Source organism: Aedes aegypti, chromosome 2 (assembly GCF_002204515.2).
Source record: "Aedes aegypti strain LVP_AGWG chromosome 2, AaegL5.0 Primary Assembly, whole genome shotgun sequence".
Taxonomy (NCBI): domain Eukaryota; kingdom Metazoa; phylum Arthropoda; class Insecta; order Diptera; family Culicidae; genus Aedes; species Aedes aegypti.
The window spans coordinates 133,326-187,716 of NC_035108.1; the positions used below are offsets into that span (position 1 = coordinate 133,326).

General features: G+C 34.7%; 1 protein-coding gene across 2 annotated transcripts; it reads left to right on the plus strand.

Moving 5' to 3' along the window:
* Positions 1–7,417: 7,417 nt before the first annotated feature.
* Positions 7,418–47,380, plus strand: LOC5566105 (homeobox protein Hox-A1). Of its 2 annotated transcripts, XM_021839628.1 has the most exons (5): positions 7,430–7,472; positions 7,872–8,495; positions 36,052–36,141; positions 43,427–43,602; positions 46,995–47,380. In XM_021839628.1, the coding sequence occupies exons 2-5, from the start codon at positions 7,982–7,984 to the stop codon at positions 47,172–47,174; spliced, it is 960 nt and encodes a 319-aa protein (XP_021695320.1). In that variant the 5' UTR covers positions 7,430–7,472; positions 7,872–7,981; the 3' UTR covers positions 47,175–47,380. The 2 variants fall into 2 exon arrangements, with proteins under 2 accessions (XP_001650511.2, XP_021695320.1); XM_001650461.2 differs by having other exon boundaries at positions 7,418–8,495.
* Positions 47,381–54,391: the final 7,011 nt, after the last annotated feature.

Sequence of the window (54,391 nt, forward strand, 5' to 3'; positions counted from 1 at the left end):
ATTTTCAATACAACAAATCTTTTCAAAACACTTATTGCATTATCTAAAATCATATGTTATATTGAAGGTTTGTCAGAAAATTCGGTACAAACACATACATTAGGCTTGGAGAACAAGCATCATGAATGATGCTAATTTCTTCTCAATAAGTCATCTATAAAAATGTACAGCATAAAAAAATAGTCTAGATAATTTGGGCCCTCAACAAACTCTCAACAAATTCTACAATATGTTAAATACATAAATTATTTTTATGTTTCCAATTATAATTTTTTATTCGTTTATGGAATAACGTCTCTTGGTTTAGGATAAGATAAGCTAGCAAAAATCGTTCAAGAATAATGTCATATTGCGTTCCAGATCTGCATTGGTTTTGGTATCTTGCGTAACATTTTCATATTTATAAAAAAAATATAAATGGGATTGTGACAATGCCTCACTCAATCTTATTTGTTATCATTTGACTGCAACACAAATAACTGGCTTCTATACATCTGACAGTGCCTGAATGATAAATGTTTCTACGCATGTCACTTTAAAAAGATAAATTTGTGTCTGAAATGATTGCGATACGTGTGATAAGAATGACAAATCAGAAATTTTGATACCGTCTCAATATTGATGACTAGTTCCGAAATAAAAGAAATGTGATAACGTGTTTACTTTAGTGGGATCATATCAATCGCAAACATTGTGGTTAAACATATTAAACGCTTTGATGGCAAGTATGCATTTACAAATCCATATGAATTAAAAACTTTTATTGTGGCTTTGAGAGCGATATAAATTAGACTTTTTGTCCTTCTATTTTTTTTAATATTTATATCGGGCTGATATAAAAAAGTATTTGATGTTTCGTTTCGCATTCTGTTAGCATCTGATTCTATACCGTTGTGCGATCCGGATTTTATAAAGACTGGTGATTTTCATATGGTATTGGATCGTCAAGAATTCGTAGAGGTGGCAGCAGAGCCAGTTAATGCGTGCGCCATCTTACCTGTTCTGTCCTCCAATATGTAATATAGATTAAAGGAACGCAAGTTGCAGAAATGAATGTATTTTGTGACACTGGTGCAAGAATTACAAAGATATCATATAACAAATCAAGCTGTCCCAAACTGGGGGACAGGATGTGCTAGACCAACGGCGTTTGTCCACATTTAGTTTGAATATGATACAAAATACATTAATACTTTCAAATTATGGTTATATTTGATCACGCTTGCGTGATTCAAACTATTTTGCCATATTCAAAATAATTTCTAATTGGACTCAAACTTAAGGTGATACGTCAACTTTTCAACGATTTTAAAACATCTCTATTTTTTATATGCATGTACATTTCAATAATGTTCTATTCTACATTACATTAGGTGCGAGAGTGCTTTCCTCTTTTATTTTTCTTGGCATCACGTCTTCACTGGGACAGAGCCTTCTTATCAACTTCCACAGTTATTAACTGAGAGCTTTCCTTGCCATTATTCATATACGAATTCGTGTGGCAAGTACGATGATACTCTATGCCCAGGGAAGTCAAGCAAATTTCCATTGCGAAAAGATCCTCGACCGTCCGGGAATCGAACCCAGACACCTTCAGCATGACTTTGCTTTGTAGCTGCGGTCTCTAACCACTCGGCTAAGGAAGGCTTTTTTGTGCTACATTTCGCTTTACTGAAACAAAAATTTTGAACCCTGGTAAAAAACCAAAGTAGCCCACATAAAAGTTTGGCTGTGAATTGCTGCATGGGGCGGTCGTGGGGGGTAAACATGGGCAAAATGGCTTAAGTCCTGATTTATATTTAAGTAACTTTCATGATTTGACTAGAAATGTTCTTCTAGGTATGAACATTTTCATGGGAAATGCATTTAATTGTGAATGCTGGAAAAATGTTTGACAAAAAAAATATGAAAATTGGTCCATTCTCATTTTTTTGAGGTGATTACATTGGGCAAAAACTAGGTTTGATTAGCGATAAGAATAAATCAAGATAATCGTCTTCACTCAAGTTTCCTACAGCAGATATATTTCAAACAGTGATTTAGCCTAATGTCACCTCCTAAATGTTGTACTTAATACGATTTCATATTTAACTTACTAAAAATGTGTTTCCATTTGGGAGTGATTCATATATCAAGTAAAATATTTGGCGGTAAGATGACTGATGGACGTATTTTCCAATGTTAAAAACTTTGTATGAACGCGGTTGAAGCTGTATCAGTAAATTCAAATTTAATAAAACATCAATGAATTAGTTAACCTGATAATGCTAAAAACGGCCAAAGTTTTCTTAACAATAACTTTTTTTAAAAATTGGAGAGTCTGGATCCTTCTTTTGGCGATATGCATTGGAGTAATCCCAGCAAACCAGAGATCATATAAGGATGTTAATTTCAAATTGTACAAATGTGCAGTTTTCGTTAGAATTAGATATGATGCAAAATTTAATTGATTGAAATCGTTAATGAAGTCCTCAATTTCATCTGACTTGAATTTGCATCTTTTAGAATTCCAATTTAATCTGTGGTGGTTCTGATGGTGACAAACCACGCGACGACTGGATGGTTAATGTTGTAAATTTAAACTGTCATTCCATCACGATTTGAACTTCACTTAGTGTGACTCTATTATAATGTTCAATGTGAGATTACATATGAGTTCATATGGTGTAGATATAAAATCATACAGGGGAAAACCGCAACATAAACCGAACATATCCAAAAAGTGGTATTCATAAACATAATGAGCTACAAGTTAAAAGAACATCACTGTTCAACAGAAATACAATGACATCTCTTGACATAAATATTTGCGTACAATGTCATCAGTTGTTGCTGATATTTGTTGGCTGGGATAATTTGTAACACATTTAATCGTCTGAGTCTCTATTATAAATAATTTAATTTTATTTCATTACATGTATTGTTTTCGCACTTATGAAGGATTAAATGTTCCCTTTGTATATTTAAATAATTAAAAGAAATGTTTCTTTCACCACTGGACTGTGAAGTGCGACTTGATAGGTGCGAAAATGAGAATAGAAGTGCGAGATTGCATCAAAACGTGTTTAAGGCTGTCCATTAATCAATTAGGTTTTTCTCACCCCTGATAAGATTTTTTGTATGAAAAAAAAAATATAAAATTGTATGGCGCGTAAGAAATTTCAAAGCCTTCTCTCCCCATAACCCCTTACGTAATTTATGGAGAGAGAGCATTAGCAGAGCACTTATTCTTTGATTTGTGAAAAATGAGTCCGCTTAGGACACTGACACGTGTTTGGTAAAACAATATTATCACAAAAAAATAGGCATCGCTAAATCTTTCACCATTCAGAAATATAGGTTTTTAGCTTTCATTTGACGTGTTCCCCGAAAAAATTCATCGAAGGATCCCGAACATTTTTTTAGTTTTTAATTTTTGTTCCTTTAGTACACTATTTTTATATGTGATCATGGTAAAAAGCAGTTCTTTTCTCTCAAGCTCGATGGTAGCCTAAATTTCGAATGAAAGTTGATAGAACAAATGTATAAGGTTATATGTTGTAATGGACAAAACTGTCCTATGTGATCTTGCGGATTTAATAAGCCATAGGACACTTATTCGTACAGTGGAAGTACACAGTCAGTTGAGTTCGGCTAATTATCATTTTTTACCAAGATCCGCACAGCCGAGCTGTTAGCAAATGAATTTCAATTTATATATCAACAAAATATCAAGATTATTTAAAGCAGCACCTTTGAATGCCGTAAAACGTCACTTTTGATGAGATGTCAGCGAACGACCTTTGACCAAGATTTGTACATGGAGATGCATCGGCTTTCGGATTTAAATGCGTATTTGATTCTAGCGTATAACTGTATCTTTTCATGATTAGAATACATGAAATTTCTTCTACTTCTTTCTGGAATTACACCCCTATTGTGACAAAGCCAGCATCGGATACTTACTAACTGAGAATTTGCTTCGTCAATCATTCATTAATGTGTTTGTATATTGTATGTAAGAAAAATATTCTCGACCGGTGAGATCGAACCAACCATCCTGAAAAAAATACGTAATTCAAAACAATTTTATAACATATTTCAGTGTTGAATTCCGAAAGCGATTGTACAAAATATAGCTCTTGTAAACCATTCTTACATATAAAACTTGCTGCTGTGTTAATATTTTCATCTTTTTCACAATTAATTTGATATACGTAAAGGCTTGATTTACTAATTTGGTACTGCAAAAATCAGTGATAGTAGATAATTCCTTCAATCTGTTGAAAACTGTGTTTTTTATTGTTTTGTATAATGGTTGATGTGCTAGTATATGATATCACGGGGCAAGTGGAACATATAAGAAAGTATTTTAGATAAATTTCCCAGTAAAATTTATAATCCCAAATATAATATTTTTAATATACAATGGATCAATCACTTTGTGATAGCATATTAGCTGATGGGCGCACGAACGGGAAGCTATTTTTCCGAGATATTGAAACTCTTGGAAGGAAGTCTTAAAAATCTACTTAAAGTTTCAGTAACCCTACTCAATGGGGCAAGTGGAACACATGAAATTTAACTTGTTAACTCCTAATACTTATCATTATCATTAATCACATAATTGACCATATTTTTAATCTGCTTACCTTTATTTTTTATTTCTGCAGTAATTGTGAAGATTGTGTTATTGCCTGTTTATGCTTGCAAAAAAAAACACTTTCAAGCAAATGGGTCAAGAAATTTATTACAGAGAGCCCTCTTTGAAATGACATATCTCCTTAACTGCGTACTATGATCAGAAAAATGTGATTTTTTTGAAAAAAGTGATTGTACATTTCTGGGAAGAAATTTTCCACTCATGGGGATAGGCAATTCCTTTTCTTGTCAGTAGCAAGCCAGCCTTAACGGTGGAATTATTTTTAAAGTTTGATTGAATATAAAATATCTTCCACTATATTCTTGTTAAATTTTAAAATTCTATGTTTGAAACATCAAAATAATTTCAATACTATTAGAAAAGTCCTCGGATTGTCACTTGCTCCGGGTGCCTCAATAATATATTCAAAGAGGATTTTTGAAGTTTTTTGCTAAGGCTTGAAGTATAGTGCGTTTAAGCATATTTCGTTTCCATTCGTAGGCTGCTGCAATGTTGATCGATTATACTTGATTACACGATAATTTTGATTTTTCTGATAGTTATGTATTAAGTATGGAGGACTTAAAAATTTGCGCCAAATGATCCACTTACCCCACCATGGAATATGTTTGTATAATCTGTCTAGAATAATTTATATAGTCAAATAAAGTTCGATAATATGCTTTTAATTGGAGAATTAGTAAATTTTGCTATTTTGCAACTCAGCTTAGAAAAACCACGAAAAGTTTCGTGTGAGTTTTGAAATTATTTTTTTTTTATACCAGAAAGGTTAAAGAAACTTTAAGGTGGATGAATTCAAATTCTCTATGGTCAATTTGACAAATTTAAGCTGGGAATGAAAAAAATTAAAGGCAAACAACATTTGCGGATATAAAAATTTATTAAAATTCTCGTAAGCAATCTGCCAATAAATGATAATGATACTTGATCCACTTACCCCACCCCATTAAAAAGTAGTGGTTAGTGTACCATGTTCAATATATCTGTATTTATTTATAAAAATCACATATATTTCATTGTGATTCATTCAATCAGAACTGAAATGCTCACCATGTGTCGAAAAAACTAATAGTATTCGATTTTAGACAGAGATACAATGAATTTTTGATTGATGGAAAACCAATTTTGAAATTAATTAAATTTTGCAGCTATCAAGTTTGCTTGTGTTAGTGTACGTGTAGTACCAGTTTTGCAATAGTATCAGTGTAGACGTAAAAATATAACCTAAAACGAAACAATGGTGCGAAAACATTCAACATATTCAAGTATTATTATGCTTAATATTGACGAATGATCCGCTTACCCCACTGTACCTTATATATATTTATTTTATGAACTTTGATTTGAAATTTAAACTTCCATCGAGCTAAAGACCAATAAAACTGTCTTTCACAATGATTACATTAAAAAATAATGTATTCTAAAGAACAAAAATTGAAAATAAAAAAAAAATTTCGGGATTCTTTGGTTGATTTTTTTGGGGAACACGTCAAATGCAAGCTTAAAACCTATATTGTCGAATAGTGAAAGAATTAGCGATGCCTATTTTTTGTGATAAACCTTTCCCATATACACGCCGTGATAGTGTTTCCACGTTTGTAAAACTTCTGCGATAGATGAGTTGTGCAAAACATGCAAACATTTTACTTATTTAAATCTAAACAATATTTTGATATTGTTATACTTCTTTTTCTTCTTTCAGGCATAACGTTCCCAATAAGACAGAACCTGCTTCTTAGCTTGTGAACTTCCACAGTTATTTTTACTAAGAGCTTTCTTTGCCAATTAACCATTTTTGTATGTTGTGTATCGTGAGGCAGACACAAACCTACTCTAGTCCTGGGAAGTCGAGAAAAGATCCGACCCTGAAAGGATTCACGACTGGTGGAATTCGAACCCATGAACTTCAGCGTGATCTTGCTGAATACCTGTGCGTTTATCGCTATCGCTACTGCCCCATACACAGATCTCTGTTGAATTTTATTTGAGCTGAAACAAACATTCTGCTTCTGGTATACCAGCATTGCCTTTCTTATGTAGATGAAATATTGCACATATGTATAATAAAACTGTTCAAATCAAAAGTATTAAAGTTATTTACCAAAGTAAACCATTTCAAAACTACTGAGTGGTTTGTACATACAATATGAATTAAACATGTAAAATTGACTTTTTTTAACGAGCTCATCAAATAGCCGAGATAAAGCAGATTTTTTCAGCATGGTACCTTAAATTTCAGAAGTATAGAAAGATTTAAACAACATTTTGGTATAATTCAACATCAATTCGCATGGTATTTATGTTATTTATTTTGCATCACCTTTAACTAATTGATTCAATTAATAATCATTGTCGTCTTTTGGACCAACAATATTATGAATAGCGAAACACAGCATTGTACGATATGAAATATTTGTATAGATCCACAACAATGAAAACAAATAAACCATTTTCAAAATAATTTTATAAAGTAGACTACAAGTTCCGTAAATATTTTTGTGTTTCGGTATTATCAGGAAAGAACGATTCTCATTGGCTCGTCAGGCTCCACCCATAATGTATGCCTGAATAGCAATAATACTAGAGTAGAAAAGCAATACCGGTCAGAGGATTTGTTTTTAAAAACGCCGTGAGAATGAGAGAAATGGAAGCAGAGACTAAAGATGCGATGCGCAAGTGAGACAACTATACACTACCATTTTCATAGCCTTTTTGTATGATACCTACTTCAATGCGCCTGTGTTTGGTGTATCTGATTCAGTATCAAACGGTTTGTTCATATAGAGACAACTTCGCGTGCTTCCGTCGCAACTTTGCTCAGAAGATTGATGTACGTTTTAAAAGTAAAGAGTTATTATTGAAGATCATATCGTGAGAAGTGAAAGAAAAATGCAAATATCTGTTTCATATGTTCACAAATAAACATATGAAGATGATAATTTTCTAAAAAGTGAAGCGTGATAGCATATTAAGTGTACTTTGTGGCTCAATATGATTGATGTGAGCGTGTATGGAAGCCATGCAATGCACGCAAGTGGTTTTCAGGGCAGCGATCTAGGATCAGATGGATATCCTTATTTACCGTCGAATAATCACCATCACCATTACTATCACCAGCGACAGACAACATCAAGTGTTAACTGCAGTAATCCACCAGAAGCAACACCTTTCACTTCTCAATCGGTTAATAATTCAAATAGTGCAGTAATCAATTGTTCAACAAACTCAGTTCCACAGCAATATTCACATTCGCATCTATATAGTCCGTCGGCTATAGAATATGGAATTACAACTTCGAACTCTCCATCCGATCTTTACTTTGATAGTGATGCCCAAAACATGATTTATAATAATAGCCAGGTCACAACTGGACCGTTCCCTCAGACAAGAATTATAAGTGCTGATAATGGTATGAGCTATACCAATTTGGATTATATGTATAGTCAACAAGACTGTGGAGAAAACTTGGCGGTTCAGGAAAACAAGTTGCATCTACACCGATATGGTTCATTCAGTGGTATGTCAGCATTAAGTGAAAATTCTAGTGATCACCAATTGCACCATCCAATACCAAATGCTTCCTGGACACACAATTTGTATTCTGAAAATAGTATACAGCATTCGCAACAAAACTGTCCTTCAGGATATCCCACTAGTGCAAGTCTTGATTCACAAGGTCTGGAAATAGAGGCTAAAATTAGCACCGTCGGTAACAGTAGTGTAACAGCGCACTCAGGCGAAAATAGTCATGCAATACTGTCTACAAGGCATGATTCGCTTCAACAGCAAGCTCAACAAAATGCACCAACTTACAAATGGATGCAAGTCAAAAGAAATGTGCCAAAACCCCAAAGTAAGTAATAATATTAAATCATAGTTTCGAATACACGGATAAATAATATTGTACTAATAGTACGCTATTTCAACATATATATCGAACCATTCATTTAGTCATGTACAGAAATAGAAGTTCAATGTTTCGTTATTGGTGATAGCAGTATGTCTAAGGTATGAAAATGGTCAGAACCAAATTTATTATATCTCAGAAAATGTTGTGGATATTGATGCAAAATATGAATGATGTGCTCTTTTGTAAGTGTCAAACAATACAAACCATATTTAGAAGGGCAGCTCTCGAACCATACAGACCATAATAAATCGCTGCCCGACCAGAGGTGAATTATTGAGTTTGCTATTGGTTTGACATCTTTCTTACTGACGAAAAGTATGTATTATAAGTTATATCTTCATAATAAGATGCTACGGAGATGAACCAACTATTGGACTGAAATTCTACTTAATACTTATGATAATAATAACGTTCTCAATGCATGAAAGGCGCTTCTCAATCTTGTATTGCAGAGCTTATAAAGGCTTAGGTTTAAGTGAAAATTGAGTTAAATTTTTGTGTAAATTTTACTACTTGAAAAACGATTATTTGCATGATTATGAATAACCTTACTATCCATACCAAGTGAGTTCAGTAAAGAATTATAGTTTAAATTTTTATAGATAGCCGTAGCGGTAAACGCGCAGCTATTCAGCAAGACCATGCTGAGGGTCGTGGGTTCGAATCCCGCTGGTCGAGGATCTTTTCGAAAAGGAAATTTTCTCGATTCCCAGGGCATACATTATCTTCGTACCTGGCACACGATATACACATGCAAAAATGGTCAATCGGCAAAGAAAGCTCTCAGTTAATAACTGCGGAAGTGCTCATAAGAACACTAATCTGAGAAGCAGGCTTTGTCCCAGTTGGGACGTAATGTCAGAAAGAAGAACATTTTACCTACGTGAACTATAAATCTATATAGTATGCCGATCAATTATACTATTATTATACTATGTTTAAGCATATTTTCCGTCCGTAGGAAATAAAATGTCATCCATATTTCAAGAAGCGTTGATTCGAAATTGACATGCATTGAAAACCGTGCCACAGTTATAAATCAATGATAAGACGACTCTGAAAGAAACGCCAGAACGTATGCTTTCACTTACTTGTTTACTTCGTTTACTTCGCAGATAAATTACTGTTGTAATGCTCTGATCCATAATATGAGTCGATTTGATCCATAATAAGGATCCTCTTCTCCCAATGGTCAACATCTGTGGGATGGACAACGGAAAGTTCTCTAGAAATCGACACTTTTTTTGTAAATAACCGCGAATATTGAAGTCTATTCTCGAAAACAACTATATTCTTCACTGTAAGGAAGGTAATGTTGTTTTGTACAGCGCCACAATGATGTTTTGTCATATTTTCTTCCGGAAAATGGCGTTTAGTTGATTCATAACGGTGGGTGACTGTATGTTCAATGTATCATAATAATTGCAGTGAAAAATGAGTAATTCCTTAGGAAACTGCCCACCTTAATTTAATTTATAAAAAAAAACAAAAAGTGAATGACTTGTAAGAATTTGGCTTTCATGTTCGGCTCTAGAGAATCCATGAATATAGTGAGTAACGAAATGTAAAACATAAGTGAACAGTCTTTACCCATGTTACCAAAACATTCAAATACATTATGAAACATGCTTAAGATATTCGGAAAACAAAACATAAAACAAATTAACGAGCTTTGGGTTCTATAACCCTTTTAAATTATAAACATTTTCATTTTTGAATCAAAATATTGGAAAATATTAAATTATCTGATGAATGGTACCCCGGATTACGGTATTTACATTACTTGTACTTTCACCTTTTCACACACAGACTATCTGTAAAAACATAAATTTCCGATGATTTAAATAAATATGCGCACAGGCGATGTGAATTTCGTTACTCTGGTGGGTTGGTACATCGTCCATAAAACGCATATTTTCTTATTATTTGAGCAGTAGAATAATGTGCCGGTGCCTTGCGTTTTAGCTCTATTACTCAAAAACGTGTGTAGCAATAATGGAGCAAATGAGAAAACAGCAATATTATGACGATAATATCATGCCATTTGTGATTTTACCGTATCAGTGGATAAATTTCAACCCCTGTAATCATTTAAATATACGACAATCACGATTAATTTAGAATTTTCCTACAATATTGTATAGCATTTAATTTTTGTGATTAGTAAAAGAAAAGGGAGAAGTATTATTATACCTGCACTTACGATTCATTACCAATTGGGAGTCCTTGGAAGCCCAATTTTGAAACCAACATTGAAATTGGAAACAATATTCATTGTATATGTACATCTCTTGTCCAAGTTTTAGACAATTCTGCTGAAAAATGTCAAGTTGATTCGTAGGTATCAGGTATCAGAAGGCAATCATGAATAATAATTCGACAATTCCAACTAAAATCATCTAATTTGAGGTAGACGTACTTTTCAGCACTTTTGAAGTAATAATGCTTTGTAAGCTATGTCTATGTAAGAGATGTCTTGGAGCGCATTGTCTAGCACCAGATCAGAAACTTTTGAATATCCACCAACATATTTTTTATTAGTTCGATACCAGCAAAAATCACTAAACTACATTCAAATTCAAACAATTGTTATCCATCTATATAGGATATGAGCATTGATTTTGGCTATATCACTAGTCAATTTACGTATCAATCGTGGGGACGCACCTGGTGTAGTGGTTAGAACACACGCCTCTCACGCCGAGGAACTGGCATCGAATCCCATCCCCGAGAAAGACGCTTATGACGTAAAATATATAATTACTACTTTTTAATTGTTTGTAATAATAATTAGAGCACCAGTACTTACACATTGAAGATGCTACTGATCTTGAGCAGCTTTTGTTGGTTCCCTGTGTAAGTACAGCTGTTGTTACAATAACGGAGTTACAACTGTGAGCGGTCAATCATGCTCATGCCCATGCTCAATACCGTTCGAAACAATATTATCGTTTTCTATAAAATTATAAAGGTAATTATTGTTACTGGTAAGTGATTTTATAAACAACATTGTAGGATGGATGAGAGCATACAACATTTAAATAAACAGGTGAAAGGTACAGTTGTTATTTTCAAATATTAATTACGGTCTACAAGTAAAGTTGGTTTATATCTCTACTGTTAAAGTTTTATGCTTCCGAATTTGCTGAAAAAATTTCGTACTATTTCGCGGTATCGTATTTTTTACGAATAAATTTCACTAGGCACCGTCTATAACTTACGTATTCGGTGGCTTCTATATCTGCACCAAGGTTGTGCAAGTGGAATTTCAAAAGCCGAGTTTATTTCTTCTTCTTCTTGAGAAAACATCCTCACTGGGTGAAAAGAATATTTATATTACTATCGTTTTGATATTCCATATTACATTTATTGGCATTCTGACCAAAGAAAAACTATAACTGTAGACGATTTATCGCAGAGCTATACTTAGTGTTTGCAGACTGCAATTACATTCTATACGAATGGACAATCGAAAGCTTACTCATATCTCTAAAACATCAATAAACTGTGTATGTATATGGTGGAAATATGAATTTCCCTGCTGAAATGCATTTTTTTATTCAGGTACGTAAAATGTTTTGTCTAAGATAATTAATCAGATTTTGAAACGGAACATGCCTGTACTTAGATTCAACTTTTTTTACCAATTTTATCAAACAGGCCACGACGCAGTATATCGTGAAAACAAATTTGAATGAATGTCCAAAAAGTGCTTTGTTTTCATTTTCAAGTGCTTTGTTTCTTGTGAAAAATTCCAATTTTATGTAGATACTCAAAAATCAACCATTTTTACTATTCTTCAAACTTTACAAGATGTGGTAGCTCATGAACAGTATGTATTTTGTCTTAAAATGTTTGAAACGATTTATACACGATTGGTACATTTAAATTAAACTACAGTGTCTAACCCTACGAAATCGTTCTTGTAGCAGAAACTTCTCAAACAAAAAAGTTAAAACTCTGGCACTCACAGAACTACACGTTGAAGTGTTGGTACTAATTAACAGACGGGTAGAAAGCAAGGCATACATTAATATTAGATTTTTATCGCTGAGCATAATTATAATACTCCTACGTCACCTAACATGCAAACCCCTAGTTCATGACTCCGTCGGACTGTGCTGTCCAGCCACCCCATTGTTTGAATAATATTTGTTGGTGCTACACAGGATCAATAAAATAATTAGTGGTGGGGTGCTGTATTTTAATAAGCTTGAAAAAATTCAGGCTAGCCTTGAAACAAACCGTAAGTAGGCTGATGCCAACCTGCTTATAAGTGGAGTGTCATTCACCTTTATCGATATTGCCGACTTGAAAATACGTTCATTGTATTGTGAAATCTTTGTAAATTACTAGTTCAGCATTATTGAAGTCAGCTAATTATTACATTTATGGCACAAATGAACTGTCATTTTAATTTACTCAACGTATAGCTAGACTATCGTTCTTCGTAATTTAACCTTAAGTTGCAACATTAATCTATACCTGATATATGTACTAATAAGGTGTTTTTTTTAATTCTATGAAAAAATCTACGATAATGTTATTTAATAAAACGGTTCATCAATCGACGGCATTGATCAAACGTTTAGTCCATACATTAACATGATTTACCTTTTCTAGTTTGTTTGAAAGCGAAGAACTAATTTTAGGAGTTACTTGAAAGTTTAATTTCAATTCATAACACTTCATGTTGTAACACTTTCGTATTTTTTCTGTTTAATGCTATTTTTTCTGGATATTTGGAAGTTGGTACGCTTTCTCAAGCCATTTTCCCCAATCTGATGACGGTTTAGTTCACATCGCATCACGAAAGAGGTTAACAAAGACAGATAGGCGTGCATAAATTTAGGACATTCATGGAAATATCAAATTTTTGTCATGTTGTTACCAGGCATTAGTAGTCATTAGTGTTACCAGTCATTTAGTCGGATTTTGCTAAGAAGTTTGGGGTTGATTACCACTTTAGTCCAGAGCTTGCTTCTCAGCTTAGTGTTCTTATGAGCAGTTCCACAGTCATTAACAGAGAGCTATCTTTGCCGATTGACATTTTTCGCATTTTTGCGTGTGGCAGGTACGAAGCTACTTTTATGCCCTGAAAAATCGAGATTTTCTTTTACGTGAAGATCCTACTACTACTTTTACGAGAAGATATAACTCTTTTAGAATGATGAAATATCAAGATGCAAACGTTATATTGAAGTAGAAATTATGAAAGCCCTTGGCGATGATGGATTTTTTTACATCCCCGTCAAGAAACTTATAGAGAGTAGCATTCTTGGTTGATGTATTTAACAAATGTTTTCAGTTAGCATATTTTCCTGACAAATGGAAAAATGCCAAGGCTATACCAATTTTAAAACCGAACAAAAATCCTGCAGAAGCTTCTAGCTATCATCCAATCAGTTTGCTTTCCTCCATCAGTAAACCATTTGAAAAGGAAAATTCATTTTTTTTGCCAGTAATGAACAGTTCGGATTCCGACATGGACATTCGACCACTCATCAACTTTTACGTATAACAAATTTGATACGTTCCAACAAATCTGAAGGCTATTCTACTCGTTTTTCTCCTCTAGACAAAGAAAAAAGCATTTGACAGTGTTTGGCATGAAGGTTTGGTTGTAGAATTAAAAAATAATTATTTAATAATCACTTCCAATTCGCATTTGACGTTTCACACAACCGCCATCTGCAGGTCTTGTTGCACGAAACAGTATTTCATGCAACATGCTCACCAGATGATGATGGTGTGAACTGGGCGATGGATTTTGAATAAAATTTGTTCTAAGTGTTACACCTGCTTGTCTGTGCTAATATTATACGCATCTGACTAATCTGAGTTACCTCAGGGATGTAAAAATCTGTGTTTGCGAGACCTGTGTAATGTCTCTCCGCCAAAGGACGAAGCCAGATGACACAGTAGTACATACACTCGTCCCACAATTATGAATCAATTAAGGCTTTGCGAAAATTCAAACAAATATAGTAAGCTAAATAAACAACATATTTCAATGCATTCAACAACAAATGGTAAAGTTGGGCATATACTTACAGTTCATGCACATTGTACTCATTGGAATAGCTGATAATACTGAAAAATTTCACTTATTTGCACATCGTCTGAAACCACATTTTATGAATCGGCAAAAAATCTGTCCACAAATATGAATCAATATGACCACAATTTATGAATCAGATGATTATTTTTATTTATTTTACAATATATGTTGAATAGTCCATATGTGTATAAGAACACTCTCCTCGGACATCATAAGGGATATGCAGCAGAAAACCGAAACCAGTTCCGAGAACTCAGGAAATGAATGATGATGACTTGATTCGAAATTGTACCATTTGGCAACTGAAATTCTATTTTGCTAATCTTAGTCTTATCCTACAGAACTGATTTTTTCGTCTTTGGTCAAGTTGATCAGTATTTCAAGCGTTTTTTGTTTTTCATTTTTTATTATGCTGCTGAGCAGTCAAAATGAACCTATATTTCTAGACTGGTATACTCCTTAAGTCTGTTTCTTCAGCCGTGATCCAACAGTGTAGCCTGGAAGTTAATCCATATAAACGTAGGGCGATTAGGGGCAGAATGGACACATTAACAAATGCATAAAATTACAATATTCTTCAGTTACCCTCAGCTGGTTACCAAGTTCGTAACTAGTACGTTGCATTCATTAATGGTGAACAAAATCACACCAAATGTCAGATAAACGACATAGAAAATTGTGTCAAAAGCAAGGTTTGTAAAAAGGTATCGGGGCAATGTGGAGCTTAGAGAAAAATATGTTATAAATTAGTGGCTAACGTTATGACATACAGACGAGCTCCACCTCTATTACATTAGCATTAAAAATGGTCTAGGTTAGTTACATTTCTCAAAAAATAGATTCTTTCACCACCTTGCTTATAAACCAATTAGAAACTGAGAAAAAAAAACGAATTGGAGAGGACAAATGAAACCGAACATAATGTTTCATACCGATATCAATATGAATCAGGAGGGATGCAGATCGGTGCACCTGGAAGAGCCCAATAGCCGTAGCAATTCATCATGACCATGCTGAGGGTCGTGCGTTTGAATTCCGCTGGTCTAGGATGTTTTCGAGTTGGAAAAAATACAATTTTTGATCAATGATCAATTAGAAAATAATGCTGTCAGTTAATAACTGTGGAAGAACTTAGTTGATAATCATTTGATAAGCTGGCTTTTTGCCAGTTGGGACGTAACACCAGAAAAAAAAATAAGAAAAAGGAGGCGCATATCAAGAACGCCATAAATTCTTCAGAAATCCTTTCCAATGACACTGTTTCTGTTTCGTTCCTCCCAGACTTGACTACAACAATTTATTCACCTTTACGGAATTCTACGACTTTGTCTGATATTCGTGATTTATGAACGGCCCCAAAACCATGTCATGCACTTTTCGAACTTCCATCACAAAAACAAGATTTTGAAAATTGATTATTAAAGGGTATAACATTTAAAATTCATCAAGTTCTAGCAGTTTGAACGCCGATTCAAAAATTGTGACAGGCGTGGTTATTTCCCACATGTTATAAAGTATTTCACGCAAAAATTTCAGACAAATCTCTCATATTTTATATTTTTATCGTATAACCATGTTTATTTAATCTGTAAATGTTGTTTGTTCTCCTTCTAATATCTTTGTATTAACCTTTTAAAACGTCGCTTCTAAATAGCCGTCTTCAGGCGTGCTTCTCACGAAATTGACTAAAAATACATCCTCATTAGCAACAAACATAATTCATTGATTTATTTGATTAATACCGAAATCCAGAGAATTTTACCGCCATTAGAAGCATTAAAATGGTTAGACACATTGTGTAGCTTATCACCAAAAATGTTTCTGTGATGTTTTGTAACAAATTTCATTATAATTTTGTCTATTGAAATCAGCTGATTCATAAATTTTAAGTGATTCAACTGTGTACGGTTACTGTAGAATGTAAAAAGTTTGGAGATTTTTTTTTCTTACTTGCAAAAATGGAAGATATTAGAATACTTCCAAAACTCAATATTCCCACATACACCAAAAACTCTCTTATTGATACCTTCAAGTAGACATGTTGTCACGATGAGAGAAGTTCCATTAAATTGGCCAGATGAAGCTAAGTATCTAGGGCTCATGCTCTAGCATGTTCTCTCATTGTGACAACATGTCTACTTGAAAATTGAATTTTCAAAAATCACATTGGAGGCATCCAAGCCAAATGTAGTAGATACGTAGAATGTATGTATCAAATTGTAAACAGAAAATCAAAGCTTTGTCTTAAGAACAAGCATTTGTAACAACATGGACATAGCTATAGCCGTTGTAAAACCAGTAAAAAAGCTCTGCAGAAGATTGAAAATAAAATTTTGAAAATGGTTCTGAACTTTTTTTTATTGAGGCTTCTTTCCTGGTTACATAGAATATCCAAGGTTGAAAAATTGAATAAAATTACAACTAAAATTATTAATAATTTTAGACACAAATCTATTGTCACGATATATGCGTTATATATTTAGGTTAGGTTAATTGAAAAAAAAAAGTAGGTTTGGATGATAGTGCTGCCTAACACAGAACATCTAGTTATAAGTAATGAATGTATTTTTTGAAAATATATTAATATAGATATTTAAAAACGCTACGTTGGGGGAGGGTGCGTCAAAAATTGTCTAAAAAATGCTGCACTGAAAATTTTATCGTCACCGCCATCGATTGCTTTCTTGGATGTGCGTTCTTGAAAATTTGTGAAGGGACTTCAATGCTTTATGACGAGATAGAGAATTTTATTCTTTCCACTACGGCATATCCGGTCACCCGACCAGAATTACAGCAAACGAACGCAGCCCATTAAATGACAAATATTTGTTATCCAAATAACATTAACACTGAAAGCTGATTGCATAACGTCAAGAGATCGGTTCTACGTCATTCAATACTTTTTGGAAAAAGCGGTCAAACTCACAGCGCAACGACATCGGAAGAAGAACGGAGATAAAATAACCATCTATGCGGTATCATCGAAACATATCTGATTTCAAGATGTGCGTACACATACCTATGATACAGCGTATTTTGTGAATGGTTTACACTCGAGCGATTTAGGATGGATTAAATTCCTACATAAATGCAACCAATATACAATTGGGATTTTTGCGAAATCCACCTCATTGGTTTTGTGGACAATAATATCCCTCCATTTACATTTTGAGTTGAAGCAAACGTTTTCACTTAAAGTTAATTTCAATTCCAGAGCATCATGTTGATTAATTATAATTGCTTAAAGTTCAATTTTGTCCATTTGATGGGCGGGTCGGAGTCACTGAACTTCACATCATAACTACTTCATATTATGTTAAATTTATGAGAATTGTTTCAATTTTTGTCATAATTTTGCGATCATTGTTGCATAATTGAGCGAAGATTGTTAACCAGTCAATTATCACTCCGTAACAAGCTGACGGCACGTAATATTTTAATATATTTGGAGTAACAAAGTTATGAAAATACTTTTTTGTTCTTATTAACGTTCAAGAAAATGTCATCGTAATCATCGTCATCATCGAAACTTGAAGAGCAGTTTTTTGTTCAAAACTGAAAATTATTCGATGAAAATGTGTTCGCTGTGTTTCGGTTGCAGAATAGAATACAGTGAACACATTTTCGTGTAATTTTTTTTTATTTTGAACGCAAAACTGTTTTTGAAAACTCCGAAATCAATGATGGATCCTGTTCTCTTAATGAGATGTCCTTTCTATAATTTTGAATTTAAATAACAAAACTGTAGAAGTTGTTCGTTGTGTACTTAACGAATAACATCATCAATAACCACATAGAGTGAAAATTTCCTTATAAGAAAATAAATTTGTGTTTGCTCTTCAAGTAGCCATAAGTAAGCAAGTTTCTCGATTATCACAGATGTTAGGGTGCAATTTCCTCGGAGAAGAATTAAACCTCTCGACAGCAGCTTATTGTATTGTATTCAAGACTGCAACGTTTTTAATTTTTATTTAAATCATTCACATTAGCTTTTTGTAACTTACTTTATAGCATCACGACACGTGACTCTCCCAACCACATTTTACGTGCGTTATGAAAAAGAATTATTTTATTGTTATTATTACTTATTAAGGAGGTTTTAACTACAAAGTCATTCGCCTCCAGATGAAAAAGAATAAATTCACCGAACTTGATTAAAGGCCTTCTCTTTTTTTTCTTCTTCTTCTTGGCATTAACGTCATCACTTGGACAGAGCCTGCTTCTCAGCTTAGTGTTCTTATGAGCACTTCCACAGTTATTAACTGAGAGCTTTCTTTACCAAAGTTGCCATTTCCGCATTGGTATATCGTGTGGCAGGTACGATGATACTCTATGCCCAGGGATGTCATGGAAATTTATATTACGAAAAGATCCTGGACCGACCGGGAATCGAACCCTGATGCCCTTAGCATGGCTTAGTTTTATAGCCGCGGACTCTAACCCCATTAATAGAGCTTTTGTGCTAGTGTCTGCCTATATGACAATCTTATAGGCAGAATATATCAAACTGTCAGCATGTATGCATTGGAGTGTTTGGGACTCACTACACACTGAAAGGAATATAGTTATATTTTCTACATCAGAAAAACAGAGCGTGCTAAATATTCAAAAATAGTTTACTCGAAATTTTAAAGGCTATTAAAAATCATGGAACTTTTCCTAAAGAGGCTAATAATTCAATATGATGGTGAATACTTTGAACAGCCTATTTAAAGCAAAACATGGATTGAAAACATCCATGGAATTCGTGTAGAATGTCGATGCCAAACTAATTGCAAATACAAAAACAAACAAATAATTGCAAATATAAAAAATGATATCCCATGATGTAAGAAGTAATTTTGATAGTGTTGTAATTATCATGTTGTCGATTGATTTGAACAAACATGACCTTAGCTTATGATTTTTTTACTCACTAGCCCACGGTACCTATACTGTACTAGAGTGGTTCATAAAATCGTTTTTGCTCCACACCGCTCATTCGATTCTTGATCAAATTCTGAGTGTCCTCCCAAAATTTGAGCTCATTCGGATGAAAACTGAGACTGCACAAGCCCTTTAAAGTTTATATGGAAATCACTATGGGAAAAGCAAGCAATTCATTCAATCGGTTATAGTGTTTGCCTATGTGCTCTTGGCGATTAGAGCTACGTTGATACTGTGAGATACATTCATCAGCTACAACTTTGCCGAAGACCGTTTATTATACTTCTTGACCGACCGGGAATCGAACCCAGACACCTTCAATATGGTTTTGCTTTGTAGCCGCGGACTCTAACCACTCGACTAAGGTTCAATCTAGTGCTACGTTTTAAAGGTATAATACTAACCACTCTACCGGCAACTTCATTTTTTACCACAAGAAAAAAAAATCAAGTCGTGGTAACTTTCTCGGTATTTTTGCACCATTTTTTCACAAGTTCTCAAAAAACTCTTCTAGTTTTAGAATCTGTGTCAATATTTATCATTGGTCATCTGGATCCAGAAATATTCCGAAATTCCTTGGGGACCGACGCGTAACCATAACTCACGTTTATATCTTAGCCTGCAGATTCGTATTCGGATATTCACTCTTCGGAACACAACATTAATGAGGGTATGTTGTGATAAAATGAAGCAATTTGGTCCAGGGTAATCAGTATTTATGTTGCAGTATTTATGTTGTTGTCGTAATTTTCAGATATCTCTAAGAATACATAACCAATTTGTATGATTTTTTTCAGAAGGGCTCCATATTACATGTTATTGTATAGCTCACATTTTATTTTTTCGAAAAGTTGACGTAAAACAAAATAACCGCCTAAGACATATTATATGGAAAATGGTGGTCCCCCGAAGAACATTGGAATATCTTCAATACCAGATCACCAATCATCAATATCGATACGGATTCTTAAACAAGAGGAGTTTTTTGTGAACTTGTGAAAAAACCGAGAAACAAACAAATTTATCGCGATTTCCATTTTTTTTTCTTGCGGTAAAAAACAAAGCTACCGGTAGAGGGGTTAAGATATAACTTGCCCTACAAACTATGAATGAAATACTTTTAATTTATTTGCATGCTAGTCTAGTGTCCTTCAAAGGGCAAATCGTCCACTGTGTGCTATGAATATGGCTTGACAGTTGGAATGAAAGAAGTTCACATTCAGTCATATTTTGGACTTCATTAAATCAAGATCTGTTGTCGCAACTACTACACACTGGAAGCATTAATGCAGCATATTCATAATTCTCACCCTTAATTAGCCTCAGCCTTGAGACTGAAGGAGAGCACTACTTAATTTATAACTTCGTAGTACTTTGATTGTATTGTTTATGTTTATATCTGTGAACAGCTGATCTAATATTTTGTGAGATCCACACAGTATTGTCAGGATTTCAGTTGCGTGATCCGAAGAAAACCAACTGCAAACTTTTGCCTCGTGAGAACTTTTTCGCCAAATTACTTTACCGTTTCAGTTTTTCCGCTGCTGTTTTTTTTTTTTGTGCTGACATTGCAAAAAACTTGATCCTGCCTAGTTTTGGTAGTGGTTACGGTTAGGATAGCTCTGATCAAACTTCAGCACAAAAGAACATAAAAGATTGACCTTTGCAGACTCATAAAAAATGGTAGAACCCAAGTGACGCAAGTTCAAGAACCTTAATTTCGTAAGGGAAACTTCTATCTAGGTAACCTTGTGGACCCTGTTTTTGCTACTTTAAACAAGTAAACAATAAATAGGAAACTCGCATGCCATGCCTCGTACATGCGTGCTTGTTAATAAAGCAGTCGTTGTTACACGCATTTTTTGAGTTTTACCAAAAAATTTAAAATTTGTGCTGTCACAATTATTGTTTCTGTTGGTGATTTTAATAGGAAATAGGTATATTGTTCGGTTTAATTACTATATGATGAACCATCCCGGATGATTTTAAACGAGTTGTCGTACACTGTGTAACAAACGGCCTTCTGCTGACTGTGAGCTGTAGTGCCAATGCTCATAACATCATCTGGGCTAGCTCAGATAATGATTTAAGAGGCTCCAGTCTTATGTAATACTTAAGTAGTACAGGTCCTGAATTACTTAATATGAGTAATCACCCATCCTTCATGGTATCTGTTAGAGAAGAAGTGTTAGACATAACGCTATGCTCGAGCCGAATCAGTCACGAGTTGACGAATTGGCATGTATCTGATGAGGAATCATTACCTGATCATCGCTACATCTTCTTTGAACGTTCTAACTTCGCAGACTTTGCGTTTTAGAAATCCCAACAACTAAACGCAAGGAATCAACAAACTGGGAACTCTATATTGAATTGATTGATATCAAATTTTGTTGCAACCTTGTAAACTTTTTTCATTTTATTCATATTTTAAACGAATATCATGTGGCGAAATAACAAAATGCAACCGGTGGCCCGCTATAGATACCGGGTTGTATTCTTTGGCAAAGAAAGATCTCGAATAATACCTGTGAAAGTTCTTATAAAACATTAAGGTGAAACATCTCGGAATTCACAGATGGCCGTCACAATGGCCGACTTGTGCCCTACTCACGTTTCCAAAGGCACTAAACTAGAGAAATAGTTGGCAAACGTTTTTGATCTTCTTATTTTAAGCTTTCTGCTAGTGCACAAAGCCAAAATAAAATGTTCACTGTTGTTGGATGCGTTCTTCGCGAGATTTGTGCCTTTGAAGTTTCAGTGCAATTTTAGAAGATGCTTCCAAACTGTTTCACCTTAAGCTGAGAATCAGGCAGATGTTTGCATGTAATCAATCTATATCTAACTGATCGGCAGTAAGCCAATGGAGGATACACAACGTTTCGAACGCTATATTTGTTATGCTAAATTGTAATTTTACACTCAGGCAAACAAGTTTAAGAACTCAGTTCTGCCTTTTATAAAATTATCCATATTTGAAATAAGATTTTCTTTAAGTTCTTTATGAAACACGAGTAAACGGAACGGTGATTTTTTTTTAACAAATCAGGAACTTGTGTAATGGTTTTATACAGTAGCGTATTATATCAAAAAAGAAACTTATGAACATTTTGAAAAAGAAACTTATGAACATTTTGAAAAAGAAACTTATGAATATTGCTTAGAATAATACAATTGAATAGGGAATAGAGCCCTAAGGCCCTGTCCCCATTTTAAGTACCGAACACTTAAGCTTAGGCCAGAAAAACATGTTTACTCAAAACAACATTTTTTTCTGATTTTGTCACACCCCTCGGTTCAAACTTACATTTTGGGTGTATTTTGTTTTCAGTGTCCCTGCCCCAGTGTAAGAAAGTTGAGCCCATGTGGCGTTAATGTCAACTAAGGGAACCTCACACATGATTAGAAGTGTCATGGTTCATATTTGAATCTACATTTTAAATTAAAATTCAAGTATGATATAGCCGTTATTTAAACGGGAAAAATTGCCTAAGTAATAGCAAGAACACAACAAAAACAAGATTTTATCAAAAATGTTAAGGCGAAGTAGGCTGTCATTGAAATTTGTACGCGTCGTTAATGATTGTTGCAAAGAAAATCAGTTGGTTTTGCACTGACACAGCTGAAAAAGTATCAGCATGCTTTATGCATGTTAGCGCGTACAGTGATACTTTTTCAAGTCAATGTAAACTATCAAGACTGAGTTTTATCACTTTGAAATACAAGCTGAAAAGTCATCATTGTTGCCCAAACGAATGACGGGCTACTTAGCCTTAATACCCTATTATCAAGTTTATCCATTCTCTCCTATTCATCATGTTTTTTAGCTTTGTTTCCTGAATTTGCTACCTACAAAAAGGTGGCAATTTTAGGAACATCATGGTGAAAAATTACACCATATTTTGCCATGGTAACGTTGAAATATTAAGGAAAATTATTAAATTTTTAGGTTGCCGCTTAATTTATATGTAATTTAATTACAACAAAAATATATGCCTAGTGTGTAGTGTAAAACGGTGTATAACCCGGTGCGTCTAACGTTCGAAGATTGGGATTCCATTCCGTCTCTTAAGAAACCCACTATAAACGTCCAGCTATTCATCTAGACCATGATTAGGGTCGCGGGTTCGAATTCCGTCAGTAGAGGATCTTTACGTAAAGTAAATTTCCATGACTTCCAAGGGCGTAGAGCATCTTCGTGCCTGCTCCTCGATACGACAGGAAGGAAGCTCTTAGTTCATTATTGTGGAAATGCTCATAAAAACATTAAGCTGAGAAGCAGAATCTGTACCAGTTGGGACGTTGCCAAAAAAAGGAGCAGAAGCCGGTGCGTCAAATTTTGGTTGTATTACATTTGCCAGAAAGTCGTTTGCCAGAATCATTTTACCAGAATGAATCATTTGCCAGAAAACCATGTAACTAATGGGGCGATCCCTGCCCAGCACTGGTGAGACTCCCCTCTCTACAATCGCCTCAGGGTCGGCGTACGCGCTTAACTATCGCGACCAAGAACACACTAAATTACCGTTGTTGAACACAAACCCACTTTATTTCCAAATCTTCGCACAAAAGGTACCTTTATTCTCCCACTTTCTTAACGCTATCTCCTACCTCACTTATTTTCTTCTTCACTATTGGCGGGGCCCCTTCTTCTCTTCCTGCTACTTCACCTCCTCTCCTTCCTGAACGGTTCTCCTCTATTTCTCGCTGGATGGTCGGCGGGTACTTCACCTTCTTCTTCACGGTCTCGTTTGGGGTGGACGGCCGGCTGGCACTACTCCTCTTCACACTGCCCTTCGACTCCTTGCCTTCAGGCCGTTTACAAAATGGCCGCGCCGTGGCGTCTAACGGCTCACGATGGCCTTCTAAGGAGAGGCGCACGGTTCTACTCTGGGCCAACTCCTAGGTATGGCCCATCCGAGATGACAGCGATACCCTTCCGGCGACTTCGGCGAACGTAGGCTCCGGCCCAAGGCCAAACTCAGGATAAGCTCCGGCGTAGATTACAGGTAAAACTAATTGTGAACTACGGGGTCCTGGATTTATATCTCTCCTCACTTGTACCACTTTACACTATCTTTAACAATAGTTTTTTTTTAACTTTTGTACTTTAGCATCAACTTATATGCACGTCTTTATCTTGCGATTGCTGCAGACTTAATGACCTTTGCGATGGCGGTTAGTTATCGACGATCGCAACCGTTGAAGCATTTTTCCGCCCATTCATATTCGCCCCATCATGGCCCCCTTTACACCACCCACAATGGCCGCCCATCCTTATGCTCCTGTGACGGCTGGTGGTGAGTAGCGGAACTAATGATGTGGCTGCGTTCTTCACAGTGGGAGTTGGGTGGTGTCCAGTTTTGAATAATTTAATGCTTTCTTGGTATTGGTTTTTTTTAACAAAACGACACACAAAATCACGATAGTCTCACAAATCTTGGACACTTCAACACACCACTGGTTACAACCATTTGCCAGAATGGATCATTACCCAGAAAAAGATATTACTTCATTACTTCTTTTTTGTATAGCAATACTTAGGCGTGTAAAATCCTTCGAATGTTTATGATTTTCAGCGTACGATACAAAATTATACGGAAAATAATTGTTTCGTAAAATTATTAACTGTTTGTTTGAAAAACATGTTTTAAACTTATTAAGGTATTATAGACTAAGGGGGCAGCGAGCTGTAGGGGTCAACGTGAAATCATTCAGCAAGACCTAGCTCACGGACATGGGTTCAAATCCCACCGGCCGAGAATTGTTTTGAATTGGAAAATTTCTTGATTTCCCGGGGCATAGAGTTTATTTGTATCTGAAATACAATATACACATTCAAATATGGTCAATTGGCAATGAAATCTCTCAGTTGATTACTGTGGAAGTGTTCGTAATAAAAATAAGCTGAGAACTAGTCTCTGTCCCAGGGACGTTACGTTAAATAAGAAGAAGATATTATAGACTTCCGGGGTTTTATTGTTTCTAAGAAAAAATAAAACTATTTTTTTTAACGATTAGTCCAGACATTTTATTAGCAACTGTATTTTCAACATTCTATTAATGATTTTCTTTTCATTGAATATTAAGCTGTTCTTCAGGGTTAACTAATACAAGGACTTTTATGCTTCATAGGAGATTTGCCCTTCTTAAGATTATTGGTTGTTCTTCATAATTATACTGAAAAGGGATTCGCTGCCTGCAGCTAACAGAAGTAATGCAAAAAGAACGTGGTTCAAATTCTTTTTAAGAATAACAAAGTTTAACGTTCTTTTCAAGGATTGAAAAATGTATACAAATATTTGAACGAAAGAACGTTGGACTGAGCCATTAGAGTTATACTGTTAAAATAATTATTGGCTCTAAACTGATCATATTTCAAACATAATTTTTCCTGCTTTCAATAAAAGGCTGTTCTTTTTATTTGTTTTGCAATATTTCGCAAAGATACACTATTCAGATACCGTTTTGACGCATATTCCGAAGACTTAAAACCAATAGTGATTTCAAATGCATCTGATAGGCATAAATTTGCTGATATTTGTGGAAATTTTAATTTATCCGCAAAGCCTAACTATTAGCTGTTGGGTGTGCCGATAAAATTGTTTATTTAAACTAGTTTAGTATTGTATTTACGTAAAAGTATGGAACAACATTTTGATTCAAATGCCGAACACTGTGTTCATTCTGTCTCATATTCCGAACACCTTGATTCAAATTCCGAACAGCACAAACAAATCGAATTCAAATGAATATTTTCGCAAATAAAATTATCCGAGCTAGTTTTTCTGGTCTCGAACTAGAAAATCATCACTACTCCCGAGGTATAAAATAGATTTGAAGACGTTAAAATTGAATTGCAATCGACTGCCATTTCCTTGTAACTTGATGACATATTCCAGCGAAACATTTTAACCAAATCGCCGTACAAAAACCAAGTGTTTGGAATATTAGTCTGTGTGTGTGTGATCCATCTAACCCCCACTGTCCGGCAGTGGTATTATGGAAAAAAGTTTTCAGCAAAACTGCTTTGGTACTGCATTTTTGCAAAAAGCTTCAGTCCGGGAGTTAGAAGGTGAGAGCTCTATTGCAGATCCGGTGACCCATTTCAGAATGGCTGGAGAGACACGTCCATTCAGAAGTAACTTTCACTAACAACAAGCCCCGCATATATACATTACCGTTATCAAATGGATATTGATAATGCATACACACTTCCTGTTTCAAAGATAATTACTTTGGAACTGGCGCGTATTTACTGTTCAAGTACAGATAATTATATAATCAGAACAATCTCACCAAAATTCATCCAAGGCGACGTTGTCATCAAATCAAATCAGCAACTAATTTGGTATGCATTTTCTTCTCCTTGTGACGCACATACCACTTGTTATTTCTAGACCACATTTTTTACTTCTTCTTTCACGTATTTTTCACAATTATTACAATTATTTTTTTTTTTCATTGTCGAAACCATCCGGTGGCTTGTCAGTCAAAATACAAACACAGCAATAACAACAAAATCACGTTGAAATTCATTAGCAAAGCCAATTAGAACCGGTCATAAAACATCACATTGAAGAAGTCTTTGATCGCACGAAACGCGTTGGATTTGTTTTTCACTATTAGATATCGAGGTTTTTCAATATTAACATCCGAACTACAATCCGGATGGCGTAGCACCAGCCAAATCATCGGCAAAATCGCGAAAAACTAGAGCACGAAAAAAGTGTCAAGTGTTTGGAATATTAGTCTGTTCGGAATTTGAGACAAAACGGTACATATCCATTCGACTAAACTAGTTCGTGTCAAATATCTAAGGAAATTTTTTTGGGTCAACTATTTAGCAAAAAAAGGTTATGATATAAATCTTACTTGGCGCAACACTCACGACTACGAGAGGTGTACTGCAGAAGTGAGTTAAATATCAATCAATTTTTCGTTGTAGCTGTCCAATCTTTTTGATATAAATAATCTGATAATTGGCTACATAATCTTTCATGCTATAAGTACAAATAATATTAGTATATTCACGATACCAAAATGACAAGTACCGTAAAATCGGGTGTATTTGATCAGAAGGGTGAAATTGATCATTGTATCGCACGATATTATTTATTCCTAATGGAGCACAAATATCAATGTGACCTGCAGTAAATGAACGTTGTTTGTCGTAACTATTGTCGAATTATGTGTTGTGAAGTTTTTTGCGTTAAAGAATGTTTATTACTATGAAAATAATGTAAAATTTCAAAATCATGTACGGTGCAGTGTTGACAAACATCCTTGAACTTCTTGTTCTAAACAAGGATTTGAACATGGTATAAACCTGAAGGTTTGTGAGGATGCTTAAGATATATCCCCAAACCAGATTTCATCACCAAAACTCGTATCAATTAGCTTATATGGTTGAAATAATTGAATTTCTGTTAGATATCATTGAATTCCTTAGGAAATTGCCTACGTTTAGGCGTTTTCCGCGTAATTCTTGAAATTTAACTATTAATTATTTATATAAATATTGCATTGTTAAGAATTTGACAAGCATATTTGGATTCAGGGAGCTCAAATTTATCATGTAGAATTGTTTTGAAAACTAACAATAATGGCATTGACAAGTGATCAATTTCACCCCGAAATGAGATCCCCTGATTTTTTATTTTAGAGATATTTGTTAACACTAAAATGACATTTGTTAGAAAATTTCGCTACATAAGTCGATGAGGCTCATCTTCGTACTTGTTTTCCTGCATTTAGTTGTTTGGCATTGTTAACATTATAGAAAACAGACTAGAAAAACCGTGAAAAATGATCAATTTCACCCGAAATTACGGTATCGATAAATTCGGTAGCCTTTAATTTTCCATAAATTTGTTGATCAATTGATATCAAGGTTGAAAATGAATTACAAAAAATGATTCTGGGGAATGGATTTCTGGCAAATGGTCCATTCTGAGGAATGGCTTTCTGGCGAATGGTACATTCTGGGGAATGGTTATCTGGCAAAAAACATTTTGGCGAATTGATTCTGGCAAATGTCATATAATTTAGAAAAACAAGAAAAAAAACTTCGAGCTGTTTAGTGGAACATTTATAAATAAATGAAAACCCGAATTAGATATTATTCCATTTAATTGCACGAGAATTTTATCCTTTGGCAGCTACGCGTATTTCGACCTCAACTGTAAGGCTTCAGTGGTGTTTTGTACTAAGCTCGTACAAACAAAATTTTGATTGAGTAGGTATTTTGTATTGTATAAGTACCGTAATCCGGGGTATCATTGATGAGCGGGGTAACATTGATCGGAATGACTCATCTCGAAAAAAGTTCGTATCATTATTTAATGATGGAACATTTCCAAATCACGAATGTTGCTTCTCTTTCTTATATTCATAAGCTAATGTAAGTGAGGATTTTTGCGAAAATTGCGTTTACATTATGTTCAAATTTGTTAACTTTTCGAAACAATGATTTCAATGGGTAAGGATGACACTACCGAAGATTTATGTCTCACATAAGTTCTGCAAATGATATGAGCAAGGAAAATGCGGTTCTTACTAAAAATGGCATCGCCGAAAACGATTCCGTTGTCAAAACATTCATAAGTATGCTCAATCAGGCTACATTAACGAATTATTGTAAGGAATATAGAATTCCCTTAAGAAATTGCCTACCTTTAGACGTATTCCGTGGTTCGAAGTGTTTTTAATTTTAAACTCAAAAAGTAAATGACTTGTAAGCGCTTGGCCTTCAAATTCGGCTTCGGGGGCATGATTTATGTAAGTAACGATATGTTCAATATTTTCGAACGTTGTTTACATAGGTGATTAATGTTATCCCATATCAGCTAAATCAAAAAACCATTTCAAACATTTTTTTAAACATGCTTAAATCTTTCAAAAAACAAAATGCAGTAAGGTACCGTGGGGTAAGTGGATACAGAAAAATCAATAGTTAACTCCATTGTTATGTACAGTTAACGTGAATAATGTAATTCAAACTTTTTTTCTGTGGATAACAAATGAGGGACTATTATACTTAAAATCGTCATTTATTCCGATTTTTCTGATTGTTATGTATTGAGTATGAGGGACTTAAAAATTTGGGCCAAATGATCCTTTTGTAGTACCAGTTTTGCAATAGTATCAGTGTGGGCGTGAGAATATAACCTAAAACGAAGCAATGGTGCGAAAACAATCAACATATTCAAGTATTTAGGCTTAATATTGACGAATGATCCACTTACCCCACTGATACACTTCCCCCACTGTACCTTATATAGTCACGAGCATGAGTGGCAGTACTTGTTTAGAAAATATAAAATTTGCAATAATTGCATTTTCAAACGAAAAATGATCAATGTTTCCCGGAATTACGGTAATAAGTTTGTTATTAGTTTCTTTCTAATTATCACAAAGGTAAGACAGTCAAAACAGAATGTGGATCAGTCTTTTTAGTACGAGATTGACTAGATGCTAATTACGCTTACTAGTAGTGGAGCTTAGTTTTCCGTCGTAAATGAGAATCATAACCCTATCAAAGGTCATAAAACTACAAGTTGTGGACAATAAATGAGTCAAAAAAAAACCAAAAACGTGTGAAAGAGGAAATATTAGTAGTAATAGCGTCACTCAATTCATGCATATATCTACAAGCACAGTAGCAAACGCTTATCAGAAAGCAAATGTAAGCTTCGGAGTGGCGAGAATTTCAGCTTGCTTCATACACGAAGTCGTTTTACGTTCAAAAACATAATAAACCTTACCAAATATTTGATCAGTGTCTGATAACTACAGTCACCACGAAAATCACCCAAACGAAATAGGAACCATCGATCCGCTTTCATTCAGATTGACACGGTGTCAAGATAACGAGGAATAGCTACCGAATACAGTGTGAAAAATTGAAACACTGCTTACTTCTATAATGATGTGAAAGAACGTACTTTGATCTTTTCATCGCAGATCTGGTGGCCAGTTACTGTATCTGCATACAATTAATAATTTTAATGTTATCAGTCGTTGTCTTTGAACTCCCAACATCTAAAGCATCAGTTAAGTTATCACATCCACAAATGGTTATAGCATGCAAATATCTATACGTATAACAAGGGTGGCCACCGAACCTGGAAAAACGTGAAACGCTGAATAAATCAGGTACCTATTTGAATCCAACAGAGAAAAGACGGAAGACCCGGGTATTTTGAAATAAAGTGTGATATGTAATATCAGTTTTTTTTATCGAAATCATCAAATATATTTGTTTTAGAGATAGTCATAAAAAAGTATTGCTGTTTGGATTTGAAGTGCAAATCTTGACTAAATTAAACAATCAAGTGATACCTAGCAACACTTGTAGATGAGTCACTGCCAACCTAGCAAGAAAAATCTAACTTTGCCACCAAATTTCTTGAAATTTTTAAAATTTATATCCCTTTTATCAGTCTTTCTCCGACATTTGGTAGCTGAATTGGAAAATTATCTCAAATTATATTTAGGCAAATTTCGAGCCCAATATCTTTGAGAAAACCACCCATGACAAAGAGAACAAAGGTTTCAAAAATACAATAAGCTACCCTAGTTGCTATGCACTTAAATTCACAAGAATAGTTTTTTTTCTATGATCAGTAATATCCAAAAATTAAATTTTTGGATTACTTTTTATGTCTGATATTTTTTTGACTAAATGTTTCAATAAGGCCACCCAAATGTTTTGGTTAGGTTACGCAATAGTATTACCATTGAACATACTGAATCGACAATTTAATAGTCCCAATAATGCTCCATTTTTTTTAATGTGTATAAGTTGAATAAACAGAAAAAATCGCAGATTGAAGAGTGAAATGTTCTTTAATGTACCCTAGTTGCTACCCTAGTTGCTATGCACTTAAATTCACAAGAATAGTTTTTTTTTCTATGGTCAGTAATATCCAAAAATTAAATTTTTGGATTACTTTTTATGTCTGATATTTTTTTGACTAAATGTTTCAATAAGGCCACCCAAATGTTTTGGTTAGGTTACGCAATAGTATTACCATTGAACATACTGAATCGACAATTTAATAGTCCCAATAATGCTCCATTTTTTTTAATGTGTATAAGTTGAATAAACAGAAAAAATCGCAGATTGAAGAGTGGTATGTTCTTTAATGTTTGGATAATTTGTTTTTGTATAGTGTTTACACAATTATATAAAACCATAAACTCCATGACTGAATCTGTCAAACCATATTCAAATTCAGCATCAGAAGCGCCGTGCAATTTATGTGTAATTTATTTCATCCTCCAATTTTCCAGACTTTAGGAATACTTACAAACAATCTTATGTAAAAATGTGGGTTCATACAAACGAACAAACAAATAATATGGAATTATTATTGTACATATCTCTATAACAACACGTTTTTTTTCTATGATTCTCTATGACCCTTAAGAAACACAATGACAGGGTAATTTTGATAGTTTTTTTTTTTTTGGGAGAATTATTTCTGTATTCCGTATTGAAGAATTTTAATATGAATTTGCTTTCCAAACGAGTACTGGTATATTAGTTATCGATTGCAGTTGATGGATTTCATTAATTTTGAAGGCACCTTTATTTTCTTATAACCTTAAGTCGATTTTAGGCTTTGGGGTAAGGGTTGTATGACATTTGCCAGAAAACCATTTGCCAGAAAGCCGTTTGCCAGAATCAATTTGCCAGAATGGATCATTTGCCAGAAAACCATTTGCCAGAATGGACCATTCCCCAGAAAGTCATTCCCCAGAAAGACCATTTCCCAGAAAAAATATTACTACATTACTTTGCTTTGTGTAGCAATATTTAGGTGTGTAAAATCTTTCGAATCATTATGATTGTCAGCGTACGATACATAATTATATGAAAAATAATTGTGACGTAAGTTTTTAAGCTTTTTGTTTGATAAAATGTTTTAAACTAATAATGATATCATAAACTTATTATATAGATAGCTGTAGGGGTAAACATGCAGCTATTCAGCAAGCTGACGGACGTGAGTTCGAATTCCACCGGGCGAGGATTTTATTGGATTGAAAATTGTCTCGATTTCTCAGGGCATAGAGCATATTCATATCGGCAATACGCTATACACATGCAAAAATGATCAATTGGCAATAAAAGTTCTCAGTTAATGACTGTGGAGGTGCTCGTAAGAACACAAAGCTGAGATTTGGCTCTGTCCCAGTTGGGTCGTAACACTAGATAAGAAGAAGAAGGTGTAATAGATTTCCGAGGTTTTCATAGTTTCTGAGAAAAGACTGTTTTTTTTTATGTTAAAATAGTCATCAATTTGATACAAGCTATTAGGGGTCGTCCATTAACCATGTGATCATTTATGGGAGGATGGAAGGGGGCCTGGCCAATGACCACGATACAAACAATTCTTTTTAAATTTTTGTATGGACAAAAGACCCCGTGAAGGTAAAAAATCCGAAAGAATTGACCACGTTGTTAATGGACAACCCCTTATAGGCAACTGTATTTTCAACATTCTATTAATGATTTTCCCTTCTTTGAAGATTAGGCTGTTCTTTAGGGCTAACTAATTCAAGGACTTATATGCTTCATAGGAGATTTACCCTTCTTTATATTATTGGCTAGTCTTTTTGATTGTACTGCGTGTTTCTGCCTGCAGTTAACAGAAGGAATGGAAGTAATGTAAACAAGGTTATGTCATCTCAATTTTACAGCTAAAAAAATCAATATAGGACTGCTGTCAATAAAAATGTGTGTAAAAAGGATTTAAGTAAAAAAAAATGCAAATATCGGGAAATGGACAATCAATATATGTCCTCAAATAAAAAAAAACTAAATTGGAAGTGATTCAATAATGGAATATGTACCATGACCTTCATCTAATTTCTCATTGAAGATTTCTGTATTTTCAACATTCTATTAATGATTTTCCCTTCTTTGAAGATTAGGCTGTTCTTTAGGGCTAACTAATTCAAGGACTTATATGCTTCATAGGAGATTTACCCTTCTTTATATTATTGGCTAGTCTTTTTAATTGTACTGCGTGTTTCTGCCTGCAGTTAACAGAAGGAATGGAAGTAATGTAAACAAGGTTATGTCATCTCAATTTTACAGCTAAAAAAATCAATATAGGACTGCTGTCAATAAAAATGTGTGTAAAAAGGATTTAAGTAAAAAAAAAATGCAAATATCGGGAAATGGACAATCAATATATGTCCTCAAATAAAAAAAAAACTAAATTGGAAGTGATTCAATAATGGAAAATGTACCATGACCTTCATCTAATTTCTCATTGAAGATTACTCGAGTGATTCCGAAAACATTAATCTTCATAACCGACTTGTTTCGTAGAGCAAGCGACAGAATATGAGAAACCAATATATGTGTGTTTTTTTGGTTTCCACCATTAATCATGGCCACGTAGCAGTCCTGCTAAGAATTTCAAAATATCTCCGGTTCCAGATAGCTAAAACTAGCAATCAGGGTAAACACTGAAGATTGAAGAGTTTTCCAGCAGCCTGTCGCAAATGTTGTAAAACTACTTGAAAACAATAAATAATGCGGTTCAAATTGTTGTTAAGAGTAAAACAATTTAACGTTCTTTTCAAGGACTGAATAATGTATTTAAATATATGACCGAAAGAACATTGGGTAGTCATTTGAGTTATATTGTTCCAATGATTATTGGCGCTAAACTGATCATATTTCAAACATAATTTTCCCTTCTTTCACTCAAAGGCTGTTCTTTTTAGTTGTTTTGCAATTTTTTTCCGCAAAGATACACTATTCATATTTTTGAAATTATTCAACTAAACTAATTCGTGTCAAACGTTTCAGCTTTTTTGTTCTCAGACCAGCTATGTAAGTAGTGAAAATTGCATAAAATTGTATGCGAAGGATTTTAACAACATAGACTAAGTAACACGGATCGATCAGTAGCGTTGTTCTATACTTGTTATAATATTACAAAGATATAAACATTATTTGGAGCAATATTTACGATGCGAGTGAAGTACTGTAGAAGTGACGCTAAATTTTAATTAATTTTGCCCTGCAGCTGTGCAGTGCTTGTAGTCCAATCCTCTTGATGTAAATAATGTGAAAGTTGACTACACAGTGTTTCATGCTATAAGTGCAAATAATATGAGTATATTCAAGATACAAAAATGACAAATATCGAAAATTTCGGTAGGCTTGAGGTGAAGATGCATCGAAGCCAAACCTCAAATTTTCAAGAGCATAAACCTCGAGAACCAGCCAGCGGTTTGAGCTGAAAACTTAATCGATTGGTCACATGCTGGTGGTGACCATTCGATTAAATTTTTAGCTGGAATTGCTGTTTGGGTCTCTAGATTTGCGCTCTTGAAAATTTGAGGTTTGGCTTCGATGCATCTTCACAAATATGTCGATCAATTGATATCAAGGTTGAAAACGAATTACAAAAAATGATTCTGGGGAATGGTTTTCTGGCAAATGGTCCATTCTGGGGAATGGCTTTCTGGCGAATGGTACATTCTGGGGAATGGTTTTCTGGCAAAAATCATTCTGGCAAATTGATTCTGGCAAATGGTTTTCTGCAAATGTCATACAATCGTTCGAACTGGATTGAAGAACATGGAATAAATGTCAAGCCTTAAAATGCAGAATCTATACAAAAAAATGTGGTTGACACAAACACATCAAACATATAAGACTTAAAGAATTTGTGTAGAATTATATTTTTGAATTGATATCGTTTGTTTCCCATGTTTCGACAATGAATTCAACCCAATCAATGTTTTTTTTTGGAATATAAATAATTATATTTGGAACAAAATTAAATTAATTACGTAAAGTATATGAGGCATTGCATACTTGCAGGCGTTTAATGTTATATGGAAATTTTTGACCCCGATTTAAAAATGGCCCCAATTTTTGAAAATAGTGTTCGCAATGATATTTGAGAACGAATTCAAATTCTGCTATAACTAGGGTTTCAATGCAAAGTGACAAACTTTTCAAGAATACCTTAGATAGTGATGGTTGAACAGATTGTTTGCAAGCGATTCATAAATGCTAGAATCCCATCATTTAAAATTCGAATATAAAGTCTCCAATGTTCTCGTTTTCAACATAAATAGCTCTAATATGAAGTGTCATTCTAATACTCTTCTTTGTTGCTTTCGGGTTGCTTTACTTAGTGGTTTGAAATATGTGAGTAAGCTAGTACAATATAGTTACAATATTATGCTACGTTTATTTTATTTTTTATTTTATCTCGACTAAGACAGAGCTTGTATCCTAACTTAGTGTGTTAGAGTACGTCAATAATTGTTAGGTAAGAGCTACATATTTCGAAATTACTTATTTTTCATTTATATGTTATGCGACATAATGATACTTTGGATATGAACTACCAGAACACGTACTGCGAACCACACCCAGACACACCATCGACGTTTTACTTGTTTTAATTTTTGTTGCATATAGTAGAAATAAATATTTTCTAAACTTTTTTGTATTTCTTTCATTTCCAGTTCAAAAAGCAACGCAACAAATTGTTTCTGAATACCATATAAGCCATCATGTAATTGATCCTCTGAGAGGATTAGCGGAACAAAGCTTAGGTAAGTGAAAATTGGTTCAGTATCTTTATATTTCGTAAAAATAAAATAATATTCACATTGATTTCAATCAGTGCTGTTAAATGTAAATATTTTGGAAAAAATAAAATGCTTATAGCTCCTTTCCAGGTGAAATTTAGCATCAGTAAATATTGCCAACTGATAGTAATTCGGAAAAGGTCACCGGGAAAAAACATTTTCCAATGACTTTTTCCACAGGGGAGTATGATGTTAGCAAATATTCAAATGTCAAAGTCACTTAATATTCATGACATTTAACAGCTCTGATTTCAATAGGGGTGATATAAAAATTATGTAACCATTCAATTGGACGTTTTTGATCCACTTCGATCTGGTCACGCTTTATGTATATGACCTCTAACAATTTCATAAGGATGGTCACAAGATTTGTAAACAAAAAATTACTACGTTAAGATCGAATTTTATCCAGTATCAATTGACAGTCTGTATCTTTTAGTAATGATGTGATGTGTGCGAACAAAAGATTTTCTTTGAAGACAGTATTGATGTTTCCAGTAATGATAATAGAAAAAATTATACAATTTATTAACAAAAAAAGGAATCATTTTAAGAATGTGTTCAGAAGCTCCGTCAAAAATATTTACAAGAATTCCCCAAGATTTTGCTTTGAGGGACACTTGCTGTTTTTCGATTTATTATTAGAGATTTATGTATCATAATATTGAATTTATTATCATTAGTTTTATTAGATTTCTCGCCTAAAGCTTTCTAGAGCTTTTGCAAAAATTCTTTAAGAAATTTGTATGCGTTCAAAATTTTGTTTCCAGGGTTTTGTAAAGAATAGTTAAACTAATTTTTGAATAAATTTCCATAATACATGCTGTACAAATTCGGCCATGGTTTTATTTGTCAATTGTTTGAGGCTTCTAGCTTAACTTATCAAAAATCTCTGCTGGAATACCAATTCTTTTTGATGACTTTGACCAACCTGTCATTAAGCTAATCATTATTGTGTGAAATGGGTCACATGCTTAAAAAATCAGCAAGAGTTAGGCCGTCGAATGCCTAGTTTTGTCATCAATCAGAGTGGTCATTCAGCTATAATTGAACAAGAGGATTCACAAGAATTTAAAATCATGAAGATCATAATACGGGGTTTCCGGTGGCCATTCCTGTGCTCCAAAAGGACAAGTATAACCATCTATTTATCCTTTAAGCAAAAGACATACAAGCATAAAAATTATAAACGATGCCATTCATTTGGTTTTGGTACATAAATACGAGAAATTATATTGAATTGTCCTGTTTGACAACCTTCTGGGATTCCAGGAACCGGTTCCGTATAAGCCATTCTTGACCGAACTTTTTAAGGGATGTGCTCCGGTAATTTGTTCCGTATTTCAGAGAGTTTTCATGGAAAAATAACCATCAATTGAATAATACCAATGTGAATTAGATATACAAAACTACGATCCTTCTTTTCGGATGTTCCGGGTTTTCGGAACCGGGTATGAAAGTTCTCATTGTAGAGAAATTTGAAATTACAAAAAAATAACAATTTAACTTCTGCTGATCAACTGGGAACATAATCTAAGCAGGTACTTCATTATTGTTTCCATGTTTTTTAAAAGAGCAGATGAAGGTTTGTAGGTCTTAAGGTTTTGTGAGTTATACTATCCTCTTTTGACAGATTTTGGAAGGAAAACAGCTAAAAACTTTGACCATTCTTTTAGAATGATTGAGGCGCCCGAACGTAAAGGTGTGTCGCTTTAGAGATAAAAATGCTACAAAATTTTACTGTTTCTACACCTTCCAACGGTATTTTTAAGATAATTTTTCTATCCCATAGAAAAAAAAAACAGAATTCGTGAAATGAATGCCGATTTTTTTTGGTTCCTTTATAATCTGTATATAATAAAAAATTGCTGATTGAAACGTTTTCAGCAACTTGTCTTTTTCTAGATTACATATTTGTCACTTACCGACTTTGCTCTCATATGAAAGCGTAACACTAGCTGAACGTCTTAAGTTAAGAGCGGATTGTCGTTGTAGTAAGGTTGGAAAAATGTAATCTTCCCAGGCAGATTTTAAAGGCTGGGAAGAACTTAATGCTCATTAAACTCTCGATGTCGTGAAACTTCCTGAAAGGCATTTATCGACCAAATATGTCTTGTCTCGTTTAAGACCTGTTCTTCATCCGAAACGGAGTTTGATCCTAGGAAATTCATTCTCATCATTACTTTGAATGTTTCAGAACAATCAACAGTAAAACTGCCGTCTTTTTAAGGTTATTTGGACTATTTGAATATTTTGAAAGGACTTTGTGAAGCCATGCAGCTACGGTTCTAGAAAATGCCGGGAATTCCTGAAATATCAATGTAAACATTATCAGCACATACACATTTCTAGGTGTTACAGTCATGACTGTATAAGGGCTACATTCATTATAAGTTGTACAAAATTTCAGCCTCAAATAAGCACTTTTGAATTCTTAGTGATTTTTTTAAATTTTAGTTTCCTCCCATACTGCAATAAAATGCAAACTTGGTACCCCATTTACTCAATGCCTACTTTTGTCAAATGCTACAAATATGCAGTTATGGGCAGTATAGCGCAGTTGTACGGCGTGACAGCAAAAACGTCCCTTATGAGTATGTAAGTCAATGAGGTACCGTAATCCGGGGTAACATTGACCATTTTTTTTAGTTTTTCTTAAATTTTTCATTTCACAATGTTACAAGTTTCATATTTTTAAAACAAGTACTGGCACCCACCGCTCCTAACTATGTACTTTATTTTGTTTTTCGAAAGATTTAAACATGTTTAAATAAATGTTTTAAGTAATTTTTTGGTTCAGCTGATATGGGGTAACATTGATCACCCAAGTAAACAACGTTCGCTAATATCGAAAATGTCGTTACTTACTAAAATCAGGGCCCCTGAAGCCGAATATGAAGACCAAACTCTTACAAGTCATTTACTTTTTGAGTAATTTCAAAATTAAAAACACCTCGAACCGCGGAATACGCCTAAAAGTAGGCAATTTCCTCATGAAATTCTACATTCGTAATAGTAATTAGTTAATGTTGCCTAATTGAATAAACTTATGAAAGATTTGACAACGGAATCGTTTTCGGCGATGCCATTTTTAGTAAACCCGCATTTTCCTTGATCACATCGTCTGCAGAACTCATGTGAGACATGAATTTTCGGTAGTGTCAGTGAAAATGATAGAAATCATTGTTTCAAAAAGTTGACACATTTGCTCATGAACTAAACGCAATTTTGGCAAAAACCTTAATTATCATTAGCTTATGAATATACGAAAGAGAGGCACCATTCATGGTTCGAAAATGTTTCATCAATAAATCTTTATTTGAACGATTAACAAGATGAGTCATCCCGATCAATGTTACCCCGCTGATCAATGTTACCCCGGATTACGGTAACATAAAAAGTGTATCAGTCACCAAGAGGAAACTAAGTTTATATGGTTTATGGACAAAAGGTCGAAAGACAAAAAGTCAAAGTGATTTGCATGGTGGGAAAATTTTCCTTAACTTTGAAAAAAGATGTTTGTGAGTTGTACTATCCTCTTTTGACAGTTTTTGGAAGGAAAACAGCTAAAAACTTTGACCATTTTTTTAGAATGGTTAAGGCGCCCGAATATTCAAAGTAATGATGAGAATGAATTTCCTAGGATCAAACTCCGTTTCGGATGAAGAACAGGTCTTATACGAGACAAGACATATTTGGTCGATAAATGCCTTTCAGGAAGTTTCACGGCATCGAGAGTTTAATGAGCATTAAGTTCTTTCCAGCCTTTAAAATCTGCCTGGGAAGATTACATTTTTCCAACCTTACTACAACGACAATCCGCTCTTAACCGAGACGTTCAGCTAGTGTTACGCCCGAACGTGTGTCGCTTTAGAGATAAAAATGCTACAAAATTTTTACTGTTTCTACACCTTCCAATGGTACTTTTAAGATAATTTTTTTATCCCACAGAAAAAAAACAGAATTCGTGAAATGAATGCCGATTTTTTTTTTGGTTTCTTTATAATCTGTATATAATAAAAAATTGCTAATTGAAACGTTTTCAGCAACTTGTCTTTTTCTAGATTACATATTTGTCACTTACCGACTTTGCTCTCATATGAAAGCGTAACACTAGCTGAACGTCTCGGTTAAGAGCGGATTGTCGTTGTAGTAAGGTTGGAAAAATGTAATCTTCCCAGGCAGATTTTAAAGGCTGGGAAGAACTTAATGCTCATTAAACTCTCGATGTCGTGGAACTTCCTGAAAGGCATTTATCGACCAAATATGTCTTGTCTCGTTTAAGGCCTGCTCTTCATCCGAAACGGAGTTTGATCCTAGGAAATTCATTCTCATCATTACTTTGAATGTTTCAGAACAATCAACAGTAAAACTGCCGTCTTTTTAAGGTTATTTGGACTATTTGAATGATATTTTGAAAGGACTTTGTGAAGCCATGCAGCTACGGTTCTAGAAAATGCCGGGAATTCCTGAAATATCAATGTAAACATTATCAGCACATACACATTTCTAGGTGTTACAGTCATGATTGTATAAGGGCTACATTCATTATAAGTTGTACAAAATTTCAGCCTCAAATAAGCACTTTTGAATTCTTAGTGATTTTTTTAAATTTTAGTTTCCTCCCATACTGCAATAAAATGCAAACATGGTATCTCATTTACTCAATGCCTACTTTTGTCAAATGCTACAAATATGCAGTTATGGGCAGTATAGCGCAGTTGTATGGCGTGACAGCAAAAACGTCCCTTATGAGTATGTAAGTCAATGAGAGGTAACATATAAAGTGTATCAGTCACCAAGAGGAAACTAAGTTTATATGGTTTATGGACAAAAGGTCGAAAGACAAAAAGTCAAAGTGATTTGCATGGTGGGAAAATTTTCCTTTACTTTGAAAAAAGATTTTCGACATTTTGTCCTTTTTTTTTTGTTCTTCGACCTTTTGTCCTTTCAAACTTTTGTCTTTCGACCTTTTGTCATAGATTCGTTTATATACCTACCTACTTTAAAATGAAGCTGCTTTAAATGCCATCCAAGCTGCTTTGCTTGGAAGCATATAGGGTGAACAGGTATAATACGCATCTTATATCATTTTTTTGCGAATATTTAAGATATGTAATCATATTTACGTGTTAAAGAAGCCTCAATCCCTTGAAAATGAAGTAGGCGTGTTGCCCGGTTGGGGCGCATTATACCTATTTACCCTATTTGAACTGTTGATTACTTGGGTGCATCTATAACTGACATGCTATTTTTAGCGATATTTTAAAACACAAGGGTACCATGATAAGGGTGGTAGGTTATTTAGCATAGAGTCGTTCGGCATACAGCCGTTTGGCATAAAGTCGTTTGGTATAATGGTCATTTGGCATAACTTCGTTTGGCATAATGATCATTTGGCATGAAATGGTGTAGCATAATTATGGGTTGGCATAATAGTCGTTTGGCATAATGAGTCTGAAACCAAGGATTTCTTAAGATGCCATTAATTTTTACATATTTACTGAATCTTTCTGACGACATCACACTTTAACTCCAAAATGTCAATTGATACAAAATGAAACTTTATACTACAATCATATGCTCTTGAATAAACTAAAGCATATTAGGAAAGTTATTGCTGATGTTAATATATTAGTTGTCCAGAAATTACTCTTCTTTCAATACTACAATTATATGCTCTTAAATAAACTAAAGCATATTAGGAAAGTTATTGCTGATGTTAATTTATTAGTTGTTCAGAAATTATTCTTCTTTCGAAAATTTAGTCTTCTTTTGAGTTGCGCTATTGGAATAAATTTTTGCACTGTAGATTTTGATGTATTTACCACAACATTTTAAACGAAAAATAATCTGTTCCATATATGTTTGGCTATGTTTGCATTATGCTGCAATAATAAATCTTTGGATTAGAGCTTTCAATATTTAGCAAATAAATTTTACCTTCTTCTATCAAATAATTTTCATCAAGTGTTACGTCCCAACTGGGCTTAATCGCACCGGAATGATCTGCGAACTTTCTTTGCCAATTCACTTTTTCAAATATGTACATATATCACAACAAGCTTAAAGATATTCTATGTTCTGGGATGTAGATAAAATTATTATCCCGAAACGATCTTCCACCCGACCCGTCACGAGTTTTATTTAGTCAACTCTCTAATGTCACAACCATTTTTGACATTCATAGCTTTGCAAAGCTCTGAACAAACACCACGTTTGTGGAGTACCTACCAATAATTTGCTATGGGCTCGTTGGTGTTAATCTCGGTAAAAGCTTCAAAAATGCCGATATTCATTCTAAATCACTCATTATGCCAAACTACCATTATGCCAGACGTCTCCATGCCAAATGACTTTATGCCAAACGACTTTATGCCAAACGGTGTTACTTACTTTACTTTTGCTCGCTCTACGTCCTTCAAGGCATGACCTGCGCCACAATGTTACGCCAACTAACTCGGTCCATGGCGGCTCCAATTTCTCGATCGCCCCATACTTCCAAGATCCTGCTCCACTTGGTCTAACCACCTAGTTCGTTGCGCTCCCCTTCGTCTTGTACCGGCCGGATTTGAGGTGAACACCATTTTTGCGGGATTGTTGTCCGGCATTCTCACAACGTGTCCCGTCCATCGTATCCTTCCAGCTTTAGCGACTTTCTGGATACTGGGTTCACCGTAGAGTTGCGCAAGCTCGTAGTTCATTCTTCTCCTCCATACGCCGTTCTCACATACTCCGCCGAAGATCGTCCTAAGCACACGTCGTTCAAAAACTCCTAGCGCTTGCAGGTCTTCTTGGAGCATTGTCCACGTCTCATGCCCGTAGAGGACTACCGGTCTTATCAGCGTCTTGTACATGGTACACTTAGTACGGAAGTGAAGTTTACCAGACCGCAAGGTCTTGTGGAGTTCGTAGTTAGCACGACTTCCGGCAATGATACGTCTTCGAATTTCTCTGCTGCAGTTGTTATCCGACGTTATCAATGATCCGAGGTAGACAAATTCATCCACCACCTCGAACTCATCCCCGTCGATCATCACGCGTCTGCCAATGCGAGCTCTATCGCGCTCGGTTCCTCCAGCCAGCAATCCAACCCGATCTGCTTCACGTTTCAGCCTGGTATACCTGGAACGTTGCCAAACGGTGTACAATCCATGATAAGATTTGGTAGAAAATTATGTTATGTAATTAATTTCTGTTTTTTTTTCATGCACATTTTACAAATTGGACCATTTTGTTATAATTTCAGCAACACCTGTGGGCCCACACCAACCATCCTTCCTAATAAGTGGCACCAGTACGGGACGCACAAATTTCACCAATAAACAGCTAACAGAACTGGAGAAGGAATTCCATTTCAACAAATACTTAACTAGAGCTAGGAGAATTGAAATCGCTAATTCATTACACCTTAACGAAACACAGGTAAATCTAACCTCCAGTAACATATTTTATTCATTTTTTACGAATGTAATAACGATTCATCATGTACATACAGTTGTATTCAGAATAAAAGTAGTGAAATCCGATTTTTGAAACGCTTTAACTTTGTGCTCGTATGAGTAAGTACATAATTGCAGGCCATCGACATGGGTAGAGACAACATTTACTATCGTGGTAGAAGGCCCGATCTAGAGCCCGATTAGCTTATCAGCAGGCTTGACAGAAACTCCTCGGGGATGCAAAAATGAGGCGATTTCGAGGTTTTTGTGAGGAGTAAAAATTGAACACAAAATTTACGACACGAACCCTCAAACTATTCGAGTGAGAGTGCATTGAAATGCGAGAATTTATATCTGGTACTCTTTCTCTCTTGCTTCTATGCACAATGTGCATTGCACATTTAAAGAACTTTTGAGAAACAGGCAACACGGAGTTGTGATGGCACTCTTTTTTGATGAAATTTTCCTCCGTCGTGTTTTGTGTCGCGTCTTTCTCGCTCATTTTTCGTTGCCTCTTTGCTTGGTATTTTTTGCACCCTCACAAAGAGGCAAAGACAGCACTCTGCTCTAGAGAATGCTACCGAACTCTGGAGGTGAAGCGCTATCTAATGGTACTTTATTTAATTCGGAATTTAACCGCTAGATGGTTCTAGTGGGCATGGAATTTTAACTTTTGTTTTGCAGATTTTTCAGGATCCTGACCATTTAGAAGGATGTCGTCTTCGGCAAAGTTGTTTAGTAAGTTAAGGACTATCATTTTTCGAGCTAGTTGATTCAAAATTTTGCCACTAGGCGGCGCTAGTGAGCATGGAACTTTTGTTTGCAGATATCTCAGGAGCCTGACCACTTAGAAAGATGGTGTCTTCGGCAAAGTAGTTTGGTAGCTCAAGGGCTATCATTATTTGAGCCAAGAAATACGATATTGTTCCATCAGGTAGCGCTAGTGAGCATGAAATTTTTGTTTTGCGGATACTGCAGGATCTTGACTTTTTAGACAGGCATCTTTGGCAAAGTTGTTCAGAAGCACAGGGACTATCATTATATTAATAAATCTCTAACTTTAAGGATTAAACAAAGAAAGAATTTGAGCTACTGAACAACTCTGCTGAAGACACCATCTTTCTAAGTGATCAGGCTCCTGAGATATTTGCGAAATAAATGTTTTATGCTCACTAGCGCCACCTAGTGGCAACATTTTGAATCAACTAGCTCAAACAATGATAGTCCTTGAGTTACCGAACAACTTTGCCGAAGACGCCATCTTTCTAAGTGGTCAGGATCATGAGATCTGGAAACAAAAGCTTAATGCTCACTAGCGCCGCCTAGTGGCAAAATCCGAATTTCTTGTCTATAATAATGATATCCCATAAGCTACTGATCAATTTTGCCGAAGACGTTATCTATCTCAAGTGGTCAGGCTCCTGATATATTCGCAAAACCAAGGGTGTTGTACAAAGTACAACGCGCGACTACTCGCGTTACAAAAATTCGCGCGACGACCGAAAGGTTAAATTATTTTTTCTTTCATGTTTCAAGTTGAGTTTCTATGTTACATACAAAGGTATCGACCGTGATAATTTTATTTTGAATTTGTTGTGTTTCTATGTAAAACGGCCCACTTTAGTCAAATTGGCGCTACGGCCAAAATATGTGCTTCTACCCTATTGAAAATAATAATTTTATTTCAAATAATAATACTTTCATATCAAATAATAGTAATTTAATTCAATTATTCATACATTTTGTGTGCATTTTATATGATAATTGACTTTCATTTTCACTACCATTATTCTGAAAACAACTGTATGTATATTTAAAGGTTTGTAAAATTGACTACACACTACAGAATGATAACTAATTCCTGCCAGGTAAAGAGAATGATTATAGAAAAACAAAAGATGTATTAATTTCAATTTGCATTGCAATCTCATTTTACGCATCTCTAAGACATTTCTTGGTAAAGTTCAGATTGAATCTTTCTTCATTTGCCTTAATATTACGTTATTTATACATTTGCCTTAATATTGCGTCAGTTATACAGCTGATACGTGACAATTGACACCCTCTCAGATTTCATTGAAATATTCTTTTCTTGATGTTTAGATCTTGACTAAATAAGCTATTTTACATAGGAAGAGATCCCCCAGTACCGGACACCTAAGTCACTTAATTCATTATTCCAAAACTATTCATTTTATGCGGTATTGGTGTCCATTCATGATAAATATTATCATTTTTGTAGCGAACAAAAATGAATTTGAAAATATAAATATAAATTTTGACGTAGGATGTTGATGATGAATTTTAATACCAAAATGACCAATCTTAAAAGGTGGCACCAAATACCGGACACGACCTGGAAATGCCTCGAGTTATGAAAATTTGTACATCATTGAATGTTTTTACTCTAGGCATAGTATTTTATTGCCAATTCAATGCATTTCCAACATTCACAAGAGTAATTTGAGTTTTACTAAATCTGCAAGTCGTCCATCAAAAAAACCTCTTCCATATATGATGAAAAACAACACATATTACGTGATGTTGTGAATTTTCATTCTACTTATTTTTCTTGCATCTTTGATATCATGATCGATAAAATATATGAAAAATGAATGTATTTAGAGACACTGGCGCAAAAAATACAAAGAAATCATGTAACAAACCAAGCTGTCCGAAACTGGGGAACAGGAGGTGCTAGTCCAAAATTGTAGTTTGACCATGTTTATACGAAATACAATAATTACTTTCAAATTATGATGATTTTTATTGTGCTTGCAGAATCCAAATTATTTCTTCAATATTCAAAATCATTATGAAATAAGTTCAAATTTAAGGAAATGCTTTTCATCGGTTTTCAAACATCTCCAAAAAAGAGTGCATATTTCAAGGATGTGTTATTCTATGCAATCATTACTCTTTATAAAAGCTCTCTTTTCTTCTAATACACCATTTTGACTGGACTATGATTTCTCTATTTTTTGACGGTGTCCGGTATTGGGTGCTATCAGGTACTGGGGGATCTCCCACTACTTAGTTTCTCCAAATTTCATCTGAATTAACATTTAGAAATAGCCAAACTTTTTCATTTCATTCTTTTTTTTTCAAAATAATGTAATCGAATAACGACAATTCCTACAACAAAAGTGTTTCATGGATTACTTGTTGTTAACGGACTAATTTTTTAATAAATATACGAAAAGACATCTCATTTGTGACCCACATCGTAAAAAAAAGTTCAAAAAGTTTTATTTTCGATTTTTCAGCTAGCAGGATTCATTTAAATTATTGAATATATTTTTAAAAGAAAGTAAAATTTAACATACTGTACGTTCATTCACCACTTGTCTGACAAATCTATCCTTTTCCTTTCAGGTAAAAATATGGTTTCAAAATCGACGAATGAAGCAGAAAAAAAGAATTAAAGAAGGATTAGTGCCTCATGAGACTCAATGTTCCTCTCCGAAACACGTTACAAGTGCTTCGATGGATGGAAACAGTATGAAATCTACCGGTGATAGCAATGACAACAGTCGGGAATCGTCAACTCTTTAGCTCAATCCACATTGAAAGGTTTTGAGGTGAAGGAATGCAAGTTTCTAAAATCGAATTGCAAGAAAACAGGCTTGAATGTAAGACATTTTTCATTTAAAAGTAATTGTAAGAAAAGTTAGGACAATATTTGTTTTGTTTATTTTTTTTCCTTGTTCAATCGACAAACAGAATAACTAATATAGCAGGCAAAAGTTAGATTTATTTGACACACATGGCTTATCCATAATTTACCCCCTTGTTTCTTTACTGAACATGGTACAGTATCTACAAATCAATATTCTAGGTAGAGACACATTTGTATTGAAAGAAGTTCTATCCTTGATAGAGATATTCTGTTACATTTTGTTCTAAAAATACGCTACAGTGTCTTCAGCCAGAGTTCACTCCGATCGAACAAGCACTGATACTGGAGCAACAGAAAACTGTGAAGATTGTGTGTTAAACAATAAGTTTTCCCCTACTGAAACAAAATCGAGTCTCCTACCCGTGGGACCCACAACACTGGAATATTCAAAGAAAATTGAAGACCTTCGATATGTTTGACATTTTTCAAGGGTCCCAAAGAGCCGAAACGTAAGGATTCTAAACACACCGCTATTCAGAAAATCCAAGCTGAGGATCGTGTATTCGATCTTTTCAGGTTGGAAATTTTCTCGACTTCTTAGAGCATAGAGTATCTTCGTGATATACGAATGAAGAAATAACACGACGTAACAAAAACTACATTTTTGCAATTCGGTTGCATATCGGCCTACTTTTTATCAAGGGAATGACCAACAAAACGGCCTACTTTTCCTACCGATACAAACAGTGCTGAAAAGTGTTACTTTTCAGCACTAATAACGGTATCGAAAAGTTGCACTTTTCAGTACTGTTTTGGGAGTTTTGAAATCAACATCGGATCACCTCCATACGCCATTTATTGAATTGCTCTGAATTCTTCAATGACTTTGTTGACTAAGTTCTGATTATACATCTATTTGACGAACCCAATTTAGTCAGATTAGGCTCTTAGAATCAGAAGCTAGTTGACCGTGAGGAATTCTGAGTCTAGAGCAGGCAGTAAAATTTATGAGTTCACTGTCAAAAAAGACGGGAGCGCATTGTGGCTATTCATGTATACTTGTAGATAGGTAATTCAGCACATGAATAGCTTACAATATGGTAGAAAATTGTAAACGGCGTCTTATCTGGTCTGCCTTTCAAATCAGCAGTTCCTGGTCTGCCACTAGAATCAGCAATGAAGGTGTGAAAATGTGTGACTGTCATTGCACAGCCTACCTGATTGAGAAATACGGAGCACAGCCTACCTGATTGAGAAATACTGAACCTGATTGAGAAATAACGCATGGATACCAATGTGGATTTTCTTGAAATGTCTCTAAAAATCTAACTTTAACGGCATCTTCCGTTATTGCAAAAAATGTTGTATGCAACTCATTGCAAAACTCGATTTTTTCAGCACTCGTCGTATTTATCCAACTCGGCGAGCCTGTTGAAAAAATCATCATTTTGCAACTTGTTGTATAAATAACTATTTTGGATGTATTAAGGATCAAATTATGTGTCTCTAGTAGATTTGGGGTTGCTGAATTTTTGATGTCGTTCGCAGAAATGTTCCAAAAAGTCACAAATTCGAGCTACAGGTCGCCAAAGTTGTATAAACATTGCTCACTTAAAATGTGAGTATTAATGTTCACATTTATTTAAGTACAAGTGGTCCCGGCAAACTTCGTCTTGCCATCAAGTAGGCTGTTGAAAAACGCTATGGATGGTCCCATACAAATAACAGTCCCGTTCACTCTCGTTTTTCCAACTTTCCCGGTGAATATCCGGGGATTTTTATACACACGAACACGTCGGAATCCTTGACGAACAGAACGGAGAATAAATCATTCAAATCCGTTGATCCGTTCGTAAGTCATTTCGTGACATACAAACACCATTCCATTTTTATTTATATAGATGATTTATCAAACTTTTTAGTTATCTAATATTGCTGTTTGCATTTGACGTGCAAATCCAGTCTCACTGCGCTTCAAACGCGGTAACACAAAGTAACCAAAGGATACTAAGCAACCATGATCCATATCACCGCCAACGTAGCAAAGCAGTGATTCATTTTGAACTAAACGCGAGCCAAAAGTGAACTGAACGCGTTCTAATTTTGCACAAGAACCTAGTAAGCATTGAACTCTCGTGCAAGATTCTGCACCTGCTCAAGAACGGCTCGTTCACTTTAAAATGCACAACAAAGCTGAAAACCAGAAAAACTACTTCAGAACATATTGAATTCATGGCATTACAAATATATGGAACCATTAAAGTTTCCAAACATCCTTGCTGAACTTCCGCATTGAAATATGTCGTGTATCTGCCTCGAAGACAGTTTTCAATTTACGTTCAGTTTTCAGCTCGCTCGAGTTCAAATTTTTGAACTGCTCATTGTTCAAGCCTACTTGATCCCTCGTTCAAAAGTTTGAACTTGAACGCAAACTGAACGCGTTCAAATGCAACACTGTAGCAAAGAAAACTAATCTTTGACTTCGCCTTCCTTGATAATAATCTTACCGCATTTGGTGTTCCCGCATTTGATATTTGCATTTCAAATGCACACAGCAATACGTCAAGCATGCAGAGTATCACTTAAAACTTTTATTTAAAATACAGTCAACTCTTCCTATCTCGATTAAACTTAGGTTAAATCGACTTTTTCAACATGCTAGCAGTCGCCATACAAAATTCTTCGTTTCTCTTATATGGAAAAATACAATACTTTTCTAAACCATCGAAAAATAACTTTTGAACATTGCACATACTATGAACTGTTTTTGATAAGAATTCTTTAACACATGAAGTTTGAATTCTCTGGCAAAGTTATCAGAAAAATCGCCGTACAAACTGGTTAACCTGCATGGAAGTTCACAGAAATCGTCAAATTCTGCATATTGAACAATATCTCAAAAACTAGACGTGCTATGATATTTTTGTAAACGGCAACGAATCAAGCAGCCCTAAATTCAATAAATAGTGGTATTTTGGTTCTTGAGACAAAAACGTGTTCCGCAGTGTAAGCAATTGGCAAAGAAAGCTCGCAGTCAATATCTGTAGAAGTGCTAAGCTGAGAAGCAGACTTTGTCTCATTTAGGTCGTAACACCAACAAAGAAAAAAAAAAAAATAGGCTTCTCAATTGCATCATTGTAGTATTTCGAATGTTGCTCGCTATTATTGCAGCTCCTTGCTAAAGTTCTAAATATCCCATCTCCCCTGTTCATTTGAATTGTTTGTTTTATCTTCAAAAAGAAAATTGTAACAGCGCAGTGAACAATACCTGTCGGAAGCGAGTTAACAGTCCTTCAGTATTAGAAAACTGATGTTCTGAATAAGTAATTAATTATTCCCCTTTGTCCGAGGTCACCAAAATGCGGCCCGCGAGCCACACTTGATGTCTGTATCCCTTAAATCTAAATCTGGAAATTATTTTCTTCGAATGTCTGTTCTACTCCCAAAGTTATCAAGAACATCAAACAAAATTATTACGATGACTATCCACTATCAGAATAAAAAATGGTCGAGGAATCAAGGCTAGGGATCACTGCCCTATGTCGTGCACAAGCTATAGAGCATTGTTGAAAGGTTGACGCTGAGAAAACTGACTTCTAGCGGAGCTCTTCGGAAATTTGTAATTTACATCGTGTATTTTTTGCCTAATTTCAAAAGACTCGAACATCGTCATCCGCCATTTGGCTGCATAGACTGAAACTTAACACTAGACAACAGTCATTTCTCCGTTGCCGACTTACACTTCGACTATCACATTTTTTACGAAATGTCTGCTCCTTTTGCGGTGGGTTTGCATTCTTCGCGCCTATCACTCTGTTCTGTCATCATATCGAACATTTTTATGCAAAATGTCTTAATGTGAAATGGGACACTCACCTTGAACATAGTATATCTAGTTAGATTTCTTATCTTCATTGCGCATTTGCACCAGTAAAAGTGGATAGACTCTGGTAATAATGGGAAAAAACTCGATGTTGAACCGATTGTACTTAAATAAACAACAAAGAACGAAACAATAAATGATTATTCTATTTGTATGTCAATTTGAAATTATGACATCAATTTCGTCGTTCATATCTACTGCGTTTATGAAAAACTGCTTCTTCGTAAAAGTTGCATTTTGTAACTACACACTGTTCGATATCGGTGATCATTAATTTTAGAACATTGTATATTAATTATTCTGTTATAATTATTTGCTCTCAAGGCTAAACAAAATACCAAAAAGTAAATTGTAGTATGTATTTAATTTTGTAAAAACAATAAATCAGCTTGAAGGTAAAACCTAAGCCGTAAATCCCATTCTACTTGTAAATATGGTTAAGTCAGCGGATATTAATTATCAACCAAAGTCTCTCCAATCAAAGTTAAAAGTAGGGTCAACCAGTTGAAAATGTAAATACATGAAAATGCTTTCAATCGTAAATGTAAGCAAAATTGTACTTTATAAATAGTATAAGTCTCAAATCTACAAAAGATACATCGAATGTTCCTCTATATAGTGAATAAATACTAGGTTTTACATAAGAAAAAGCAACTATCAAATAATTACTGTTATATTCATGATAACTTTGATATGCAAAAACATTAAAGAAAATTTACTTTAAATTATATTTTACTGTATCCGAAATGTCATTAGGAGAGGGTGGGGTACTCTTGGAATCTAGTTTACCTGTAAAGTATGGTACACAAATTATGTCACGCTAAATTTCAACTTTTTCGACCCCCTCTTTCCCCTTCGTCACACTTTTTGTATAAGTCCTCCGAAAATTTTGTAAGGCTTGTCACGCTTGGCTTGACCCTCTACCCCTCCTTGAAGCGTGACATAATTAGTGCATGACCCCAAATTATGTTGCAAGATGTTAAAAAAAACACTGAAATTGGATTGTTTATACAACATGATAATAGAACGAAGAAATAGAACAATTTTTAACATTTTATGTTCATTGTATTCAAAAGTATATTGTTAAACTCAAAGAGAAAATATATTTCTCAAAAACTTATTCAAACAGACTCAAGTCAAAAAAGTATACAAACTTACTTTACCGATTCTACGTGTTTCGCAGACGAAATTCTACACACTTTGCTCTAAACCAACTCGATTTTTCACTTTTAGAACGTTTACTTTCCGGATTTACAAAACGACGAAAGTAAGATTTTCAACTTTCGCTACCTAACCACTACTTTCGCCGCTCCGCTGTATGGAGAGACGAAGTGACTTAACCACGAATCAAAACAAAACATTACTTAAGTCGATTTTACACTGGTACAAAAAACGTCGAAAGTAATTTTGTAATAAAAATTTTGTGGGAAATAACAGGAACTCCTTAGTTTTTGAATGCGAGCTTATTGTATGCAAAATTTAAGCAATGTACACGGCGAAAAAATGTCAAAAAGGGTATTCATTTTCAAACAGTTTTAGAAAACAGGTTGTGATTCTTCTAAATTTTCTAATTTTCTCAAAACCGTAAGGAAGTTACTTACGTCGATTTGAAAAAGTAATCGAGATTTGTTGTTTTCATAAAAAAGCAGAGGTGCTATTTGCCCTTACGGCACACTTACCTCAAAATCAGCTTAAAACTGTGGAAGTGTTGTCAATGTTGTTATTTTTTTATGTAAAGTTGAATGCAAATTCAACTTTACATAAAAACTTCGTAGGCTTCGTGGCCGTGCGGTTTGTGTCACCAAGCATTTAGTAGCATCGAGTCAAGGAGTCAAGGTTCGATTCCCGCCTCAGTCCGGAAAACTTTTCGTCAGGAATGTATTTTCGACTGTGCCACTGGGCGTTGCATGCTAGTCCGTTGTCTAATGTGGTGCTTCCTAGAAAGGGCAAATCGTCCACTGGAAGCATTAATGTGTCGGTGTCCTTTTTGTATTAATTTAATTCGTTGCAGTTTTCCAGGGGGGGACATGAACCAATAATTAAAAACCCAACATTGATTCATCATGGCGTCCAGTAATTTTGTTTTGATGGTTTTGGAAGGGATAAAACATATGTTTTTATGATGCATAAAACAGTAAACAAAGTGATGAACAAAGGAAAAAAAACGATGTTTGTCGCTATTTTTAATCCTTGAAACATTTTTTTCCGGTTTTTGGGCCTTATTTCCTAAAAGTAGCACTATCAGTACTTGAGCCGTATACTCTAAAATCAGGTGCAAGTTAGGATGAAACGACCAGAAAGTAGATACTAAAACGTGAAGTACACATACTATGTGAAGATGCGTCGAAATGTATGCATATGACAGCCTCAGCAGTTTTATCGTCACACTGCAGTAAACTGCTCCATACAACCAGAACAAGACCTGATACAATAATCGTTGCATATACATACAATTTAATGTTTTATTATCGATAATGTAAGATAACAAGAACAACATTATACAATATTTGAAAGATTCTTTGCAGAATCTAGCTGTCACTAGTTGGGTCAACATAATTGAGAATTGCCAATAGGAGCCTTCCTTAGCCAAATAGTTAGAGTCATGCTGAAGGTCTCTGGGTTCTATTCCCGATCGGTCCAGGATCTTTTCGTAATGGGAATTTTTTTGACTTCCCTTGGCCGTCTCACCGTACCTGCCCACGATGTACGAATGCGAAAATGGCAACTTTGGCAAAGAAAGCTCTCAGTTAATAACTGTAGAAGTGCTCATTGAACACTAAGCTGAGAAGCAGGCTCTGTCCCAGTGATGGCGTCATGCCAAGAAGAAGAATTGACAATACAGCAAATTGAAATTTACGGTTTATGGACAGAAGGTCGAAAGACAAAAAGTCGAAAGGACAAAAGGTCAAAAGGACAAAAGGTCGAAAACGATTGTTGGTGAGAAATTTATCCTTCTTTGAAAATAGACCTTTTGTTTCTCATTTTTTGTTCTTCGACCTTTTGTCCTTTCGATCTTTTGTCTTTCCAAGTATAAAACTTGTGATAATTGGATTGGCTTTCGAGTTTATGTAATTTTAATATAACCTTACCCATTTACAATGTAAAAGTAATATATTGTGATCTCTGTTTTGCTGGGAACACCCCTTAAAGTATGTTGGAAATTTCTGTAGTCTTATCAACTAATTTTTGATAGTGTTTCTAATGACTAAAACAGTATGACATATTTCAATACATTTCACTTTTAGATACAAATCAAAGTAAATCTGATAA

Coding starts and splice junctions, on each gene's coding strand:
- LOC5566105 (XM_001650461.2), top strand. CDS start 7,634: ATGATTGATGTGAGCGTGTATGGAAGCCATGCAATGCACGCAAGTGGT. Junction 8,496..36,051: donor AAATGTGCCAAAACCCCAAA/GTAAGTAATAAT, acceptor TTTCATTTCCAG/TTCAAAAAGCAACGCAACAA. Junction 43,603..46,994: donor TACACCTTAACGAAACACAG/GTAAATCTAACC, acceptor TTTTCCTTTCAG/GTAAAAATATGGTTTCAAAA.